Source organism: Mytilus galloprovincialis, chromosome 8 (assembly GCF_965363235.1).
Source record: "Mytilus galloprovincialis chromosome 8, xbMytGall1.hap1.1, whole genome shotgun sequence".
In the NCBI taxonomy this organism is placed as follows: domain Eukaryota; kingdom Metazoa; phylum Mollusca; class Bivalvia; order Mytilida; family Mytilidae; genus Mytilus; species Mytilus galloprovincialis.
The window spans coordinates 24,460,645-24,519,706 of NC_134845.1; the positions used below are offsets into that span (position 1 = coordinate 24,460,645).

General features: G+C 30.9%; 1 protein-coding gene across 7 annotated transcripts; it reads left to right on the forward strand.

Annotated features, from left to right (window-relative positions):
• Positions 1-1,634: 1,634 nt before the first annotated feature.
• LOC143085379 (glycine receptor subunit alpha-2-like) lies at positions 1,635-47,798 on the forward strand. Of its 7 annotated transcripts, none has more exons than XM_076261669.1 (9): positions 1,635-1,653; positions 31,042-31,144; positions 31,690-31,754; positions 34,433-34,500; positions 40,003-40,229; positions 41,325-41,407; positions 43,837-43,968; positions 45,254-45,627; positions 46,061-47,798. In XM_076261669.1, the coding sequence occupies exons 2-9, from the start codon at positions 31,083-31,085 to the stop codon at positions 46,265-46,267; spliced, it is 1,218 nt and encodes a 405-aa protein (XP_076117784.1). In that variant the 5' UTR covers positions 1,635-1,653; positions 31,042-31,082; the 3' UTR covers positions 46,268-47,798. The 7 variants fall into 7 exon arrangements, with proteins under 7 accessions (XP_076117784.1, XP_076117783.1, XP_076117786.1 ...); XM_076261668.1 differs by lacking the exon at positions 1,635-1,653 and adding an exon at positions 12,143-12,223; XM_076261671.1 differs by lacking the exons at positions 1,635-1,653; positions 34,433-34,500 and adding exons at positions 20,688-20,877; positions 34,669-34,736.
• The last annotated feature ends 11,264 nt before the right edge of the window (positions 47,799-59,062 follow it).

Sequence of the window (59,062 nt, forward strand, 5' to 3'; positions counted from 1 at the left end):
ATGTAAGTGTCAAATGATATTTTTCGATGAATATGTATATGCTTAAGAAAAGCTATATTAGAGTTTAAAAATTACACCCAGTAATCTCTTTCTATAGAAAATATTTTTCTTTATTTTTTTTTTTTCAATTTTATAAAAACATTTATTACGAACATCAACACTTGGACAAGCTACATAACTGCTAATATCTAAAAATCAGAAATAAAGCACTTTTTAAAGTTCAATTTCTTTAACAGAAATTATGCAAGACATATGCATTGTTAATGTAGTACTGGCGTATCCAAGTAAAATTCTTCATTGTCCCCCTCTTGATTGTAATAATTTATAACACAAATCATGTCGTTACTGCTCATGAGATTACGGTAAGAAAGGTGCATAGGTAAATTGGCGTATCCCGGAAACAGTGTCCATTGTCATCTTCTTGGCTGTAATAATTTATGACACAATTCTTGTCGTTACTGCGCATGAGATTACAATAAGACAAATATATAAGATGCATAGCATTGTCAAAGTCTATGACATAATTTATAATATATACTTCCTTGTTTCATCGTTGGTCGATTTATAAAGTACGGATTTAACTTTGCAATGCAATTATTACAAAGCTATTTATATACACTTCGAAAAGTCATGAGATATATAATTGAAATTATCTATAAAAAAAATAGCAAAACTTATGTAAAGTCAATATTGGCCTTTAGAGATAAAACCTAGTGATATAATGTTACTTGTTTTTCATTTTATATTTTGTCCAACAATATCATTATAATAGACAGAAATGATAATAACTGTTCGACAACCACTGTGTTCATCAATATATATGTTAGATGTTTGACTGGAAATAACGTAAGACTATATAAAACGACACGAATGGACTCCAAAAGAATTTCAATAAAAAAAAAACATAGAGTGAAATAATAGACGGACATGAGTAAACTGTACAACACATGATTGCAATGTACACCATTGCTGTAAATAGTTATCAAAGGTACCAAGCTTTTAATTTTTAAAATACCCCTAGACGCGCGTTTCGTCTACATATGACTCATCTGTGACGCTCAGATCAAAATAATTAAAAATCCAAACAAGTACAAAGTTGAAGAGCATTGCGGACCCACAACTTAAAAAATGTCCAATTACGGCCAAGGTAATATAAGAGAATACACCTTGGACATTGAAACCTATCTACGGCTTCCACACTGTAGTTATTGTTTATCATTACTTTGATCATATCATATTGTTTATTCTATATTAAAATGTTTTGTATAAAAAACATACAAGGAAGATAAGATATAGTTATGATATTTATTTAAACTATTTTTAAAAGATTAATGACGCTATAAACGGATAATATTGTAATAATATCAAAAGCTTTTTGAAAGAAAACATTAAATACTTTTTGTAGTATAGACTACATCTCGAATGTTTGTAATTCATATGTGTAAAATAGTGTTAATATTTCATACACCATTAACTCTTGTTGAAAAGCAACATATCAAAATCATTAGATTATAATCTTTATCAATATTCTGTCATGAGACCATGTAATAACTTATATTATCAAAACATTTTCTTACTAACTAGGGAATCCATATTTAGGATTGGATTAAAGTTCATTACTATTTATCCATTTCATCAGCGATCTAGAGAAAGGTAAGTTCGATGTTGTATAGAAGATTCTTAAATTAATTGTACTTTTTTGTCTTTTCATTATAGAAAGGGTTTATGTTTGGTGATGTGCTTCACTATGGTGTTGTGTATTTATGTTATACAAAAATATAATTTCAGGGTCAATAGGGCCTAAATAAATTGTCTCCTTTCAAAGGGTTAAAGAATGAACAGCTAACAGTTAACAATCATGTGCGCTATTAAAACCAAAACAATACAACATATAGCGCACATGTTTGTTCCTCAGATATTCCTTAATTTCTCGACATTTTATAACAAAACAATCATATATATATACGCTTGACAACATATTTTACCAAATTCGATTAATCGGTTGAACTCGAGCTTTTCTGGTATCTAGAGATCTTAGTCCATACAAAAATTGCTGGTGAGTTTAGAGTACCGACACATCAAACTATATAATCCCTTATTTACATGATGTCCTCTCAAATAATTCAAAGTTAAGTTATAAATATAAAAAAAACGATGTGGTATGATTGCCAATGAGACAACTCTCCACAAGAGACCAAAGTGACAGAGAAAGTAACAACTATAGGTCACCGTACGGTCTTCAACAATGAGCAAAGCCAAAACCAAATAGTCAGCTATGAACGGGCCCGACATTACAAAGTAAAACAATTCAAACGAAAAAACTTACGGCCTTATTTATGTAAAAAGTTGCTTGCAAATATTGACATGGTTGATCAATACAACTTCATTAATACAAATATTGCTATCTTATAGAAAAATTAAACCAACTAATTAAGATATGGGAAAATATAACAGATTGCCAAAATAACAACTCGCTAGAAACGAAAGAACATAAAAGTTATTAATTGTATGTCATCATACAGCCTTAAACAATGCGCCAATCAAAAAGTGCATAAAAAAAAAGACCCAATATGGCAAACATAAAACAATTCAAATGAGAAAAATAACGTCCTGATGTTTGTACAAAACAATAAAAAAAAAAAAGCAATATAAATTATGCAATGAACGATAAGTGCTTTATATCATTCTATTATTACATCGATTGCAAAAGATCACGTTATGATGAATTGAGCCCTCTTTAACTTTTTTACTTTATACTTATGTGGTGCTGTTACACCACTGTCCAATATTAAACGGGGTAGCGCCAGCAAACATGTTGAACCCCGCCTTTATTCTGTATGTCGTATTTGTCTTTTCGTTCGTACTTTATGGTGTAACAAGTCATACATTTCTATGATATTGGAAATGGGTTTCCGGGGTTAAATTGTAATACGATTATCATTTTAAACAGAACCCATGTGAAAGCATTTATATAAATTTGTTTTGTTACACAAAATTTGTTTTGTTACACAATTTAATATCCTAAGATAATAAAACTGTTTACATCAGAAAATTGTAATAGGTACACTTCACCAACCTTTATTATTTAATGGACATAGATGGTTTGATGCAATGAATATAAGATGGACTAATCTATGTATACCAATAGCTGACATTTAATCACTCAAATTAACACAGTCGAAATATGAACTTAGTAAGCATATTGGTGAAATCATATTTGGAAATATGCTGCAAACTTTTATACGACACCCCAAAAAAAAAGAAATATGTTAAATTTTACTTCCCTTCAAGTAGTTTACACAAATGATTGGTGTGGACACTTTAATCACGAAATTAATTATTCACAATGCTCTCTAAGTTTTATTGTTCTGTGCTTATAGTATTAATCTTCAGAAGCACTGCACGCCGAAGTGAGTCATTGCCAACAATTTGAAGACGAGAACAATTTATATTTGATAAAATGAAGGAACTCTACTTAATACTTTGTAAACACTCACACGATGGACCCGACGTTTACATCCCAACACTATGCCTGAAAATTCATATAGTAACATAAATCCCCACTAGAGCCCAGTATACTTATTATGCCCAGAAAAAACACAGAAAACCGAATGCGTAGCTAGAACGCTTACTACTATACTTCCGCATTCAAGTGGTTCTAACTCCAGAATGTCAACAACGCAGAATATCGTGTTAACGAAGGCACTCTAGCACGGACCATCTCACTTTAGTGTGACCATCGCTGTTTGGAGTACCATCGTGATTCACGGGCAGTCATATCGGTGGATAACGACGCAAACCTTTTTCTCAAGTTTAAGATATTCTAGTTTCCGAATCCTTTTTGGTCTGCTGTATATATATTTTATAAGGTAATTTATGCACTTCCGAAAAACAAGCATTATTTAATAATTTGTTTAATCATTTACATTTACATCTTAAAATATAGTATTGTATTAAACTTGTTCCGAAGAAATATTTTATAGTTCGTGTATTTAGTACGTTTAATACTGAATGTGTTTTTTTATTTTTCACATCTGTAGATTAAAGAGAGACAAAATTGTGGTTTTTCTATCTTTGTTTTTCTTCTAGTTTAAGTCATCATGTAACAATTTACTTATTCTGAGTCTTACCCAACTTCAAATATCCATTTTATAAGAAGAAACCAAGTTATTGACTTTATAATGAACATTGAATAAAGAAGAACAACCTAAAAAGTAAACTGAAGGGGGAATAGTATAGGTGAGACTACAATCCGATAGGTATTCTGTAAATCAAAACTGTAAAAAAAAAGAAGAAATTTCAATATAAGTATTTAGAACCTGTGTCCGGCTAACGCACAGTACAAACAATCTTTCGAAGCAATTCCAAACTATCTGCATGCGATTATATTTTATCCTGACATTGTATTTATACAATACATATATCGCATAAAAACACGTTTAATTATTGCATGCGACCTAAGCGGTAACCTTAATCATGAACCAAACATTTGAAATCCGAGGATGTATAAGAACAGAAACCGTTGAAAAGCTATATGACAAAAATACCTAAAATTGATAACCAAGTTCATCTAAAGTCAACTTTGCCTGAGGGAGTTGAAACCTTAGTTTCTTAATAATTTCAAAATTTATAAACGGACAACATTCCAATCCCATTTTCCTTAATAACAGTCATCAAATTAAACATGATTTAAACCAACTATTTTGAGATTGTGTTAATAACCCTGTAATAATCATATATATGTTTATATTAAACAACCTTGATCCGTATACCCATGTCACGCTAAGGGTTATTGGTGTTTAATTACTTTAACATTTAACATTTATATTAATGATAATTAATTGATCATACATGAACATTCCTTTGGGACAAATTACCTGATTGGTCAATATCATTGAGATGTCGATTGTAATGCCATAAAGTGTATATATGTATATATATATATATATATATATATATACAGAACATAAAAAAATAACATTTTCTTTTTACAACGAATCACGTAACCATTCTTCGTTGAAATGAACAATATTAATATAAAGTCTTTTTTTGATACAGCAAACGAAACGTGTTACTTCTTCAGGATTCTTATCATAATAATCTGTAAATCACAAAACGATCTTTTTTCCACACAGCAAAAGTAAATAGAAAAAAAGAAATTTAAAAAACAGATATATAAATGAATAAATCGCGCTTTTATATCCTTCTATTAAACTTTGCAATAGCCCATCTGTACATTCATTACTTCAGGGGGAGAAATGATAAAAAAGGAAAATGCATTAAATAGGTCTTCTTGTTTGTTTCTTATCCTCCATATTCAATCATTTTCCCTCTTTAATAACTTTCCCTTACTAGCTGTGTTGTTCACTTATTAAACAGAAACGATTAAAATGATAGAAGTTAAAACGCATGTATAACAGTCATTAGGGAAAGATACATGTCAATATGAAACTGTTTTTATGATTTCTACATCTAAATGTATATGTCTACATTTTTGGCAAAGTCATTTTGTTACTCTTGTCACTGTATTATTGAACGATTTGTGACATAATTGTGTAATTTGCAGCGCATATGTTTGAAATATTAAAAATGTTTTAAAATGATAAAAGAGAATTAGAATAAAAAAAATAGTTGACTCCCATTATAAATGAAATACCTGATTAATTATGATTGCATACATCATTATGTACATGGAACGGGTAGCAGCATAAAATCTAATAAACTATGTAGTATTACGTTTAAGGAAGGTTTCACTAGATCGGATTATGAGATTTATTCTCTTTGAAATAACTTTACTCTCATAAAGTGCATTTGACTGCATAACTGCAAAGCTTGACTATAACGTTTGTTAAAATTGCAAAGGCAAGGATTTGAAGCTGACCTATTTAAGCTTAAAGACAATAATTCATTAGTTACTGGGAAAAATACCAATACATCAAATAAACAGTATTCATCGTCGTGTTCTTCATCATGGGATCTGGTGCTTGGATATTGGCAATAATGAATGCAAGAGTTACATTGCAATAAAGTATTGATACATGTAACTTTGTGTAAATCACCACATTCAGTCAGAAGATCACGAATTATTAAATATTCAAGAAGTAAAACAAACTGTTTATCAATATTTAAGCTAGTTGTACTGATAACAATCTTAAAATAAATATTCATTGTAAGACTTTTAGAATATTGATAAAGCAAATAAAGCCCAAAGGGTATACTTGTTTTTTTAATTCAACATTTGTCATTCTTCTACATTTTGTAGTGTTTTTTTTTTGGAAATGACATCGAATGAGAGTGTGTTATCATATTTGTTATTTATACTTTTATATCTTAGATGTCATTCAACACTAAGCTCTGGCAAGTCAAATTAATATGAGTAGCTAATGCGGTGTATGAATTAATATTTAAACAAGTAAATAGGCATCATTTTTATCATGATTCACTTTTTTCTATTAAAATGATATGAGGCCGGCATTACCTGTAAAAGGGGACGAAGTCTGTATGAATTACATTTCTTATTTAAACAAATTTTAACTTCAAAATCTGTAAAACAAAAAAGAAACGGAATTATCGTGACGTTTCTGATTTCGGTTCTGTTGTAAGGGATTTTAGTCGTGACGTTATGTTAGTTATGACGTCATATTTAATGTAAACAAAGAAACGCTTTCAACAGGTTACGTATTTTTCATATCAAAGAATTATTGAAACTGAAATTGGTATTGTGTTCCTTTCTTTATTTTAATAGACTGATAAATATATTTTAATCAAAGTCTCATGACAAACGAGACCGGAAGATGGAAGTCGATTTCAGGGCAAATGCAGGAAAATAAAAACGAAAAACGTCTGAAAAAAAAAGTTAACGATTTTTGGGTTTAATAATAGAATGATTTTTTTTGCGGGAAATTTTGTAAATTATTGGTTTTTTTTTCTACCATTATAAATGTCAAATATGATGATCTTAATTTTATGATGTATGGAATAAAAACCAGGTCTTCTTTTCTTCCTTTAAGATGAGAAAGAGCAATTAAATTATTAGGAATATTATTTGAAATTGGTTCTTGTTCGACTGAGTTGTTTCAACGCCTCCTTTTTAATTTTACAGTAGGATTTGCAGTTCTTCTTTAATTAGAATCTAAACGAAAGAAACCTTTAATCTATTGCTGTTACTAATATTATGCTATATAACGATTCAATTAAAATGAACTTGAAATGAAAAATGCAATTTAATGTTGAAATATCTACAATCTGCGAATAACACTCAATTTATTGAAGTGTATGTATATTTTGAGGAGATGTTGATAAAAATTAGTCCTTTGTTTATTTTCAAAGGTTCAGATGACTTGTTTAATCTTCATATCTTTACGTCGTAATTCTTTTATATCAGTTAGTATTCCGATATAACAGTTTTTTTCACTTTTACATCTAAGAGTTATCTAATTAGTGACTCGTGTAGAGAAGAGTTAGGGTTAGATTACATGTTCATTATGTTTCATGGGATATTTTTAATATAATCTAAATCTAAAAAAGATAATCATTTGCTAAGATGACTTAATGTTGCGTGTAGTTGGTATGTTTCGTGCCTTAAACTACTGCTGTATAATGTAATCTACCATACATAGGTCTTTTTAATTCAATCTCCTAACATTTTAATGAAATTCAACGTATTGAACATGTTAAATGTTAATGAAGATTGTTTACCGAGTGCAAAATAGTCGATATCAATTTACAAAGATAGGACAAGGTTTGAATCACTGCTGTTTGGTACATGTAGTATCTAGTGTTTACGTTTGAATCTGCTATTGGCAATAAGAAAACACATATTTCAGTACTTTGCGATTGTATTTTGTTTATTTTGTTTATTTTTATATGTTGACGTGATTGACCTAATTTCCATTAATACGTTTCTAAAAAACGAAATACATATCAATTTTAGAAATTAGAAAAGATCATTTTCATTCATTTATCTTTCTATATGAAAAACATTTAGATATATGTGATATATCATAACTAGTTCTATGACATATTATTAAAATATAATATTTTATAGTGATGGTCGTTTCACAAGGCTTATTCGATAACATCAAATTCAATATAGTTTACATTTTTACTCACTGATAAAATCTGTCTTATGGGGAATAACTGATACTTGAGTAGTATTTCAACAATGAAAGTACTGGTATTTAAAATAAAGAAGGTTCAAAGCGTTAAAGTTATTGTGTTGATATTTAAAGCAATTATTTCAAGTACATATCATATATCTGCTGTATTGTTAAAGTCTTTGTGAATGATGGTTTTGTGGTATTTGTGCAAGCAGCTAATCGAGGAAAATTATAACATTTTTTGAATTAATTAACAGTCCTTGTTTACTCTTTATATAATCTGTATACCATGCACTCGAGAACATTGGGTCTAAGTCTAGGAATTAGCCACAAATGGTTACTCAGAATTGGCAGATGGTTCTAATCAAACTGTAGCTAAAGATGCTTTTCTTAAAGGACACCTTGAAAACAAGCAGTATAAATAGCATTCGATAAAATGCCTTATTCTTTGAACGAAGCTTCTCGATAAATGACGTGTGTGAATATAAATCAAAGGTTGATGACTGGGAACAAAAGACAAACTCATGAACAGATGTAAAACATGAGAATCCTTCAGATACTAATATTAAAGGTTCAGAGGCTGTAATGAAAGCTGAATACGAAATACACAGCCGTCAGATGAAAAGTCACCATAATGGATAAGAGAGTAACAAAAAATGTAAAAAGGATAACGATCAAAAGTAATTAATAAAAAGATCCTTGTCACAAATAGTTAACTTAATTTGAGGGAGAAAAACAAAGAAAACAATTTTCAGTAGATTTTAGTAAAATCGGTTCCTATTCATAGGAGATCAATATAGAGAACGAACCAGTTTGGTTGTAGGAATTTAAGAGTTTTTGGCGCCTTGTCATCAAATGAATCTAGACAGAAATATGCCCCCATCGCCCAAAGGTAGAAAAACTGTTGGTCAGTTAAACTACAACTGGTTGATTAATCTTGTCGAATTTGCTGTTAGATATGTTTGTATGGCATTGTGAAATTTTTAACTTGTGGATATATGTTAAGTTTCATATGATGGAAAAAAAATTCAAATGACTAATATATATAGCTGAAAATAACGGAAAATTTTGTATTTGGTAAAGTCACTGTGATATTTTGGTATTGTGATATTCATAGAAATCGGCTAATAGTGAGAACCGAATAATTGATTCAATTAGTTACCTGTCAACACTCCTTGTATTGTGAGTCCTATCTTTGGAGCTACGTAAAAGCTTCGAACCTGAATGATTACTAATGCCACAGATGGACTATTATTTAAAAAAGTAATGGCTGCTCATATATAATATAAATTTTCATTATCAACCATTATTTCCTTTGTTGGCATTCTATGTTTAAGCAAAGACATTCCAGTCAAACTAAGAGACATAATTCTGCAACTGTATGAATACTAGTGATGTTTCTACATTAATGTTATATATTTTCCTCGATCAAATGGGTTGTAAATCATTCAATAATATAAAGCGTCTTTTGAAGAACTAATCTTGAGATGGAATTTGATTATGCTCCGAATAAACAAATCAAGACAAAACAATCATTACAAGTATTGAATGCTTGTTGACAATTTTTTATTGCTTAAAAGAGACTGCATACTTTTTGATAACAGGAACTATTTTTTCGCCTGGCAGAAAAGATCAAATAGCAAATGCACATTTATTTTTAATGTCGTTACTTGGACTTTATTTATTTGACCTAGTGTTTGTCAGCCCTGTCATTTCCTATCAAATTTGTTAATAACAAAGTCAGCCTTGAAAATTAAATTGCGTCAATCATGCTTTTGGTTGAACGTATAATGAATGTCGTAAAGGTTTCGCTTTTGTTATACCGTTAAATTAAGATGAAAAACATATCTATAAAAGAAAATTATTAATTGAATAAAACGGTTTGGCGTTTCATGTTTTGTTATTTTCTGGTTACGAACGATTTCATTTCATTTTGTAAATAAATCAGATATTCGTTTGGAAAAAATGTTAGTACATTGACATCAAAATCTGATTTTGATATGTACAGTGTTCATAAAACTAATACACATTTTCAGTCTTACTTTCAAAAATATATCAAGAATTTTAATTATTGTTATCTCTTTTCGTCTTTAGAAGAAAGGCAGTTCCTAAAATGCTATTCGTAATGGAAAGCTTTAGTTATGTCGTTGAAGATGTACGAATTAATCATAATATGATTGACCTTTGCATAATATCTGTACCAATTATATCCATGTTTAATGTACCTATCCTTTATCAATTTTTTATCTCTTGGCATACGATTTGTGACTTAAGTTTCCCTAGATTAGGTTTTTCGTTTATGATAAGCATGTTAAAAGTGCAATATGAACTGACTCCTTACTCAGTCGTCCCGGTTTGTATTGTTTTTGTTGATGTGAGTTCGTTTTATCAAAAGAAAATGTTCACTATTCTTGTGTTTGACTTTCTGTGAGATTTTTGTGATTCTATAGTTGTATCCATGACGTGGAACTTTTGCCCGCTAACGCTTCTTTATTCTATTCATAATTGTTCAACAAACAGTTTTGAAAAATATTTTTTTCAAAAGGAACCAATGTTAAATGTATGAAGAAAACATTTACCTCCAAATTGTAAATTGAAAATATCTACAAAACGACGACATGAACCTTTCACTTTTTAAATTCCTTCATTTATATACTATCAATTTGTTAGAGTCTATTAAAAAGCTAATTATATACAAACAGAGTAGCGAACATTCTTAAGCTGAAGATTTATGTAAATGTTATATCATAATTATCAGGAATTATATTCTATAATCGATTTGCTACATGTATTAAGAATATTTGTTTGATACCAGAATGATAATGAGTATGAACAGTTTTTTTTAAAGCTATATAGACTACAAATGTAAATAGCAAAACTATACTGCTTAAGTTTAGAAATACGATGTCAGATGTGCAGTTGTGTAGTAAAAGTTTTTTCATCCTTATTTAAGCACGATCATGATTCCAAGTTAATGTGACATAGTAGCAATTCCGTCTTTATCTAGTCCAACACTTAGGATCTCTCAACCATTGTGTTAGTCGACTAATGTATCTATTTATCAATTTCATCTACACTGTAGGTTTATAGCATAGTAGATGATTAATATTGGAATGTTTCACTCGTCAGTTGCTATTCGGTATCTGTTGAGAGAAAATTCAACTATTTTTGGTGATAGTACGGCAGGCGGATGGCTCGACGTTTTTTTGTGCAACAACTTAAGAACCGTTCAACAAATGTCTGTGTTTAAGTTTTGAATACGATTATTAATTCGGTACAGGAAGTAACACTTTAAACGTACAGTTTCTGCTGACAAAACGGATGTCAAATTGGATTTTGATGGTTTTGATGATTTTCATTTTTACATTTCAATAGGAATGGCATTTTATTGCTTTAAGAAAGTCAATTATAGATTAAGATGGTTGCTGTCATTCGAAAGGGCCAAATAGCAGAGGGCATGTGTAATTTAAGATTGTTTTCAATCTTTTCGCAGAAAACACATACTAATATAATTATATGAAACAAATTTTTTTCAAATCTTATGTATGAAACAACACAATTTGTTGTTTCTGACTAGTTAGTATTTTAAAAGCGTTTCATTGAGAAAATGTTCGTATCATAGATATTAACCTTTTAACAAACCAGATTGTATTTGCAATTAATATGAAACAAAATATAATTAGGGGCTACATGCAACAGTTCTTTTAATGTTTGTCAGGAGTAATTTTAACATTAAAAATGTAATACGTAAAAAATACTGAAGCTCGGTCTTAATATCAACACTTATCAATTCAAATTATTAAAGAGAAATACTTATCTATTCAAAATTTGTAAGAAGAAATAGGCTCCAAGTTTCATCAAAGTATACACCCTTATTTATATTCACTTGATGAAATAGTTCAGATATATCAAAAGTACATAATAATATGACTAAATATAAATAATTCATAACCCTTCGATTTATTCAGTATTTAAAGTTCTAAAGTTTCTTTAAGTGCCAGTTTTACGAATCAAAAGCTTAAACGAATGTATAAGGTACATTATAAAGGATGTCAAATGGTATATTTTTCTTTTAATACTAATATGTTGTCAAGTTTATAAAACAACTTATACGTCAATGCAAGGTAAGATTAACTTAGATTTATATACTACTATAAAAGGTTTCACGAAAAAGCGAGCAAAAAGTAGACAAAAATGATATTTAATGTTAAATAGGAATTATTATTATAATTATTAATTAGTAATACAGAACTCAAAGGTATATCAAAAGGAGCGTGAGCTCAATAAAACCTGACAAATGCAAACGTTAAGCAGTGTCAGCCAAGGGAATGAATGACAAACATGTGTCATATTCCCAAAATTTACATTTATTCTTAAAAAAAAAAGGGTTAATTCAACCTGGTTTTGCCGGTAGGCAAACCTCACACTCGTATAAATGTTGTTTATAGTTCCGTTATATTTATGAGCAGCCAAAACTAATATAATTGTTAAATGTAAAAATAGATTGGAGCCAGCAGCCACGCTGGCGTAAATATACATTGCTAACTTACAGAACAGTTCACTAAAAAAAATCCTAAATAACATAAAATAAGTCGTTAATGCAAACAGTTTAACCAAATTATCTGACAAAAACGACAGCAAAAACGTGTGTAGTTGATAGTATGCACAGTATATTAAATCATAATGAGATACTAGTCATTGGAATGGAGAAATATAAAATTTACATTAAATGAAATGTTACAAATATGTTCATACATATATGATTAAACCAAAATGTCAATCTTTCTTTTATTAAAAAACATTTAATGAAAACTTAATGATCATAACCAATTAATCTAAGATTAAAAGTTGAATGATATAATACATATGATTCAATAGACGCCCGTTTCCCTACGTAGGATCATCAGTGTTGGTCGAATAAGAGAATAGAAGAGCAAGCAAATCAGCTAAAATTAGAAAACATTGAATTGCAAACCAAATATTCTAACATTTTGGCCCAACTATAGCATAATATATCCTTTATGTTTGGGTAGGAATACGATATATGACCTGTGAACTTCAGCTAATGGCGACATTTCAGCCGTGTCGATTTTCAATCGCTCTTCCACATAACTCTGTATAAGCAGGTTTTGTGTCAGAAGCAAACCTATCTTAATGAGGTCCCAAAACATTACTAAGATTAATATAATCAATCATTGTACGTTATGATAATGCTTAAACATAAGTGTCCTGATCAATAAGCGTCTTTTTAGCGTTGATAACAAATGTCATCACAGTATATCGTATTCTAAACGAATTTTAGTGGGTTTTTGTTTGTTTTATATCAAGCATCTGGGGAATGATAATGAGTGAATTTAACAATACCGACAACAACATTGTTTGAATAGAAGTAAACGATGTCCTCTTAATAACGGTTAAGTTCAATTTGCAAACATTTTTCATACAGTAACTTATTAATAAAGTAATGAGAATCTGGTATTGATTGACTTCTTTGTTATTGCTCTTTTGAACCTGTGAGATTTAGAATGAAAAGTAATAGATATTAATGTTACCACTTAAGAAGCTAACAACAAAACCATGTTTGATTACCTTTTTTCTGTTTTTCTTTGTTTGAAGGAAAACAAATAAAACATAAATGAAAGAAAGAAACTATTCCATTACTTTAATGGAAGTCAATTTTGCCTATCATTAAATAACTTCTATCGAGCATTAGAATATATATTTTCACTGCAAATTTATTGCACAAGGGTTTTAGATACCACAAACTAGTCAAACCATTTACTAAATGTTATCATTGGTACAAGGACATCATTCGTAAATATAAATCGACATGCACACATCTTATATGTTCAGGTATTTCACATCTAGTCTTTTATTATTCTTTACAAAGCACAATAATGTCGGTATTCATCCAAATCTTTAAACAGACTTCTTCAGAAGGGATATAGTAACGATGCTGGTGTTAGGTCATTTAGAACTCATATGTTGGTATTAATAATGATCCACATGATATAGGGTTTTGGCATCCGAAATAAACACATTCGTTATAAAACAAGTTGCTGGCATGATAGGGGTTATGTCTTCTCATATATTTTATGATGGTCCAAAAACCACTAACGGAAGGGTTATGCTTGTTTTTCATTTTCATGAAGACATAATCTTGCAATCAGTTTTATTGATGTCTGGAGCTGGCATGTCAGTATCGAAAATTGAAATTCATCAAACTATTAAAGGCCATATTTTCTTGACAGGACTAAATCAGTAAGAAGCATATTGACTGATGATGTAGTCGGAGGGCGATGTACTTCTGTAGGTGTATATATCCTCGTATCGACCTTATACAAATGCTACAATTGTTATGTTGTTATTGCCAATAAATACAGACATCAGCAGTATACAACTGTTCAAAAGTCATACATTGATTTAGACAAAAAAAAATTGGGTTGCAAACAACAACAGGGAAACGCTTCAACTATAAGAGGAGAACAAAAAACACAACTATACATAGAAACTGACTTTTTGATAACTATAAGCCAGAAGAAGAACACCATACCAATTCATTTGAATTGTTGCTTTAACTGTGTTAGATATTCGAAGGATTGATTGTTGGTTGCTTTACGCCGCATTAGCACAAAAAGGCTATATCGCGGCGATAGGATAAACTTGCACTGTCACTAATATTTGTTTTTTTTTTTGTATACTTTAGAAGAAAAGTTTATTGTTAAAAGCTGTGTTTTTGTTCACCTGTCTATTTTTAAAAGCTGTGCATTTGTTTACAAATCTATTGTTTAAAGCTGTGTATTTGTCTATCTGTCTATTGTTAAAAGCTGTGTATTTGTTCACCTGTCTATTGTTTAAAGCTGAGTATTTGTGTACTTGTCTATTGTTAAAAGCTGTGCATTTGTCCATCTGTCTATTGTTAAAGGCTGTGTATGTGCCCTCTTGTCCATTGTGGAATACAGTGTATCTGTTCACCTATTAATTTTTTTAATCTGTGTATTTTTTGAGCTATTAATTGTTTAAAGCTGCGTGTTATACTAGCTGTCTTTTGTTGGCATCTGTATATTTGTTTATCTGGGTTTTTTTTTTAAAGCTGTGTATAAATCCACCTATAATTTGTTGATCATCTTTGTACTTTTCAAGTTATCTTTTGTTGACGACTGTTAATTAGACCTCATATGAATTAATGTTACTTTCTCATTTACTTATAGTTTAAAACTCCTTTTATATATTTTTCTAATTTATCTTTATAAAATCTTTAACGTAATATATAAAAATCAATTGTCGTTTAATTTGTAGTGTAACTTTAATTTAGAAATTGATATCATAAAATAAAAATAATTGGTATAATGTTTCGTTTGAATACTGTAAGTTGTATTTTGTATTTATACTTTCTCTTATAGTACTTAATATGTAATATGATTTCGTGTTTATAAAAGTAGTATCATGGTTACTGTCTATAGGGGTTTGTTTGAAATGTCAACTCTATCAAATTGAAACATTGTTATGAATCGTATAAAAATCTAATAAAATTGATAAAATTGAGAAAGGAAATGGTGAATATGTCAAAGCGACAACCACCCGACCATAGAGCAAACAACAGCCGAAGGCAACCAATGGGTCTTCAATGTAGCGAGAATTCCCGCACCCGTAGGTGTCCCTCAGCTGGCCCCTAAAATATGCATAATAGTACAGTGATAATGGACGTCATACTAAACGCCGAATTATACACAAGAAACTAAAATTTAAAATCATACAAGACTAACAAAGGCCAGAGGCTCCTGACTTGGGACAGGCGCAAAATTGCGGCGGGGTTAAACATGTTTATGAGATCTCAACCCTCCCCCTATACCTCTAGCCAATGTAGAAAAGTAAAAGAATAACAATACGCACATTAAAATTCAGTTCAAGAGAAGTCCGAGTCTGATGTCAAAAGATGTAACAAAAGAAAATAAATAAAATGACAATAATACATAAATAACAACAGACTACTAGCAGTTAACTGACATGCCAGCTCCAGACCTCAATTAAACTGATTGAAAGATTATGTCTTCATCATATGAATATCAGGTACAATCCCTCCCGTTAGGGGTTTAGTATCATACTATCATAAAATATATGAGAAGAACATAACCCGTGTCATGCCAACAACTGTTTTTTTAGAAATAAATGTGTTTAGTTCCGATGCAAAGACCCTATCAGTGAATCAATGTTAAAGCCAAAATATGCAATCTTTAATGACCTGACAACAGTATCGTAACTATATCCCCTTTTAATAAGTCTATTTAAAGGTTTTGTTAGTTTCTGAGGAGAATACTGACATTTTTGTGCTTTATAAAGAATATTTCCATAAAATTTTGGATGTGAAATACCTGAACGTATAAGATGTCTGCATGTTGAGTTATATTTACGAATTATTTCCTTATACCGGTGATAAAATTTAGTAAATGTTTTGACCAGTTTGTGATATCGAAAACCCTGGTGTAATAATTTTTCAGTAATACATAAATTTCTCTCGCTAAAATCTAATACATTGTTACATACACGAGCGAATCGTACAAGTTGAGATATATAAACACCATAAGATGGTGACAAGGGAACGTCACCATCTAAAAATGGATAATTAACAATAGGAAATGAAAAATCATCTCTTTTATCATAAATTTTTGTATTAAGCTTCCCGTTTATGATATAGATATCAAGATCGAGGAAAGGGCAGTGGTCATTGTTATCATTAGCTTTATTTAAAGTAAGTTCTACAGGATAAATTTCTTTAGTATACATACTGAAGTCGTCATTATTTAGAGCCAATATATCATCCAAATATCTAAAAGTATTGTTAAATTTTTGTATCAAATGTTGTTTTGATGGGTCTTTGCTAATTTTAGTCATAAATTGTAACTCATAACAATACAAAAACAGGTCCGCAATAAGTGGTGCACAGTTAGTCCCCATTGGAATTCCAATAACTTGACGATATACGGAATCTCCAAAGCGAACAAAAATGTTATCAAGTAAAAATTCAAGTGCATAAATAGTATCAAAGCATGTCCAATTGACATAGTTCTTTTGTTTATTGCTACTAAAAAATGATCTAAAAGAGTTTGAACATATGTACTCGCATTCCGACTTTTTAAATGCCCAGTTGATTAGGGATGTGAATTTTTTCTTAATAAGAATATGAGGCAAAGTGGTATATAGGGTAGAAAAATCAAAACTTTGAACAGATTCAAAATCACCAATATATGCATGCAATTTATCAAGAACTTCCAACGAGTTTTTGACACTCCAAAAGTAATTAATTCCACTATTTTCAAAGGCCTTATTTGAACAATTTATTATCAGGTTTTTAATTGTACCAAGTGTACTAGTAAGTAAAACAGACAATTTAGTAGTTGAACAATGGCTGGAAGATGAAATAAATCTATATTTGTAAGGTTTTTTGTGCAGCTTCGGAAGCCAGTACATAGTTGGGACTTTCATTGTGTTTGGTTCTGCTTGTAAAGAAGTAGCTAAAAGTTTATGTTTGTTACAGATGTCGTTTTCTGAAAATGAAGTCAGTTGGAATGTTGGTGAATTCGTGATTTCCTTTTGCAGAACCTCTATATAAAATTTACGTCAAACAATAATGATATTATTAGCAGCTTTATCAGCCGGGACAAAAACAAATTCCTTGGCTAGTTCTGTTAGTTTATTTTTGATACGCGAAATAGGGTTTTTATAGTTTTTGTTGAGGGTAAAATGTTCTTTAAAATGTTGTATTCGAATATCAACTATCTTCATTACTGAATTAAAAAAAGAGTCCAAAGATTTTTTGTCAGCTTTTTCCCGTTTTACCCATTTCAAACAGTAGGCGCGGAGTGAGTCGTTGATGATATTACGACACTCATTCCAGTTAATAGTTGACGGGGGACGATATTTAGGTCCTTTACTGGGGAATGATTTTAACTCTCGGTCGCGAACGATGTTAAGGTCTCCTGTTATAACATGGGAAATTGGTCCATAGTTGTATTCTGAATTACTGCAATTACACGACATAGGTGTATTTTCAGTGATATTTACATCTTTACACAATTGGTATTATTGTCAAGAAAGTCATTCATCATTGAGACTGAATAATTAATAATCTCAATAAAAATATTCAATTAAATAATACAGGGGAGTCGTTTAGATGTAATCCCACGCTTCAATACTCACGAATACACATCCTTATCAACAGCATGTTTACATGTATGAAAACATACCATATAGAAACAAGATTATATGCTCTTTTCATTTCATCATTTAAATATTTTTATTGAAGTTATATAACTTTTATATATATCTTTATACTAGACTTGATCATTTAAGCCGGGGAAATTTCAATGTGAAAGTTAAGGTAGTTTTTATGGCATGTTATAAAACAAAGTTCATATATTGATTTATATAACCCAAAACGAAACAGCCATATGTGTGCAGAACTTTTCTTAGGTACTTTTTCTTTAAATAAGTCTCAGTTATATTTCTTCTATGAATACAGTAATAGGGACAAATACAAATGCGTCTAAAAATAACGCAATGTAATCTTCAAGATGAAAGTAGCCAATTTCTAATTTCATCGAATCAATTACGTGAATTTGAAAGCAGTTGTACTTGTACGAATAAGGGCTATTGATACATGTACCTGCTTCCATCTTATTCAAACGATAATGTTAACACTACTGTTTTTCGAAAGAACAAATACGTTCATTTTGGTGTACCTATGTAAAAAACGTATTCATTTACTCGGGGGTTGAATTCATTCGTTGTGTTTTAAATCTTGGTTTAACTTGTAGTGCTTTATTCACATTTTTTCTATTTCTTTTGTCATGGTTTTAGACTTCCAACTAGTGTTCTAACCCTTGTAATCTTATCTCCCTTTTTAGAACCAATGGGACTAATTGTTGAGCATTTCAGTTTGGATAACCGATACAGTAACCGTCTTAATAATTGATCAATCTTGTTATACAACTCTTCGGAATGTATTATCTTCACTCACTCTAAGTAGACGTTTATTTTTTTATCATCTGAATATTTCTACAAAATGTAGAGTTAGAGTTTAAAAGTTGGTTTTAATCTATGAGACAAAAACTTCAATCGTTGAATCATTTTTGTGTTAAGAACCCCATATAAAAATAAGACATCAAGCAGCATTAACGTGTTTTTGTCTTTTCAGATATCATTTTGTTTAGTTTTGTTAGATAAACTTGTTTTATCCAACCTAATTATTCTTGTGTTAGAATATGAACACCCACAGCGAACATACTCGAGGCTTACTTTCTACTAAGTCTCTAATCTTATAAGTTGGCCTTTCATTTAAACTTCGTTTATATAGTATAGTATTTAATTTTGTTATGATGAAATAATTTGTAGAAAGATTAGGACAGACAACAGCGTATCCCTTTCGATATTTCATTTTGTATACATGTATATCTAAATAGATTTTATACAAAACTTCTATTAATTATTCTAATATGACGTGCTTCTTTCGCTTTGTAAACAACACCGTGTGAAAATTCTCAATATATCTATACTTAGCGCAGAGTCAGAAATATACATAATAATGGATATTTCAATATACCTCCCACGTAAATTTTCAAATGCATTGCCGATTTTATTGTATAAGAAATTGTAATAAAACAAAAGACAAAAGAACTCTTATTCTTATTCGGATGCATAATAAAAAGAATTAATATACTGCAACTAGTTGTGTTTATTTCCTACATATAGTAATACAGCTATATTTTTTGCAATGTCAATTTCATCATGGAACACTTTCTCCACAATCAGGGGTTCATTAATGGATGAAAATAACCTTGATATTTACGATATGCAACGATTTTAAAAGCTATCAATATGTATACTAATCTAAGTTGCACAATAAAAACAATATAATTTTTTTTGTAACCATCGAAGTTCGTATAAAATTGTATTAAAATGGAATTTTGAGGTAGGTTATGTTTTATTTTCTATTATATTGCATTATTCGTATATTTACTGATTTCAGCGATTCAACATGGCAGCTCCTTCTTTACGAAATGTCAATTTGAAATTGACGGTAGCTTACGAGAAAACATGTATATTAAAAATCGCAAATATTGGGTTTGAAAATTAAACATTTTTCTAGCGGTTATTAACGGAATAATCAATGCAAGCTAAAGATTTATGAGAATATTTGAGCTTTATCTAACAAGGAGTTAAAAAGAACAGCTACACACACGGCATGTCATCCTCGCTTCAGTATTTGAATGAACTTATTTGTCCTTTTAGAATCGAAATAATTCGCTAACGCTCAAAATAAAATTCGAATATCACGACCCAGGCCATGTGTAAATTTCCAACAAAAATATGGCTTCCATGAATTGTTTCTTAAGCATAGTTACTTTCAGTTGCTTTGTAAAGTTTGAGTTTTTTACTAGTCTCGTGTGTAGCTGTAAAATGTTAATGAAAACATTTAAAGGTACTTTGTTATATATGTCAGTATTATGCAGTGTACCATGAACTATATGTGATCAGTGGACTTTCGTATCGAAATCAATAAGCTAAACTACTGGTTAATAAAAATCGTTTGGCACTTCATTTCCGTCATATCATATTATCTCGCGACTTGGTCTGTTCTAAATAGTGATGGTAATATAATTATAAATGAATCAAACTCTTATGATGAAATCCTATTTCTAGTTAGAGACGAATTAGAAGTAGAATAGGATTGTTTCTTATATCATTTGGATCAAATCTGAAAAACAACAACGTAAAAGTGGTAAGACATTTAACTTTATTTAACTTCATTAGAAACTGTAGATTTTGAATATAACTTCAAATTGATTGTATGAATAATATTAGCTTAATTAATTTATCATTAAATATATCTTTGTTCGTTACATTTTATCTAGTACCCTTTTTCGACATACTTTTCTGCTTCTGAAATTTATCAATCACGTGCCATTACTGCTTCTAAAACAGACTTCGCTCGGAGTCAGAATAATGTAACAGGTAGAGGGACATATCTTGATGCGGACTGTTATCTTTTTAACGGGAATGTTACAATTCCGACTCATCGTAACGATCAATCGTACAAAGCAGGGTTTATAGTCCTATCACATTAACATGTCGGTCTGAGTTCTCATTTAATTCGCCAATGGTCGTGAACCAATTATAGTCCATAAGTACAAGTTTAATAAGTTCTTATTCTAACTTATGTATAAGATATTTTACAGACGATATCGGATATGTTCCTTACGTCGTAACTACAATCCCCTTCCCTTTCATGAATGTGACTTACCGAATTAGACTATTTACCAGATTGTTTTATAAAATGAGCAACACGATGGGTGCCACATGTGGAGCAGAATCTGCTACCCTTCTGGAGGACCTGAGATCACCCCAGATTTTGGTGCTGGTTCGTGTTGCTAATTCTTTAGTTTTCTATGTTGTGTCATGTGTTCTATTGGTTTTCTGTTTGACTTTTTCATGTTTGGCCATTTTGTTGTCAGCTTATTTTCGATTTATGAGTTTGACTGTCCCTCTTGCATCTTTCGCCCCTTTTTTAGTCTTTCATACAGGATTGTCCTTAAGAGTTCATATTTTTTATGAGTTAGCATACATTCTGTATGTGTCTATCACAATTCACGAGCCTGTAATTTAGTGGTTGTCGTCGTTTGTTGTTGTTACAATATTTCGTTGTGATTAATTGTTAAGTACATAAATGTTATATGGATATTCTCGTTTGAATTGGTTAAATTGTCATATCGATGCCGTTTAAAATTTCCTATGCGATATATGTTTTACTTATTATTTAGGACCGTATAGTGACTGATAGTTATTGTTGGTAACTGGTACATTGTTTTTGGTCTCTGGGTTTGATGGTGAGTTGTCTCATTGGCAATAATACCACATACTAGTATGTATTTGATTTGTAAGTAAATCAGGTTCACGGTTCAATATTTGTTTTTAATACTTATTCCTAGAATAAAACTTATAAAACACCATTGTAGAAATGTTGATTGCCGAATCAAGCAAAAGTGCAATTATAAAATTAAATGAAAGGAAAATAATTATGGAAAGTTCAATATGATGACGAGAGCTTTATATGTTTGACTGTCTTCTATAATATACACATTGCAATTGACTTATTTTCGAAAGCTCGAAATCCTATTGCTATTATATTGAAATATTGATAAACACTACACGAGTAAATAATAGTTAAATTCAAAAGTTTCCAGTTTTTAATTATGATTTTATAATTCTACTTGTGTTGCATTTATGCTGATTTTTAAGAACGAACTGGTTATACCATATGTATAAGAGGTAACTTATCTCTAGCAAAGGGGTTAGATTGAAGGTCAAGTGCACACGGATTCAAAGAGTTAATCCCTTATTTTTGAAAAAAGTCGTGAATCACTTCTTCGTTATTGCATATTATATTAGTAAATTTTGATTGGATAAACCATTACTTTTATATGTGTTGGGTTTCTATATTTTATTTGTTTACATGTAGTTGTTTGCCTTATTTTGGGCTTTTTCATTGATTTTTTCTTGTATTGTTTCTTTTTTCGGGGAGGGGTTTGGTTTTTGTTTGTTTGATTTGTTGTTTTGCGTTTGTCCTTTCTTTTTATATTAAAATCTTGTCTGATCGGCAAACAAATTTCCTGTTTAACAGAAATATTATTTTTTCGAATCACTACGGATTTTCTTATCCAAGGCATAGATTACCTCAGCCGTCTCTGACACAAGAATTTTGGGTCCTCAATGATTTTCAACTTTGTATTTGTTTTTAGCTTTATAACTATTTTGATTTGAGCGTCAGTGATGAGTCCTACGTAGACAAATGCGCGTTTGGCGTATTAAATTATAAGCCTGGTACCTTTCATAACTAATTGCAAATATTAAGTATACTGAAAATCATTTGACTCTTCAAAAACCATGAATTGACGTTAGCAACTCTTCAATCACAATATTGATATTATTTGTGATTAATTGATACATGGGTTTTTGGTTCATTGGCGTTCAAAAGGAAATGATCCAGGCATATCTTAAACAATGCATATCTTTTAAGAAAGAAACGTTAAGTGTTCTTTACGTTTATAAATTATAAAGTCATTGCACCTGGTCCTGTATTTTAAATGAAAAAAAAAGATTACGTTTATACGTTTCTTCGTGAACATTTTGAGCATATATTGTGTGTATCATAAAGGATATTGAATTGATATAAACCATAAAAAAAACGTATAAGATAGTCAGATTGCACTTTCGGTATTTTTTATTTCAACATTTGACACTTAAACCTGTATCTTTCTTGGGTTTTTTTCCTATCCCAATGTGCACATACTTCTGTAATCATTTTATGTTACAACTACAGGATTTAGCATCAGGATTAATATGCTCATAAATGATATTTGGAAGTACAAATTTACTGTGAAAAAAAATAACAGCAATTTATTAAGTATAACAACATTTTTTTTTAAATCAAGAAAATAAAAAACAAGGATATATATTTTTTTTCAATGACAACAAAATAAGTACATACACAGCAAGAATCATAAAAAAAGATACAGCGTCATTCTTTAAAAATATACCTAGTTGTCAGTGTACATTATTCTTTATGTTTCACCCTTTCAAATATCAATTTAATTTCAAAAATTTTCAACACTGCTTATTGCATTCTAGTTACATATTTTCGGTCAATTTGAATGAAGATATGCATTAAATTTCAATAAATAAGGTCTTTCTTTTTTATGCTTTTCCATATTTTCGAACATCTAACTGTTTGTTCTTTTAAGTGTATTGTTGATATACATTGAATTAAGGAGTGAGTGCATGATCTAAAATGCGTGAAAAAGAAGTGTTTAACTTTCAATAACCCTTTTATTGCACACGAAACTTACTTTTAGAATAGTCAACACAATCGAGTCAACCTATGAATTGGTGCACTAATTTTGACCTATTGTTTTTGTAATTATAACACACTAATTGTATCATATGTATGAATTCAATACGATGATATATCGCCCTAAAGCTCTAAATAAGTTTTTCTACATGGGATTTCGTCATCCGTCAAAATACGTCTTTCATGTCTATATATACTCTCGTATCGACCTAATACAAATGCTATAATGGTATTATATTACACCCTTACATTTTGCTACGTTCTGTGGGAACATTTGTATTGATATTCAATACTAACACTTTATTTTTTTTACTGTTGATCGGCTGTTATTCTTTAGTCCCCTTGTGCTACTGTTTATTTTTCCACTTGTTCTATTGTTGAAGGCTATTTGTTAGTCAACATATACTATTGTTGAAAGTTGTTTATTAGTCCGCATGAGCTATTGTTGAATGCTACATTTGTTAGGCTACCTGTCGATTGTAATAAAGGCAACCGTATTTTACCGCTGTTCAACAGTTATAAATCGTTTGCGAGAAAAAAAAACAAATCCGGGTAACAAACTAAACACGAAGAAAACACATCCACTATAAGAGAGATACAACAAAAAAAACAGAACACTAACGTGCAACAAAAAACAAACGACTATGCACATACGTACTGTTTTTTTTTTATAAAATGCAACTGTACATGTGCTGTTGTTGAAAGTCCTTCTGTGCTGTTGATAAAAGCGTTGCATCAGTCTCTTCATGAAAGGTGTATATTTGTCAACCTGTCTGTAACTTGTGAAGCTGTTTATTTGCTCATCTGTCTATTGTTAAAAGCTGTTCATTATTCAACCTGTCTTGTTTTATAGCTGAGTGATTGTCCTCCTGTCAATTGTTAATATCTGTGAATTTGTTCACCTGTTAATAATTAAAAGCTGTGTATTCAGTCAAGCTGTCTATTGTTTAAAGTTTTGTGTTTGTCCACCTGTTAGTTTGTTAATTTTGTGTATGATACATGTACAGCAAGTCATTTAATTGAACGCTGTGTATCTTTATACCTGTCTATTGTTGGAAAGTTTGATTCTGTCACCTATCGATTGCTGAAAGCTGTGTTTTTGACCACCTGTCTTTTGTATATTTATGTGTATTTGTTCAACTGCTAATGGTTAAAAGTTGTGTTATTTACTTCATGTCTTACAAATAAACGCTGTATATTTGTCCACCGTGCCATTGGTTTATGCTGTGTATTTGATCACCTTTTACTTGGTAAAAGTTGTGTATGATTCAACCTGTCAATTGGTTGAAAGGTGCGTATTTTCCAACTGTCTATTTGTGGATACCATATAAGTTTGCCTGTCAATTGTTAAATGCTGTGTTTATTTCACCAGTTGAATTGAGTTTTGTCGAAATCTGTTTATTTGCAATTGTCTACCATTCCTGTTATGTTAAAAGCTGTGTTTAAGCTCACCTTTTCTTTTGTTGAAAAACTGTGTACTAGCCAATTATATATTGTTGATCATTGTATAAATGTATTGTTGAAAGCTGTTTATAAGTTCACCAGCTTATTGTAAAAAAGCTTTTGGTTATTGATGTCTTTGTGTTCTTTCTCATTAAACGATAATTTGAATATCCTTTGAAATATATTGTTTTACTAGTACAAGGTATTTTTTTTATCAAATCTATTTTTGTTTATTCTTTAGTTTTCTATGTTGTGTCATGTGTACTATAGTTTTTCTGTTTGTCTATTTCATTTTTAGCCATGGCGTTGTCAGTTTGTTTTAGATTTATGAGTTTGACTGTCCCTTTGGTATCTTTCGTCCCTCTTCTATTAAGTAATTCAAATCTTCGTTCATTCTGTAGATTCATTTCCTTATTCAGAGTTTTTAATTTCAATTCAGTAATTGACATCAGAATAAGAAAATTAATAAACATTTTTAGTTGAGTTTCTTTAACTTGTTTTCGGTATTTAGTTTTTCTCTGTTAAATATGAATTGGTGTTTATAGCAGTATTATTATATTAACTGTCTATAGGTTTTCTGTTTTGAAATGTCAACTACGTCATATGAAAACTTTAATTGTAAGTTTTATATGTAATTGTATAAAAAGTATAAAAAGTTAAGTATCATTGTCAAAAAAAGTCCTGGATCATTGAAACTGGATAATTGATAATTTCAATAAAAACTATTTAATTAAACAATACAAAAGAGTCGTTTAGATATAATCCCACGCTTCAATACTCACGAATGCACATGTTTATATGTATGAAAACATACCATATAGAAACGAGATTATATGCCCTTTTCATTGCACCCTTTAAATATATGTATTAAAGTTATATAACTTTTATGTCATTTTGAAACTACACCTGGTAATTAAATCCGGATAAATTTCAAGGTGAAAGTGTAAGTGGTCCATATGGAATTTAATAGCACAAGGTTCATATCCTGATTTCTATAATATAAAAATGAAGCAGCAATATTTGTGGACGGCTTTCTAAAAACTAAAATCACACAAATACAGAACTCCAAGGAAATTTTAAAACGGAGAGTCCTTAATCAAATGGCAAAATCAAATGACAAATCACATCAAACGAATGGACAACAACTGTCATATTCCTGACTTTGTACAGGCATTTTCAAATGTAGAAAATGGTGGATTGAACTTGTTTTGTTTTTTTAGCGCTTAACATATCACTTGTACGACAGTCGCATCAATTTCGATTATATTTACAATGGTGCGTGCATAACATGTCACATATGGGGGTACAAAAACAAAACAGACCTCACCAAAAACAGGAGTGATTTCAGGTGCTCAGGAAGGGGAAGTAGATCCTGCTCCACATGTGGCACCCGTCGTGTTGCTCATGTTGTTATAAAGTCGGTAAATATTCTAATTCGGTAGGTCACATTCGTGAAAAGGGAAATGGGTTGTAGTTACGACATAAGGAACATATCCGATATCATCTGTATAACGTATATTCTACAACGGTCAACCAACTCGTGATGGCGTACGTAATATTTACGAAGTGATGATTATAACTTCACTATTTAAATCTCTTGATTTGATAACGAAAAGGTCACAATTGGGAAGCTAGATCATCTCTTCAGTCGTAAAGTTTTGTTTCGTACCGACCTTCAAAGTCAATTTCTAGATATATGTCAAAATCAAATGGCAAAATCAAATGCTCAACACATCAAACGAATGAATAACAACTATAACATTCCTGACTTGGTACAAGCATTTTTTTTTATGTAGAAATTTATGGATTGAACCTGGTTTTATAGCGCTTAACTTCTCACTTGTATGACCGTCGCATCAATTTTCATTATATTTACAACGATGCATGAACAAAACAGGCATAATAGGTAAAATAGTCAAAATATAGGTACGGCAGTCATCACCGTGTCACAATCGCAAACAAATATTTAACAAAAAACATAAATAGCATCTATCAAATTCAGAAATCACATGCATTTCTTCGCGTGTTTTCGCGCCATAAAATGTAAACCTCACATACGAAGAAAAAAAATGCCGTTCCATGTTTTAAAAAAATATATAATTTCACATGGGGAATAGTGGTATACAGGGTCAAAAAATCAAAAGTATTTTAGAACTTATTTCAGAAACAGACCGAGATTTAAAATTATCCAGAAGTTCTTTAGAATTAGTAAGAATTCACATATGGTTAATACCCCTAGGTTAGTAAAATAATTTTTCGTTTAAAGTATTTTCAACTTTATAATAGAACAATAACATAATGACATATATTAGAACAATAACACATTGGCGAGATCTTTAAAAGTACAGAGTCGCATCATATGAACGAAAGAAACACAGCATCGTACATACAAAACTCACCAGCCAAAATGAAAGATGATACAAACACGTTGACGGGATGTATAAGTACCGAGCCCTGACAAAAGGATATCACAGAAAGCAGACCAAACGGTAAAAACAATATTAATAATACAACAAAGACAAACGAATGAAAAATATAACACGTTTTTAAGATGATACGCAGAATCTATACATCAAGACCATCTTGTATTATTTGTGAAGTTGACTCGAAATATTTGTCAACAAGGTCTAGGTACCTTCCAATGAGCTAAATGTATAGTTTCAAAATGAAATTGGGGTTTTTGGAAAGCTTGTCTTTTAACTGAGTCCCCGTTATTTTTGTTCGGACTATGTGGTGTGTACCCGCAAAACAATAATAGGGAGAAATAAGAATGCACCTGAAATTGAAGCGATGTAATCTCGAAGATGCAAGTAATTGATTTACAAATTTCGTAGAAAATAAACTGAAGTCATCGAACCAATTACGTGAATTTGAACACAGTTCGAATTGTACAAAAACAGGCTACTGATACATGTACCTGCTTCAATCTTGATCGAACAGTTATGTTAACACTACCGTTTTTCGAAACAGTTCATTTTATGAATTATCACGTAAAGCTACTTTGGGTGTTAAATCCATTCGTTGTTTTGTTGTTCCTGCTTTAACTTGAAGTGTTTTGTTCACCGTTTTGTGTTTTCTTTTTTGTCGTGTGGTCGCTGTTTTTCACTTATGGTTTATATTTTTGCAATCTTCTCTACCTTTTTAGAACCCATGGGACTAATTGTTGAGCATCTAAGTTTGAATAACCGATACAGTTACAGTATATACCGTCTTAATATTTGATCAATCTTGTTTGCACCTCATCTTCAGAAGAATGGATTATCTTCGCTCACTCTAGCTAAACGGTTATCCGGGCTATTTTTATTATATGAAATTTCTACAAAATTTAGTATTAAAGTTTTAAAGATGGATTTAAATTATGAGACAAAAACATAAATGGAATCATCTTTGTGTTTAGAACCCCATATACAAAATAAGACGTCAATTGTCAAGTGGCATTAATATCTTGCGTGTTTCCGTTTTTTTTTTTTTTTTTGTATCTTTTTGTATCGTTTTGACATATACACTTTTTTGTCCAAACTAGTTATTCTTGGTAAAGGAAAAGAACACACAGAGAAAACAAATTCAATGCTTTCTTCCTTCTAAGTATCTAATCCTATAAGTTGGCCTTTCATTTAAACGTCGTTTATATATAGTAAAGTATTTAATTTTATCAAGATGGCATAATTTGTAGAAAGATTAGGACAAACAACAGCGTATTCCTTTCATTAATTCTTTTTGAATATATCTAAATAAATTTTATACAAAACTTCTATTAATAAGCACCGTTACTTTAAGTTGCCTTTTATAGTTTTATTTGTTTACCGGACTCGTGTATACCTGTGAAACTCTACATGTTAATGAAAACATTTAAAGGTACTTTGTGATATATGTCAGTATTATGCATTGTACCATGACCTATGTGTGATCAGTAGACTTTCGTTTTTCAATCAATAATCTAAACTACCGTTTTATAACATCATTAGGAATTTTATTTCCGTCATATTATACTCTCCATCAACTCTGTCTGTTGTAGATAGTTATGGTAATATTATTATAAATGCGTCTTTCTCTTATGATGAAATCATATTTCTTATTGGAGACTTAATGTGAGTAGAATATGATTGTCTTTTTAAATATCTGGATAAAATCTGGAAAACAACTCCGTAAAAGTGGTAGGACATTAGCTTTATTTAAGTTCCTTTGTTTCAGATTCTCAGAGAAACTGTTGATATTGAACTTCAAGTTAACGTATATAGAATATAAGCTTAATTAATTTATCATTAAATATATCTTTGATCGTTTCATTTTTATCTATTGTCTTTTGATATATTGGTCATACCTTATTCATTCTGTAATTTATCAATAACTTGGCATTTGCTGATTCTGAGCTTAGCACTTGGCTTTTATGAGTTGGACAAATCAAATATTGGGCTTGGAGTAAAAATACTGTGTCCGGAAGGGTTACATATCTTGATGCGAGTTGTTACCCTTATGAACAGGTATGTTTCAAATCCGACTCACTTTTATTAGTTAATATTGGCTCTGAACTAGTTTGCAGTAAGTTATAATCTTCTCATATCTGTAATTAGTGTCCTTTTTGTGTTTTTTTTTTCATTTATGCTTTGCGTCGAATTGGGAATGAATCCTTTTCAACGTATTTTAAAGTGTATTCTTACAATGCATGTTGTGCGATTATACCACTGTTACGTTATATTGATGGGGTTGGGTGCCCGCCAAATGTTTAATCTGTCACAATCTGAATGTTCCTATCCCAACCAGGAGCCTGTAATTCAGTGGTTATAGTTTGTTACTGTTTATTATATTTGGTTTATTGTTTAGTAGATACATGCTATATGAATATTCTCGTTTGAATTGGTAAACATTTTCATGTCGATGCCGTTTAAAGTTTGCTATGCGATATATGTTTTACTTATTATTTAGAACCGAAGGTGACTTATATATTTAATGTTGCTAACTGGTACATTGTTTGAGGTCTCTGGGCTTGGTGGTGAGCTGTCTCATTGGCATTTATACCGCATCTTATGTATTTGATTTGCAAGTAATCATGTTCACGTTTCAAAAGTTGCTTTTTTAATATTTATTCGTTAGAATAAAACTTTTAAAACATCATCGTTGAAAATATTGATAGTGAAATCTAGCAAAAAGTGCAATTAAAAATTAGATGAAAGAAAAATGATTATGGAAAGGTCAATATGTAGATGTAGCTTTAAATGTTTGACCTCCTTTTATAATGTGTACATGTGAGTTCACTTTCTTTTCGGAATCTCGAAATCTCATTTATATAATATTGAAATATTGATAAATACTACAAAAGTAAATACTAGTTAAATTCTAAAGTTTCCAGTGTTTAATTATGATTTTATATTTTTCTACTTGTGTTGCATTTATGTTGATTTTTAAAGAATGCAATGGTTATTTCATATCATATAGGTAATTTGTATTTAAAAGAAAACTCTCAGTGTATAAATGATTATATATAACTTATTGTGTTGCATGTATGTCTTTTTGTAAAGAACGCACTGAATATTTGTAAAGAATGCACTAAATATTTAATACAAAGATATTCATATTTATTTATTTTTATATATTCAGTACTGGTAATTGATCAACAACACAGTATTTGAGATTTTATCATGTTTGCTACTGCATTGATAATATCAACCATTAGTGTTATAGCATCTGACAATAATACAAGGTAAGACAAGTCCTTTACTTCTCAAAATGTTTCTCTGACTTTTACAAGTTAGTTTGAGTTTCGTTGTATTTGTTTTAGGTTTTTTAGGGGATGTGGGTTAGATATTTTCGTTTTTTTTTTTGTTTTTTTTTGTTTCTCTTGGTGTCACAATCTTACACGGTTAGTTTTATTTACACGGCAAATTTATTGTTGCCTGAATTTATTCCTCATCTGCATCCTTTCAGACCCTGAATTGACGTTACCAGCTCTACAAACACAATATTGATACTCTTTGTGATAAATTGTTTTTTGTTTAATTAACGTGCATGCATATCTTTAACAATGAATACCTTATAAGAAAAGAAATGTTAAGTGAAAAATCAAAATAAAACAATTATCATTAAGATATTAAAAAAAGAATCAGGTTGAAATGGGATATGCAGTTGAGATAAAAAGACTGTAAAATTAATGTCTATGACATAATTATACTGTACAGTGTGTGGGAACATATATCTAAAACAAGTTTCATAATCGATCTTTTATTTCATATTTAATTCCAATTTCAGAGAATATGTTCTTGGGACTTTATTTGATGGCTACGACCCAAAACTAACACCAGCATTTTTTCAAGGTATGTAGTTCATTAATACAGTTATTGCATGGTTTTATAGTAATGGAGATTTTTTGTTTCAGGTGAAACGTTCAACGATTTTAAATGGTGCGATGTACTTGTAGTACAAATGTACAAGCGAATGCAGATAAAAATTGAATTGTTAAAAAGTTTTTATTGCACGTAGCGAATGAGTGAATGCAATATTTATAAAGACAACTAACCCGAGCGAAAACGAATGCTTACTATCCGCGTACAGCCTCTATGTATTTTTTTCATTTGTTCAGATTGATAAGAAATACAAAATATAATTTGCAATGAAATTATCCGTACTCAGTTATAACCCTTTAATGAAGATTTCGGACTAATTTTCGAATATTAGTTTAAGGTGTTGAAATCTACAATAGACGAGACGAAAATGATCCGCAATATAAGATCTACAAATAACGCTAGTCTGACCAAAACCATGGGATGATTTCATTCAGGAATTTTACCATATTCTTTACAATTTACAAGTTATCGCAAATTATCTTTAAAGCTATTAAAGATAGATCAATATTACCGACCGTGAGAGTGCTGTATAGTCAGTCATGGTCGTTAAAAAATCCCATCATCAAGATGAAGAAAAACGGGCTAGAAACCTATTAAACACTAAATGCTGGAGTTAATGCTTTTATTTGGTGAATTTTTCTTGATTTTTTTCTAGTTTTTGTCAATGACTTTTACTTTTTGACATGTGAGCTATTTAGGCTTTTTTCTACAGAATTATCAATAAATGTTTGATTAACGCTTTTAAAAGTAAAAGTTATAAATAGAAAATTCTGCTTACAAATATTTACAAATTAAAGATGTAATCCCTCACTTCATTGCATACATCTTCCATCAGATTTTAAGATGACGTTGTTTTCTAATAATTTGAAATTGTTTTCAATCTGTATACTTCATCAGTGGACGTTTTAATCATCATATTTTATTTATATGTAACTGTAAGTTATTGAGAAATTACTTTATGTTGTTAAGTTTTGCCATATTCTCTGTGTTGTTTCTACGCCCCCATTATTTCTTCTTTTGAATGAATCTTTCTATAAAAATTTAATTATTGATTATCAATGTTTCACACTGAACTTATATTCTAACAATAATACTGTAAAACAAATAGCAAATTTCTAAAGTTTAATTTTGTGGTTTTATTAGTTTTTTTTTATCAATATTGATTTATTTAACAGTGACTAAATTTTAACTAACGAGAGCAATTGTTAAGGTTGATTCAATCAATTGAATACAGTCAGTATTATAAAAATAGTAATGTACGTTAAACTTCTCTTAGAATGTTCCTTTATTTAGCAATATCATTACACTATAAATTAATTGTCTTACGTAATACAGAAACATGATCAAAGCAAGACCAAAAGAATTTTACATCAAATCAATTTCTTAAAGCAATTATTTTGGAATTCTCGAAGCTTTGTAGTTTCTATTAGTATGGTACATTTCTCGAACTTCATAATCAGTATGGCTATTAAATAGGCTATAAATTCCTACCGATAGTTAACCATAAAAGTCAATGAATATTTTGTCTATGAAGATAATGAGGAGTAATGGTTTCAAATTTAAAAACTTAAATAACCAACAATGCCATGGTTTTTGGTACATGTATATACTTGTTATACATGTGTTTGCCTGTCTACCTTATATGCAACTTCTATGGATTTGACTTGAATTTCATCTCAAACGAACGTGTGGAGAGTTGTCGCATTGGCAAATCATACCACATCTTCTTTATATATTATACGTTAAAGTCAAATAAAATCAGTTCATTTGAGTTTCACGAGCATGTCCAGTTTCTGGACAGAAACTAATCAACTGGTTCATCGAAGAGAGGTACAAATGTAGTAGAAGAACAATCTCAATATCAAGTTGTAGGCGATTTTGTTTGATAAAAACTGTATATATAGATAGAACCACAGTTTCTATAACTCACTTTAATAACAAATTTCACCGCAACTAAATTTGTAGATTATGTTAAATTGTTACTTCGGCTTTTAGTCATTGCTCTTATTTTCAGCGAAACCATGCAACTTGCTTCAAAGAATAACAGCCCATTTATATGCAATTCATTTGTAGCGAATATTTTTATTGAACGACGTTATACATTTCGAAGCGATGAAATGGTAAAATATCAACATTTAACATGGGTTACCACAAGCTTAAGAAAGTCAAAGTTTTGAATTCCGACATTATTTGTGTATGATTGATTTAGTGATAAACAAAATAGTCACATTTTTAAAGAGTCATATTGCAAAGGGATTTAATGATGAATGCGGGAATGAACTTCTTATATGGCTTAAACATGCCTCTTACTTTAGCACATACACAAGTTTAGTCAAAAGCATTTTTGATGAATTTCTGTAGCAACTTTGACGCATCAAAATTGACCTATCGTTCTTTTACAGAGTAAAGTGTGAGTATTTACCATAATACATATTTGTAATAATTCTAATCTTAATTGAAATTGTCTATAGAAACATGTAATTTTGTTTTCTAAAAACGGCAACAAAATAATGCAATCACCTTCTGATTTGAACGCAAGTCCCTTTAAAGTTTTAAATTATAAATGGTGAAATGTGCCTGTAATATCTGTAATCACCACTTTTTGAAGACATACATTCACTTTTAAAAATTGAAAGATTTTGTTGCAGATGGTCCGGTGAATGATGAAGTACAGATATATATATCTAGCATCGCATCTATCAGTGAAGCTACAATGGTAAGATCGTAAGTTTTCGCATAGTGAACTTCCCACAAGAAAGAAGTAGTCACCAGTGCTTATAATTCTACGTTGATTGCTTATGACAAATGAGTGGTTAAATATCTAATATATTTATAGCTTTTATTTTGCTAGTTTAGTAAATGCTCCACATTTTATTGGTTATAGGTGGTCCCGTGGTCAGTGAAGTTCAGATATTCATATCTGATATGGCATCTATAAGTGATTCCACCATGGTAAGGTAGACAATCTAGAACCAGCACTGCTTTTAACATTTATTTCTTTCCAAAAAGTCAAGATATTTACATATCTACAAAAATCATTTAATAAATGTAAACGTAAAACTAAATATATAAATGTCTTGACTACTACATTCATTTCCCTAATGTTATCATTCTTATTCTTAACTTTGCAATTCTCATGATTGTTTTAAAATTTATGTTGCTATTCAGTATTTTAGTTATAGTATTGACTGATAGTATATCGTTGGGCTAACACATAATTGTGCTTTAAATGTGAAGAAGGCAATCATGGTAATAAATCAATGTGCATTCAACAAAATAATTAAATAATATTTTTTGATATTACGAAATAGAATTTAGACACCTAACACTATTTTTTTAATATATTTTTCTTTTTTCATAAAATTTTCAAAAAATATTTAATTTTAATTTTTTGTTTTTAATCAAGAAATGGAACCACACAATTAACAGGGAAAATTCCATTAGATATAAAAAAAATTTTGTTGAATTTATAACTTACATCAAATATAATAAAAAAAAGTCCATAATGTATAAGCCCTACACGCCTATCGTTAAATCGATTTTAACCATAATTATGACATTCTATATTTATTTCATGTTAATATGTACATATTTAAAAGTACACATCATCTTTTTTTATTGTCGGAAGGTGAAATCTAATTTTCTATCATGTAACTATAATCGTCTGTCATGTACAGTTAATTGCTATTTTTATTATAGTATTTTTCATTGTGCGTTTTCAGTTTGATTATAAATGATATCCACGAGACTTTTGTGTCTTTATATATTTTTTATTCTGAAGAACCTATGTTAATACAATGGTATACAAAAACACATAGACATACATAATAATATTATAAGACATATGGTGAGGTACATTTGTAACAGCAAATAGAGAAGAATAGAATGTATACGTTTGAAGGCTAGCATTTTATCAGAGATAAATACATGTATACTTGTGCCTTGTCCGAGAATAATAAAATACCATCTTTGTTTTTGGTAGATGAAATCTAGTAATTAGCTATTTCGTCTATTATCCAAATGTTATAGAAATGATTGCTATCTTCTCGATTAATTCTTGATTGCTAGTTTTTCAATTTGATACGGAACAGATCCCACAAATGTTATGTACTCTTTTGTCTTGTCTCTGTCAGGAATTTAGATCGTAGTTTTCTCTGCCTAGCCTGTTGTTTATGATTATATCTGTTTATGATCTGCGAATTTAATATTGATATTAAGTCATGGTAGACTTATTTTATTTACTCACAACTCGTCAAGCCATTTAACGATTAAGATTTTAAGTGCAGTTTTTTGTTGATGGGTCAGCTGAAGCCCACCTTTTTGGTATGGGTTTTTCTCGCGATATTTGAAACATATTGGTAGCCTTTGGCTGTTTTCTGTTCTTTTGTCGGATTGGTGTCTCTTTGGCACATTCCCTGTGTCCATTCTTAATTCTAGTTCTCATCGCCAATGAGACAGCGCTAGCTGTGTCTACATGACGAGGATCTAGTGATCAACTGGTTACATTTTTAACCCCGCCACATTCTGTATGCGTCTGTCAAAAGTCAGGTGCCTGTAATAAAGTGGTTGTTGCTGTGCCACACAAATTTTTACGTTTATTATTTTAAACAAACATTAGACCGTTAGTTAGCCAACTATACGGTCACCTATCCTTGTTACAGTGAGTTGACTATGGGTGTTACTGCAAAACTTTACCTATAGCTCAACCTGTTTTTAAAATTGACAATACAATAGGGACATTAAAATTGACTAGTTGGTATTGTTAGATTTAAATCTACCTTGATTCTACCTGTAGTTTTTTATTTACCAGTTCCAACCTTACAGCATGCTTTTTTCATGATATTTTTCTTTTATACCTAAGTTTTTCTTTTTGATAGGGAAGAACATAGTTTTGGTTTTCATTGTTTTAAATCCCTGATATATATGATTTATCTATATTTTACCTAAAATTCTAAATCAGTAAAAGATTTGATAAATATTTCTGTGTGATTTAAAAAAATCACTTTCCATGTTTTTCGTTTGAGAATCCTTAAACAAGTAAAGCAAATAAACATTGCAATTACAATCTTTTTATTATTGAAATGAGTGTATTCCTAAAAGTAATTGGACATACAATTGCCAAAGAAACAATATTCAGAAGGAAATAGAGAGATTTTTATTTTACTCTCATTTAAAATATTTTGTTAAATATTATTCATATTTATGCTATATCACTTTATTTTACTATATCCAAAGTATACATTTTTTATTTCATTTCCTATGATAAATTTCCAAATTAAACAATATTTGATCCAGAATTTTATAATGACTATTTCCAATTTCACATTCACTTAAAACATATCCTCACGTTAGGAATATTTTAGAATATTGTACTTTCATTTTTCACTTTATCACTAGATAAAGACTATATCCACTGCTTTAAATCAACTTTTATTTCATTTCCAAGATCCAATTTAAATGGTGAATTATCTTAAGTTTGTAATAGCTCCCAAAATTAATAATGAATGTTTTTAAAATCACATTCAAAGCCACAGAAACATGTTGGATTAACTCACACTATATCTCCTACTTGAATTCCAGTTTTGAATTTTTTTAATCTTTAACATAACTAAATCCCATCTTATGAAAATTGAATTTCCTTGTGTGAACACAACATTTTATGCACTACTAATATAATAGTAGATTTCAAAGAAAAAACACTGCAAGGTATACTCCAAAGTTATTTCGAATGAATTATTTCCTCCTTGATACCTTCATGGCAATACATTCGTGAAAAAAAACAAATCACATTTTAAGAAGCAAAATTACTATAAAAAGTCTGAGAAGTGAATTCAAATAAAATAAATCCAATATTGTATGCACAATGATACCAATAGATATCAAACATCTGAAAATTTAAACTGTAAACACCTGAACAGCTATTTCTTGTTTCACTGGCAGCTGGACAATACTATGTATAAGGGTTAGAATTTTAAAGAAATATTTAGCATGTAAAAACAGTTTGAATTTTCAAACATATTAACACGTAGTAGATTTAATCTTCTACTGATTTAGAAATTTAGGTAACAATCAGATAAATCATATATATCAGGGATTTAAAACAATGTAAACCAAAACTGTTTTCTTCCTTATCAATTTTTGAATCGAATAATCCTAGGTAAAGAAAAACTTCATGAAAAAAGCATGCTGTAAGGTTGGAACTGGTAAATAAAAAACTACTGGTAGAATCAAGGTAGATTTAAATCTAACAATACCAACTGGTCACTTTAAATGTCCCTATTGTATTGTCAATTTTAAAAACAGGTTGAGCTTTAGGTAAAGTTTTACAGTAACACCCATAGTCAACTCACTGTAATTTCTGTGTCATTTGGTCTCTTGTGGAGATTTGTCTAAGTGGCAATCATACCACATCTTCTTTCTTATATATGCAGTATGGGCCTCATTGTTGAAGGTCATACGGTAAACTGAAGTTGTTAATTTCTGTGTCACTTGTTCTCATCTAAGGAATTAAGTTAAGCCTTTTTCAAATGATTTTTATAGTTTGTATTTATAATTTATAACAGCGCATTATATAATATCAAAAATTACCCTAAGCGCTTTACAACATATGTATACACATATACATGTATAAGTATATTTGTTCTTAAGTTGTACTGTTACCACTGTTCTATGTAAAGGGAGGGTTGGACATTTGTAACACCCCCCCCCCCCCCCCACATTCTGTATTTACCTGTCACAAGTCACAAGTCAGAAGCCTTAATTAAGCGGTTGCCGTTTGTTGCTGTGCTTCATATTTGGTTTCTGTTCATTATTTGGGACATAAATTAGACCGTTAGTTTTATCGTTTGATATATTTTTTTTTATTTTTTTCATTTCGGGACCTTTAGATGACTTTGCGGTATAGGTTTTTGCTCATTGTTGTAGGCCGTACGATGACCTATACATGTATTTCTTTCTTTCTGTGTCATATGATCTTTTGTGAAAAATTGTCTCATTGGCAATCATACCACATCTTCTTTTTTATACTTATAATGTATTGACATGAATAAGTAGTATTTTTTTCTTTTTCATGTAGTAAATTCACTGTATACCTGTTCGCAATCCACTGAATGAAATTCCTATTCTAAAATTAGCCAAAGTACTAACTTATAGACTAAACAATGACTATGTAGACTAAGTTTACCTCGATGTAGCATATAAGGAGGAGTAAATGAAGAGATACGAAATATTTTGTAGGTTACACATAATCTTTCTATGTATGTACGAGACATCAAAGGAACCCGCGTGTAATTTGAGTTATATGATGATATCTAGAAACAAATTTATATTTCTGAATAAAAAAAAATGTTATGGCAAAGAAGATATTTATTTTTTTATTGTTATTAAATGTTTATATACCTCAATGAGTGAGCAACAAAAACAAATAGCTTTCAACATAATTATACAGGTCAGAATATAGGATAAACAGGTATATAAACAATATAGCGCTGTAAACTTAATAAGCTCTTAATTCCACCGAGTATAAAAAGATTGTGAATCAATTAAATAAAAACTAGGTCAGTTTATTATTTAATAAGGAAAACAATATACGTTAAGTCGGTGATATTTGGTAGGCCGAGTAGTTGAAGTGTTATATATGTGCTCGTGTCATAACTTCTATGGAGACTAATTTATCTCGTCCTGAATCGTGGTCCATTGCTTTGAAACTTTTGCAATGTTGACCATTACTAAGGACAGACAAATCTCTGCGTCAACCATTTATTTATTTAATAAATAACTTTTTTTCGGGGATGGGATGTATCACTTATTTCAAATAGATTAATTATTTGCAACCATTAGGTGAACCCAAATCATATTACCATTATTTCTTTAATTTGTGCTTCAGTTTTATTTGGTAAGACTTCATATTACATCCTTTTTGTTCCTTTGGGATATTTGGTGTTAAATGTAATAGACTACTACTTAGGTTTCTGATTAAATTACAAACAACTTTTTTTTATATTTGGTGCGACTTTTTCTAACATATGGTTAAGACACTGCAAAGTGTATGCTGTTGACAAAGACATCTAGAGGTTAATATGTATTAATATAACTTAGTTTGAAAATAGAAGAAAATGTGTTATGTTTGGTTTAAGATCAAATCTGTTTTGATATTTATATTTAAAAGAGATACGAATTTAAAAGAATTTCACCTAAAAATTATCAATTCGTATTACAGGATTATTCAATGACGATGTTTCTGCGACAAAGATGGATAGACACACGACTGAAGTATAACCCTATTCCTGGAGTTACCTCTCTTGAGCTAGATACAAAAGCTATGGCCGACGTATGGATTCCTGATCTGTTTATTGTGAACGAAAAGAAAGCTAATTTTCATGATGTTACAACACCAAATAAACTGTTGCATATTTATAGTAACGGGAAAATCTTCTATAGTTTAAGGTAAATAAGGATCTTAAAACGTATAATATACAGATGTAACATAATTTACATTAGGTGTTTTTACTCATATGATTTTTAATTCCTTTTTTTGTTTTTTTAGCATTTTCTAATATTTCAATTTATCTATATATTTATATATTCGCTAGATTAAAACGAAACGGAAACTATCGACGCGAGTTAGAAGTTACATGTAAGCACTCAATAATCAATAAAAATAATGAAATCTTCGACTATATCGAGAAACATTCACAAGAAGGTTTCCAGCATATCCATAATCATGTTGATTCAAATATTGTGCAATCTCAAAACATAATGTAACATTTAATTTCCTGTTTCACTGCAATAAAACCAAACATATTTTTGTTATGAAAGACAAATAATACTTGTCTCTCTTCAAATAATTCTGTGATCTTTACAATATAAGCGATCCGTCAAAGGTTTGATTGGGAAATTATTCGGTAGCAAGATTGGATAGAAAATCATTTGTCGCTTTGATGATCATTTCAATGTAAAGTGAGTATGTGTCACGGTATGTTCTACCGTTTGTTAGTCCGTCCATATATCTGTTAGTAAATCCGTCTGTCCACTAGTCTATTCCGTTTCTAGTTAAATTTTTGGTTTCAAGGAACGTAACCATGAAAGCGTGTTAACATCAAATAAAATTTATAGCACGCTTGTTCATTATGATATGAGGTTCTTAACATGTATATATATATGAATATTTATTATAAGCTTGGGTTGGGACCCATACTTTGCAGGTCACTGCACATAACATTAAATCGTAAAGTGTGAGTGGGGCATGACGTTCTAGTGATCTGATCTACATTTTTGTTTCAAAAATGACCCACTGATATAGATGAAGTTCATAAAAGAAACCAATTGAAAAAAGCCCGGGCTTTTACAAAACAGTGATTTCGAATTTGACAATTGAACTGGTTTTGTTTTAAAAAGCTTATTATATTGAAACCATTTCATCTTAAAAAATTCGTTGTTTGATTTCTGTTCTTGTTGACATCTTTTATAGTTTTCTCTATTTAAATAAAAAAAATACATAAAGTGCTTACATCTATATATATAAATTAACTTACATTTTAGATTATCGGGAACATTTTCTTGTAAGATGAACCTTCTCAAGTATCCGATGGATTCCCAGGTGTGTCTGTTTGTCATGGAGAGTTGTGAGTATTGTATCACATATATTTAGCTATTACGAATAACCAATGCAATACAAACATTCAAAAACATTGATGAAAACTAGTGCCCATCAAAGTTTATTCTTTATGTTTGGTATATATTCAAAATCTTCTTAAAAGTACACCCGTTGATAGGCAGATAACAATACATACAACATGCATGTCAGTATTCACCTCAAAAGCTTACTCAACCTTTAAAACGACGTTTTAAGAAGGGATATAGATACGATACTGTTGTCAAGTCATTAAAGATTGCATATTTTGGCTTTCGGAAGCATCGGAATTAAACATATTTATTTTTAAAAAAAACCAGTTGTTGGCATGACATGGGTTTTGTTCTTCTCATATATATTATTTTAGTATAATACTATAACCCTAACGGGAGGGATTGTGCCTGATATTGATATGATGAAGACATAATCTTTCAATCAGTTAAATTGAGGTCTTGAGATAGAATGTCAGTTTACTGTCTGTTGTTATTTATGCATTATGGTCATTTTATTTATTTTCTTTTGTTACATCTTCTGACATCGGACTCGGACTTCTCTTGAACTGAATTTTAATGTGCGTAAAAAAGGGGGCAATTTGGCAAAAACATTCTTTTAAAAAAAAATCGTAGGTTTTCTTTTTGAAATTGAAGTTAAGTTACATTTAATATAGGAAATGCTTTTTCCAATCCCGGCAGTGAGATTCAAACACCCAATCTTACCATATCCTTGCGCCACTGGCATTGCAAAGAAATTAATGAAATTTAAGTATTTGAGACTACTACTACTGAACAAAAATAATAACATAAAGATCCTCACCCAGTTTGTTTTCTTTTCGAAATTATGTGTTCAGATGATAACACTTTGTTGCCGAATGCATGATTTTTACGCAAATCTTGGAGGAATCCACTCTTTTAAATGTCATATTTTGATTGAAATAAATATGTTCCTTTATTCAAACAAAAGTGTTTTCAACTTTATCATACTGCAACACTTACGATACCATGTTTTGTTACATCTATTTCAACTTTGCAAAAAAATTTCAGAATATTTTAGTGGTTTTTGTCTCTTTTTTCATAATACCTTTAAGGAATTACTTCGGATTTTTAGCGCATTTCAAGTTTGTGATTGCGCTGCTACACAAACAAATACATTTTCAACTAGTGTACAAGTTTGAACTATTAATTTAATACTATTCTTCAAAAACTCACTGCAATGTTATTGACAAAAGTCACCAAACCTCTTAAAAGAGCAGTGTTCTTTGCACATCTTTTTGAGAATATTCCTCTATGTTCGAAGAAAAATAAATAGTTTTTACAGAAAAAATACACATCAGTAAGGGGTAAATTGACAATAAACTAATGATAATAGAAGGTTAATGCACATTAAATTATAATCATGCTGGTTATCGGCGGATTAATTTTAGCCCTTAACCACATCTGTACGTAAGCAAATGGCGATGGAACAAGTCCAAATGCCCCCAAAATATCTTATAATTGGCTTCACCGGTAAGCTGTACCGGTGTGAAAGGGAAAGGGCTAACCCCGCCGCAATTTTGCGCCTGTCCCAAGTCAGGAGCATATGGCCTTTGTAAGTCTTGTATGATTTTTTTAATTTAAGTTTCTTGTATATAATTCGGAGTTTAGTATGACGTTCATTATCACTGTACCAGTATACATATTTTTTAAGGGGCCAGCCGAAGGACGCGGGAGTTTCTCGCTACATTGAAGACCCATTGATGGCCTTCGGTTGTTGTCTGCTCTGTGGTCGGGTTGTTGTCGCTTTGACACATCCCCCATTTCCTTTCTCAATTTCACATTTTAGTTGAAGACACATAGAATACATTTATGCATACTTACGTGGACACTCTTTTCATTCAGTTTGTACTTGACAAGATAGGGTAAAACATATCTTGCTTTGTTTCACGATCAAAAGGACATAACCCAAACTTAGAACTTGAATCATAAATACCTCCGTTACGTAAAAATGAGACAATTAAGAACTTTTTTCTTCTTAATGATTAGATAAAGAAAGTGTTAAGATTAAGGTCAATAAAAAAGTAAATTGGATTAATAAGTATTTAAATATGTATTCTCGTGTCTATTATTATCATTATCTCTTTACCTTTGTAATTTGGTTTGTGAGAATATAGATATATATAGTATTGCCTACATTTGTATCGTAACAAGGGAGAATATCCAATCGGAACGCTGAATTCACTACTATGTGTATTTAAGATATACCACTTCGTATGTTTATTTATGTCGTCTTCTTTTATTATTATCCTATTTGCTTTCACATACCACTTTATACATGATACAGCACAGTCGATCTAGATGACCGAATATATTCTGTTTTGCTTTTTATTAATTGAACATATTTTACTCGTATACTTTCTATATGTTTTGTCTTCTTCATATTATAAAGACGGTCAGAGCACAGAATTGCTAAAAATAATATGGAATGCAATACCAGTACAACGACAAGAAAATTTGACATTACCGGAATTTTTACTTGGTGATATTGAAACATTTCAGTGTGATAAAGCATATGTCGGCAGTAAGTGAGGTTTATACAAATATATTATTTAAATGTTTCACCAACATTAGTGATTTTGTTCAAAAATAATTACTCAAACGAAGTACTTGTAAAAGAGGGAGAAACGATACCAGAGGGACAGTCAAACTTATAAATCGAAAATAAACTGACAACGCCATGGCTAAAATGAAAAGACAAACAGACAAACAATAGTGTGTAAAAGTCTAGCAGCAGACGTAATATGTGACAAAAAGCAATTGGTGTTTCACGCTATATCAACACTATTGCACTAGTTCGTGGCTTTCATTTTTTTATTTGTGAAGAAAGATGGAGTGCCTGGAGGTGTAATCAGTGACCTACGGCAGAAAATCTGACAATTCTGGTCAATTATGATTGGAGTCTAACGCACCTGCAACATGTCCATGGTGCCGGATTTTAACCCCTACACCTCAGTGTTTACAGTGTAGTGATACAGTAGTTCGACAAATAAAACCATTTGTCCATCGAGGCCCCTGAGGTCAATTGCATGACCTACTTTTTGTTTTATACAATCATTTTTTTCTATACACACTATGGTTATACATATATTGAAACACGAGTCATATGACTGTCTTTGGATACATTATCATATGACTGTATTTGTATACATACATGTAGCCACACTATCCAACACGCATCTTCACACTTAATTGTATGTCTAAACATGAACACATCTTGTAACGAAAGATAAGGCTCAGGCGGACGTTTATGTTGCGATTACGGCAATAGTCGCTCAATGTTTAAGGGACCATTGTATAGGTCATGAGATCCTTTGTACAATTGAAACAGACAAGTTATTTATTCTAACTTGGTATTTGTATAGCAAGATGAATTGTATGTATTATCTAAATACAATATGGATTGCATATTAATCGTATTTAGTTTCAATATCGAATACTACTATTATATACACCAAAAACGTTTACCTCGAGTTAAATATTTAATTTAAATAAATGGATTAAAGGTTTAAATCAGTACAATGTGCGATCAGTACAGAGATTATTTTATCAAAATTGACTATCATTTGTCAAAAGTGTGGATCAAGCAATAAATTACAACAACTAAGAGTTTGGCCTGACAATTATTACCATTTTAAGATAAATATCTCTGTTATGTCTAGTAAAGGAATCCTTATAAATAGTATTTTACATATTCTGCAGTTATATCAGCTGTTTACGATATACATGTATAACATAATAATTATCGGTCATAGAAAAAAACACATTTTTTTTTCATCTTAACTTTTTACATGTTTTTCTTCTTTCAGTAACGTATACTTGCATAGGGATGAATATCCATTTAAGTCGTAGCTATGGTTACCATCTGATTCAGATTTATATACCAAGTGCTCTCATAGTTTGTCTATCATGGGTTTCATTCTGGCTCAACATTGACGCAACACCAGCTAGAATATCGCTCGGCCTATTGACTGTCCTCACCATGACAACACAGAGTTCCGGTGCACGTGCAAATTTACCAAAAGTTTCTTATATAAAAGCAATTGACGTTTGGATGGCTATGTGTTTGTTTTTTGTGTTCGCCGCCTTGATTGAATTTGCATGGGTAAATGTTCTTGCTCGAGTGCAACAAAGACGACAAACTACATACTTACACGAAGTGCAAAATGGTAATCACAAACCGGTACGTAAAATTCTTTCTTATCTATACTGCCAGTTTTACTCTTGAGATCAATTAATTCATTGATTTAGTTAGTATTTCATATATTATAAGAGATCTTCATATACTAAAAGAAAAGAGGCAAAAGATATAGAACGGACATTAAGCTCATAAGTCGAAAATAAACAACTGTTCAAAAACACAATATTAGAAACAATAAAAGACTGATCACTAATATACTCAGAAAGGGTACGCAAATCCTATTCCTCATGCAGCATCCGTCGTGTGGCTCATGATAGTACAACTGGTGATCCAATGTAGATATATATAATCATGGAAGTTTGCAAAGGTTTGTAATTAGTATGGACATTTCAATGATGAAATTTAGGTTTTCCGATAACAAATAATATCATGTTTAATATATTTTGTGTATTTTTCTGTTTTTTTTTTATTATAGCGTTCGCGTTCCTCTTCCACACACACAGATTGTTCTGATACGAAAAAAGAAACTTGTTGTTTTTGTTTTGAAACATCAACAGACCGTGATAAAGCTCGACTGGTTGACAAAGGAGCTCGCATCTTGTTTCCTTTAGCATTCGTTGCCTTTAATATAACATACTGGTGTATATATCTGTTATGGGAACCAGTGGATTTAAAAGTATGACGAATTTATATTGACATTTTTTCATAATCATTTGATGGTACATATAGTTGGTATTGTCAACAAGTTTCATAATCATACTTTTAAGCTTATATTTGTAATCACGTGTAAATTATAAGGAAGCCTTGTATAAAAACCGATGAAATGATATTTAATAGGTGCTATGTTTGGCTGTTACTTCCTTACCCATGCTTTGACTTGTCTGACGTATTGGTGCAATATATTGCTATTATTACTTTGCAAGCACCACGAAACGTCTTTGAATAACCAAAAATGCTATAAATCTTAAAGCTTGTAATTCTCCAAAAGCTTATTTTGTTTAATAAATATGAATTTAGTGGTATGTTCGATTATTAAAATCTTATTCAATTATACAGTTATAAAATGTCAATAATAGTTGAGATTCTGCAATGCATTTTATGTAGATGTGTACTACCAATGATTTTTTGCTCCTGTTTACAGCCGAACAGTGACATTCTACATGTAAGTCATTTTGTTCTTTGATCGAGAATTTTCTCATTGGTAAATATACAACATTTTCATATTTTTATATTTTAAGTAAATTACATAAGTGTTGAATAACACTCTCAAGAACCTAACATCACTTGCAAAAATCATTCAGAAACAAAGTTTGTACTGATCGATACTTTAACATATGACTACTAGTTTATATATTTTGCAACACAGTTTTTTTTTTTGGATGACTCCTAACTGTATATTTAACAACAATTTATACGTTTAAGACATACGTACTAAACATTTTATACAGTAAAACAAAACTTAACAAACGTGAGTTGTCTTACTTTAACCATAACACACATTATCTGTTTATCTCCAATACCATTTATATGTGACAAACATAAAATGACTAACAAAGGGTTTTCAAAAGTGAAGTATACTCGTTTAACAGACACTTATGTGCAATGTGTTTAGTATGACAACATTTTAAGCAATTAAAAGCAAATTTAAAGGTCAAATACCTAAACCCCCTCGGCATATTATTAAATCATAGAAAATAATTTTACGCCATGTTATGCCATTTACTAAAGCTTCTGCAATGATATGTATTTATAAGTTTCTGGCCTTATTAAGATCACTCAGTGCATTTTTAAGGTCACGTGACTGCACCATGGAAAAAAGACTTGCAAGAAGATGTCAGCTCTATTTAGATCTTAATTTAAAATTTTGGAAAACGGACTCTTAGTGACGACAAAAGGATATAATTTTACCACACATAAATGTATACGTCAAAAACGAGGATCATTAACACTGTGAACGTCAAACAGTGGTTTCATAAAACACATTAAACTAAAATGTTGCAGAATTGCAATTCAATGCTATGCAATGTGGTGCTCTTATCGAAATCAAATTACAGTTACAACGCAAGTTTAAAAAAAACAAGTTTTGTAATTGTCTAAAATGTTTACAGAATAAGTATATAATGATTATACACATGTACATTACATTTTGAACTTGCCAAAACGTTGTTGTAATTTGATGTATATTTTTTTTTAATAAAAAATGCAATTTTCAATGTCCTTTTGTCATGATTGCGCCTTTGAGTACTTACAGTACACATTGAGGTAACAATACCTTACCGATGTTCTTATTTCATAAAACAATCAATAAGGGAAATGAAGGCAACAAAAACTGGTGGAATCGCATGGCCTCCAAAACGTACGAGATTTGGTTCGCACACTATGTAATCATCTTCTGTTAAGTATGCTAAGCAAGACAAACATGGGTGCGAGAATTTCTCGTTGCATTGAAGACCTGTTGGTGACCTTCTGCTGTTGTCTGCTCTATGGTCTGGTTGTTGTCTCTTTGGCACATTCCCCATTTCCATTCTCAATTTTATGATGATAGATTACTATTGGACTGCTGAACTATACATTGAGGCTATTACAAAAAAAAATGATCAGAAGAAAATTGAACTAACGCATGAAAAGTATCGTTTAATAGCGGAAATGAAATAATGCAGAAATATTTTTTTATTAACATGCATAAGATTATCGAAAACAGTAAATAAAATAACACTTGATAAAGTTTTTACAATTGTTTTTTTTAATATGTCGATGGCAAATGTCTGGATTAACCTTAACACCAGCCGAAACACTCGTTTAGCGGAAAACCAACTATTGTTATTTCATTTGTTTAACTCAGTCGGGATAAAGCTGACGACCTTCTGCAATCGAAGCGACTACATAACCATGAGACAAATGAGACAGTATCATTTATTTTGATACAAAACATTGCCTTTTTGAAGGTATACATTTTTATTAGTGTTTATGTCGAATACCTTTATACAAACATGTATGTGACAAACGTAAAATGCCTTACAAATGAATTTCAATAGTGAGTTTTTTCCTTTTACAGAAATTGATGTTCAATTTCTGAAGTATTATCAGGGCGTTACATTTGTATCGGTGTAAATTGCGTCTTTATTAATCGTATATGGTGTAATCATATATAAATTAATATATGACGGTCGTGAATGCTTACACTGTATGGACCCTATAGACATGAATGCGTTAATCATGTAAACATCCGCATTAACATTTGATCTTAAAATGACTTGAAATTGATAACAATACAACAACAAATATGTTTATGGTCTCAAATTACGTGACATCAACAAAGTTACAACGATGAATAAACACTAATAAAAATTACTTGTTTACTTGTAGAAATTTTCCCTCCCTGCTGGCTACAAATGTTGAAATGTCTGATCCTCCTAAAAATGAATTCATACATGAATTTACCGCGAACGTTTCTCTGCAGTAAAGCCTGATGCTGTTGCGTTTCTGATCTCGAATTTTCATTTGAAGCATACTTCAGCAGCTCCTTGAAGAACTTTTTTTAAAAATTCACCACATTTTTAGAAGAACTCATTAAACGTTCAGAGTAGCAAGTATTGCGGCACATTTGAAGACAACTTTAGAAACATCATGGTAAATGACGATAGAATACACCTTTTTGATGTTATCTTTCATATTGACAAACGCTTCAATCTTCCGACGAATATCATTCATTGTCACTTTCTCGTCTTCGAAACTGGGCTCATTTTCAAGTGTATCCAACATAGTTATGTTGCTGTTATATCGAATGTTAACTTGTCTTTGTCTATATCAGCTTTCACAACATTTTCATCTACATCTTAATCAAAACTATTGTTCACATAAGCCTAAAAATGTATAGCAACGGATTGTTCCTATGATGGTTGTTCTGTTGACCATTTCCACCATTTTTGCGTGAAAATGGGAACAAGGAGAATAATATATCTGATTTATACGCAATATATGGGACTTGATAATTCACTAAAAGCGAGTGAGTAAATTATTTGACTTCAGGGGCAAATGTATAGTAAGGTTGTTTTCGGCAATTAGGAACAACACAGTTAATAGTTTAAATGAGACACACATGAGAAAGTTGTTTGAATATGATTTGTTTGTACCTAAATCAGGCAGTTAGTTTTCTTGTTTAGATTATTTAACATTTTGACGTTTTGAGGCTATGGATATGGATTTTGACGTTTTGAGGCTATGTATATGGATTTTGACGTATTGAGGCTATGTATACGCTATGTTTATGGATTTTTTTTCAATCTTTTTTACCATAAAATTGAGAATGAAAATGGGGAATATGCCAAAGAGACAACAACCTTTAGTTGATAATTTTCCGGTACTTGCCATAAGTTTCTATGCTTTTCGATCACCATTTCGGTGAATTTGTGTATATATTATTTTAATAATGATTACCAAATCTAATTGATTGGAATTGTCATACCACAGTCATTTTCCTATCACTTGTAGAAATCGTGTTTATTGTGTACCTAAATATCAAACTTCTTTAGAAAGGCGATTTACAAGAAGTTTAAACCGACTATGAAATATTCAAAGAAGTGATCAAATCTTTCAAGTTTTTGTCATTTCTAGGGACTAAAAAGACCAATAAGGTAATCTTAATTATAATACCGTCTCCTTTATCAAGATCATTTCAAATTACGCTTTTACATGTGTAGAATATTGCGATGACCATTTGACCGACATTGATAACATTATGTCTAGGAGCTTAAAAGTTTGGATAAACTAAAATTACTTCTTATCCTATGAACGATACCTTAAAATGTGGTCAGTGTGGAAGATGATTTAGAATTCAAAGTTTTAATGAAATCACTGTAATTGTTATAACTTCTTTCCCCGCAATTAATAAACTTGGATGATTTTGGCAAAACTTTAATACCGTTAGGTCATTAATGCTCTTCGAATTCGTTTCTGATTTGGTATTTTAATCTTTTTTGTTCGAACTTCACTAATGATTCTTTTGTAAACACACCACTTGTCTGACATTTACAATTATGACGCTTGTAATTATGGTGAATTTTTGTTATGATACAAATTAAGCATATCTCTTTCAAACAATAAAAGGCATTTGGCAATAATTCTTTAGTGCAAAGAATACAGTCACACATTTCGATTGAACGTTAGACACCAATACCCATGAATACTTAATGCTAATAATAGAATTTAATTCAATAATAAGTAAATTCGGTTATTGTATTTATATAAATTGGTATGATTTTAATTTACGGTGTGTTTGATTCATTTGTTACTGGTCACTGTCATATGCTAACTAGTTTAGCCCGCGAAATGTTAGTCCGTGCAGTTTACCTCGTGTAGTTTGGTCATTTGGATTCAAACCTTACACGGAGCTTGACCATAGCTATAAGATTTACCCGCCCTCCCAATTTCCCCTTTTGAATATTTTCTGCTGCTTTTCATTTATCTTTTCAGTTTTGGAAGAATGATTATAGAACCAGCGTCATGGTATAAATAACAGACTCGAGTTTAGTACTTTCGTGCTTGTGAATGGACAGGCCGAATTTACTTTAAGCTGCTGTGGATTACCCAGTGGCTCCTGTTATAACTTTATTACTGCTGTATCGCCCTTCAGTAATTCAATCGTCATCAAGTTTTGATTGACAAGTTGGTTGTGTTTCTTTGTTGCAATAAATGCCATAACAAATTTACAGCCAAATAAATCTTAATTTCTTTAATGCTTTTGATTCATAATTTATTTGTTAGATTCATTACATCATAAAGTCAAACAATGAGAATACATATTTATACCTACAAGTACGCCTGCGATTTTATCTAGGCCTCCTTTTCAATCTATGTGCGTGTATATATATATATATATATATACTAAAAATTGAACTCTGTGTCCACACTAGTAGAAATATAAATAAAATTAAATTTCAAAATGCTCTTAAAGTCCTTTTATTCTCTACATTTTTGTCCAACCGGTTTCACATCTTTGTGATAATCATGGATGAATGTAACTAACGGTAACGTAACGTCACGATAATAAGTCTGTAACAATGCATTAAAGGGACGTAACCCTTACAAAAGTAACGTCTTATCTGTTTAGGCTTGGTTTGTACTTTTGTATAAACATATTTTCTTTATTAATCCTCATTTCTTCGGTGAATTGGTCGTCACATTGGTAAAATGGGAAAACATTGTATTTGGGTGATTTGGTATTAGCGCATGAATCCAGGTGTTCACTTACGTTAATCATTATAATTTCTTTATGTCGGATTTGTTGACGGTGAACAGTAAATCTTTTCCGTAAAGTTTTCCCTGTTTGTCCAATATAATCCTTTTTACACCCATTACATCTGATGACATAAATTAAATTGCTCGATGCACACGTAAAAGAGTTTTTAATAGTGAAAATCTCTCCTGATTTAATTCATATGACTGTCCTTCCATAATATTTTGACAAATACCGCAATTTGAACGTCCGCATTTTTTTACAGAAGGAATTGTATCATCTTTGTTTAATTTCGCGCTGGTGAGTAATTTCTTCAAGGATTTTGACTGTCTTTTACTCTTAATAAATTTCTGTGTAGCAAGGGCTCTTTTCATTCTTTGATCTTTCATCAAAGTTGGTACATTTTGATATATTATGGTATACGCCTCTGTATTTCTTGGGTTATACGATGAAACGTATGGTAAAATTTGATTCGTATCAATTACTGTGTTTTTCGGTCTTCTTAGTTCTTGAATATTTATAGCCTTTGCACGTTTTATTCCATTATCAATCAAAGTTTTTGGATATTGTCTCTCTAAAAGTATTTCGTTTAGTTCTTCGAGTCTTTTATTTCTCAATTCAATACTGGAGACAATAGTACAAATTCTTCTCGCCAAATTGAACGGTATGTTTGTTCTTGTGTGTTTTGGGTGACAAGAATTGAAAAGTAAGTATTGTTTAGAGTCTGTCGGTTTAAAGTAAATATCGGTTTCAATTTCTGTATCTTTTTTTATGATTAAGATATCTAGAAATGGTAATTGTTTATCGCTAAATTCCATAGTGAACTGAATACTTTTGTTGATATCATTGATTAAATTTCTAAATTCATTTAATTTTTCTAAACTAGAAGTCCACAATATAACACAGTCATCTAAGTAACGTTTCCAATTATCTAAAATATATTTGTGGAATTGGGAACCGAACTGTAACTTGAATCGTTCGTACATTTGAGTCTCCAAATACGCCATTACTAAATTTGCATAGGTTGGGGCAACTTTTGTTCCCATGGCTGTACCAGATATCTGTCTGTAAGATTCCCCGTTGAAATTGAAGTAGTTATTTTGAAGAATAAATTTAATTCCTTCAATAATGAATTTATTCTCTATCCGATCAGGTACTTCGGATGGAAATTTTTCAAGCCAAAATTCAATAGCTGTTAATCCATATTCATGTGGTATGGGGGTATACAGGTTAACTACATCAAAAGAAACCATAATGCTGTCTTTGCAAACTGTTCTGGGAAGATGGTTCAACATATCTAAGTCATCTCGAACAAAGCTTGGTATATGTTTAAGTATTGGTTTCAAAAGAATATCTAGAAAATTACTTAGTCTATGTGTTTCACAAGAAGGACCTGCTACAATTGGTCTCAATTTCAGATCGTTAGGATGTGGTATATTCACACATTCTGAGGAGGGATTTTTACGCGATACCATTATACTCTGGAAAGAAGAATGTGAAAATGAAGAAATTTCATCCCTTCAACGTTGGGAGAAGAGTGACATTGGTTTCATCATTACGAAACCGAATTTAAACAAGAATATAATTCAGAAAACCCTTTTTTCAAGAAAATTGAAAATAAATCATATGTCCAAGCAGCTAGACAAGCGCCAAATAGAAAGACTAACAAACAGTCAAAATACCAAAACAAATATGTTAATGTAGAAAAAGTCAGACCAGATAATACATACAATAACAGAAACCGTAGTTCATCAACTTCTAGACGAAACAATTTCCAAAATCAGCAAAATCAGCGAAACAGATTTATGCAGGGAAATAGAAACCACAGCCCAACGAACAATTTTAGACAGAACCACCAACAATGTTCACAAAGATATGAACAAAGTAATAGTAATTATAAAAGAAATGACGAAAGTACAGAGAGTCAAAATAATAACAGGAATCAATATCAAAGAAACCGAAATTCAAGAGAACGTTTTTTAGAACAAGGCGAGAGAAACCGAGACACTCGGTGGAACCGTCAAAATGTGAGATACCAAGAATAATCAATCTATCTAACTTAACATTATCAGCACCAGAGATTCAAATACTTTCAAAGGGACTAAAATTTACCCCAACTCCACAAACATCAAATTATAATGAGGTTAAAGATGACATTTCAAATTTCTGTCGAAAATTACGTTTAACAGAAGAATTATTTGATAAAGAGAATCCAGACGAATCTATTGTCCGGAATAAAAGTACCTATAAATCGTCAAAGGGTAAAAACAAAGCATTAGATACATTTTGTGATCATATAACAAATTTTCCCTTTAACGAAATATCAAGTCCGAAATGCCGACCAAATACAAGTCGTCAGGAATGGGAAACAATATACAAATTAAAAAATAACAAAGATATAATAATCAAAGAAGCAGACAAAGGAAGTGCTGTTGTAGTTATGGATCTTAATTACTATATAAATATAGCCAATAACTTATTACAGGACAATACTTATTGAATGAAAAGAGCCCTTGCTACACAGAAAATTATTAAGAGTAAAAGACAATCAAAATCCTTGAAGAAATTACTCACCAGCGCGAAATTAAACAAAGATGATACAATTCCTTCTGTAAAAAAATGCGGACGTTCAAATTGCGGTATTTGTCAAAATATTATGGAAGGACAGTCATATGAATTAAATCAGGAGAGATTTTCACTATTAAAAACTCTTTTACGTGTGCATCGAGCAATTTAATTTATGTCATCAGATGTAATGGGTGTAAAAAGGATTATATTGGACAAACAGGAAACACTTTACGGAAAAGATTTACTGTTCACCATCAACAAATCCGACATAAAGAAATTAGGATGATTAACGTAAGTGAACACCTGGATTCATGCGCTAGTACCAAATCACCCAAATACAATGTTTTCCCATTTTACCAATGTGACGACCAATTCACCGAAGAAATGAGGATTAATAAAGAAAATATGTTTATACAAAAGTACAAACCAAGCCTAAACAGATAAGACGTTACTTTTGTAAGGGTTACGTCCCTTTAATGCATTGTTACAGACTTATTATCGTGACGTTACGTTACCGTTAGTTACATTCATCCATGATTATCACAAAGATTTTTAATCTAGCCACAAATTTTGAAATGCAAGATCCTCCAAAACTTTGGTATTCCTAAACTTCAGCTTATTGCATTGCAGTTACTGTATCTACTCATGGTTGCAAGTTCATATTTCATTGTCTTTCCACTCAAAGCATAATCTTCTTTAATTCTATCAGCCATTAACGTAAAACAGTATAATCATTTGATAAACTCGTAAGGCTGCCCACTAAAAATATGTTAATGCTATGTACTGAAATGCAAATTCAAAACATTGCTACAAATACAGATGCCTTTTACGAATGCTTTTACTTTCTTGTATTCTAAGCATTGTTCGATACTTGTCACATCTATGGGAGTATGACAACACATAACTAAGTAATTGTTATTCATCACATTCGCACGAAACTTTATTCATTACCCCTTTCAAAACTTCATTCTCTGTTCAATTTATGTTTGGAATCCACTGTTACAAACCCTCATTCAAACCAATACAAAATTACAGCTATTATTTCGGATATTGCAAGTTACAGACTTTTCAAGCCAGTCCGCATTGACAAAGATGAAAAAGAGAAAAGATCTTTCCTTAATATTTCCTTTGCCAACAAAGGTATCGATGGCGTCAACATAGGCAATATCCTTCATCATAAATTAGTTCAATCGAAAATACCTCCATATTTCAAAGACCAGTCTGTACCAATCATTTCTTATACCTATACCAAACCTATTGCAACTAATATTTTCAATTACAAACACGTTTTGCAGGATCTCGATATTGACGACTTCAAGTCTAAACCTCCTGATTGCACTTGTGCTAGTCCCAATTTACATATTATCCTGCTGGCCACGTTATTACCGGTGACCTCAACATTGTTAATAACAATTCTTTACGAAATGTGTTATCGAAAGGTTCGAAATATCGTGAGTCTAAATCCATCAATTGGAAATACAACTTTAAAATTTTGATGGATTCAGTTGAGGATTATGCCAGGCAATGGGCTAAGCGCAAGAAGGAAGACGTAGACACTCTTTCCGAATGGATTAGGGCAGTGAGGTCGTTGATACAAATCAGAATTAAGAAACTGAATGGGTCTACCAATGCCCATGCTACGTCAATCTTTAAAGACCCAAATGATGCAAAACACCTATCCTACCTCCATGACAAATATGTTGTTGTCTTCGCAGATAAAGCCCCAAACAACATCGTTTGTTTGTGTAAAACTCATTACATTAACTGCTTGATAAACAAATTAGGTATTGACAATTCACTTGGAAACTCAACATATACCCTCACGACACTTACCAAAGAGGAAATCCTGGATAATCATAGGTCTGTTCTGTGTTCCTTTGGAATTTCAACCAAAGAAGAAGAACTGGATCTGCCATCACTGTATTGGATACCTAAACTATATAAGTGGCCTTACAAACAACGGTATATTGCTGGGTCTTCCAAGTGCTCCACGAAATCTCTTTCTAAATTATTAACATCTATTTTATCAGCAATCAAAGACGGGCTTCAAAGTTATTGTGAAACTGCCTATTCTAGAGGGGGCGTGAATCAGATGTGGATACTTAAAAATTCCAAAGATCTTTTAGAGTACATACAATCTAAATCTCTTTCATCTTGTAACAGTATTAAAACATTTGACTTTTCTACTCTTTACACTAGTATTCCACATTCCAAACTAAAAGACAAATTGAAAGAGTTGGTATTGCTTTGCTTCGTAAAAAAGAATGACCAACGTAGATACAAGTATCTTGTTTTAGGGAGGGATAAATCCTACTTTGTAAAGGATCACTCTGAATACAACAAAAAATTCTCTGAAACTGATATTATCAAGATGCTTGATTTCTTGATTGACAACATATTTGTTACGTTCCGAGGACGTGTTTTTCAACAGACTGTCGGCATTCAAATGGGAACAAGCTGTGCCCCTCTACTTGCCGACTTGTTTCTTTATTATTATGAGGCTGACTTCATGCAGGAACTTCTTAGGAAGAAAGATAAGAAGTTAGCAATATCCTTTAACTTCACTTTTCGCTATATAGATGATGTTCTTTCACTAAATAATTCAAAATTTGGTGACTATGTGGAACGCATCTATCCAATCGAGCTAGAGATAAAGGATACTACAGATACAGTTAAGTCGGCCTCATATCTTGACTTACATCTAGAAATTGACACTGAGGGTCGGTTGAAAACAACACTTTGCGACAAAAGAGATGATTTCAGCTTTCTTATTGTGAACTTTCCATTTTTAAGTAGCAACATTCCAGCAGCACCTGCATACGGGGTATATATCTCCCAATTGATACGATATTCCAGTGCTTGCATTTCCTATCATGATTTTCTTGATAGAGGATTGCTGCTCACAAGGAAGCTATTAAACCAAGAGTTCCAAATGGTGAAGTTGAAATCATCCCTTCGTAAATTTTACGGACGCCATCACGAGTTGGTTGACCGTTATGGAATAACCGTTTCACAAATCATATCGGATATGTTCCTTACGTCGTAACTACAATCCCTTCCCTTTCATGAATGTGACCTACCGAATTAGACTATTTACCGGATTTGTTATCACATAAGCAACACGACGGGTGCCACATGTGGAGCAGGATCTGCTTACCCTTCCGGAGCACCTGAGATCACTCCTAGTTTTTTAGTGGGGTTCGTGTTGTTCATTCTTGAGTTTTCTATGTTGTGTCGTGTGTGCTGTTGTTTGTTTGTCTTTTTTTCATTTTTAGCCATGGCGTTGTCAGTTGTTTTAGATTTATGAGTTTGACTGTCCCTTTGGTATCTTTCGTCCCTCTTTTATGAATTGCTCGCCCATATCACAACATTGTTAATCCGATAAGCAATTGGATCGTAGCTCCTTGAATACTTTCCGTTATGTTTTGTAAATATGGGAATAATATTAGTACATAAGTAGATCCCTCTGTAATATTCTCATTTGTGGTGTGATCTCGATGTCATGAGAATGAACCATGCACTGTTATTTTTGGGCTGTAAATGTTATGCATTCATACTGTGATCAAACCTTGTATATCTAGTCTCAACGCTTTTAAAAATGGGATTAAATCAAAATAGATGTTAAATCTTTTTTCCCGACGAGCTATGAGAGTATTTAAGATTTTTTCTGAATATAGGAAAACACCTACTTTTATATCAACTGTAAGTTGTCAGCAAATGTTAACTTTTCGAAATGAGGATATATATTTATAGAGAACCGCCGAAAAAGATTTAGTTCTCAGAAAATAGAAGCAGGTGTGAGTACTTTCAAAATTAGGCGTGGTCTTCAGAATTATAAAACGATATTTGTAAATATCCGCTGAAGAATTTGTTTATAGTTAGCTATAGTACTGGTTCAATATAAAGGTAACAGTAATATATCGCTGTTCGAAGTTCAAAAATCGATTGAGAAAAAAACGAATCCGGGTTACAATCTAAAACTGAGGGGAACACATCAGTATAAGAGGAGAACAACGACACAACAGAAACACTAAAATGGAACACACACAGAAACGAACTATAAAATAACAATGGAAGACTTGATTATCTGTATTATAACTTAATTTAATTCATAACTTTCAATCTTTAACCAAGGGAATGCATACAATAAAAAATATTATTGCATAGCATTATAATATTTCCCACAGAAAGTAACCAAAAGTTAGCGTGCAATAAATTCTAATATTGCATTAGTGCAATAAATCCTCAAAATGCATGACGTCATCAACGACAAAATCTTAGTTTAAACCAATTTTTACTTTCAAATATTGTATTGCTATACAATAAAAGGGTTATTGCATGAATATTGGGGAAAATTGTCCTTCGTAGAACATATTTGCACTCGCAAGCTGGTGCAATATAAAATTCTACTAGGGACAATATTCCCCAAAATTCATGCAATAACCCTATATTACCTTATACAAAGCTCATAAACAATGTATTCAGGTTTTTATGTTATGGAAATCATCTTGTTTATAATATTTGAATGTTTAAACTGTTACTTTACATTTCAATCGGAGGTAAAAAGCCATAAAAGATATAATTTTTTATTTAAAAATTTGTAATGAAGTAAACTTTTCGACTTATAAATAAAATCTCTACATATTCTTTCAAAAACTTTTGTACGATTCCTAA

Excerpts from the sequence above, each read along its gene's own strand:
- LOC143085379 (XM_076261669.1), top strand. The coding sequence starts at position 31,083 with ATGTTTGCTACTGCATTGATAATATCAACCATTAGTGTTATAGCATCT. Across the intron at positions 31,755-34,432 it reads AACACCAGCATTTTTTCAAG|ATGGTCCGGTGAATGATGAA; the intron begins GTATGTAGTTCA and ends ATTTTGTTGCAG. Across the intron at positions 41,408-43,836 it reads TCTGTTTGTCATGGAGAGTT|ACGGTCAGAGCACAGAATTG; the intron begins GTGAGTATTGTA and ends CATATTATAAAG.